At 40.7% G+C, this 72089-nt stretch overlaps 1 protein-coding gene and 1 non-coding gene across 2 annotated transcripts; one reads left to right on the top strand and one right to left on the bottom strand.

Moving 5' to 3' along the window:
* Positions 1-868: 868 nt before the first annotated feature.
* On the bottom strand, positions 869-941 carry Trnaf-gaa. The gene has a single exon. It is a non-coding gene; the product is annotated as a tRNA-Phe (tRNA).
* Positions 942-34607: 33666 nt separating this feature from the next.
* Positions 34608-52168, top strand: LOC108109747. Its single transcript, XM_017218411.2, is given in 5 exon segments — positions 34608-36287; positions 36794-36950; positions 37021-37117; positions 37192-37321; positions 50339-52168. Coding segments are annotated over 5 exon segments (2139 nt in total). The 5' UTR covers positions 34608-36001; the 3' UTR covers positions 51808-52168.
* The last annotated feature ends 19921 nt before the right edge of the window (positions 52169-72089 follow it).

Raw genomic sequence — 72089 nt, 5'->3', positions numbered from 1 at the left:
CACTATCAAGTGGGCTTAAGCATATATATATATGAAATCATAAAGCGTAAGTGTGCTTCTTTAGTTTAGCCTCTGATAGTTTCAGTTCCAATCATTAGCTTATAAAATAGAAGACGTAATAAAATCTAAATAGCACTTGTTCCAGTGTCCCAGGACAACCCACTTGGGTTTTTATAGCCTTTTCTAATTAAGTTAAGCTCACATAACAATTTGGGTAAGCGGGTGCATGGAATAGTTTGCCAGAGCTCAAATGCCAGGCAAACATTTTCATAAGACGCCCGATGATCTCTCTCACTCTCGTTTGAGTTCAACTTTGTGTGTGTGTGTGTGGGTGAGCGCGTGTCTGTATTTGCCTTGGCCCGTTTTAACGTCTTAGAAGGACTTCTTCCATTTGCTTAAGGCACACTCGAAATCAATTAAATGCATAGTTTCGAGTTGCAGTTCTCTCCCTCTCTTGCCTGTCCCTGTCTCTCTACATTTTGGGCAACAAAAAAAAAACAAAAAAAAACTGTGATGCATTTTTATGTGCCACGCTCGAATTCATTAGCGTCTGAAGTCAAAGTATGTCTGACTGTCAGTCGTTGAAATACTTCTGTCTGGCAGCTTGAAGTGTTTAGCTTATTGAAAACTTTTCATTTGGCCCGGCGTTAGCTTCGTTTAGCGGAAAGTTGGCCGCCCTGCCGCCAAAGCTGGCTGACAAACTGAACAAACTGAACTGCCGGCTGTCGCGCTAATCAGCCAGCGAATGCTACTCCACCAAATTCATGCAAAAAATATGTGTAAGCACTGAACAAAAAACCTGGGCTCTTAAGTTACAAAAACAATACGAAAAACGTAAATTTTTGTATAAAAAAAAAGAATAATTAACTGCCGAAACCCGGGATTGAACCGGGGACCTTTAGATCTTCAGTCTAACGCTCTCCCAACTGAGCTATTTCGGCACTTGCAAGCTTTCTTGTTAGTTAAGAATCTGAGATAAGACTTTCTTTTCGGTTTGATTATATATAAATTAGTCTTATCAGGAATATTCTAACTTATCTTCATCTTAGACTAATTAGAATTCAACTTTTCTATAACAAACAGAACTACATTTTTGCCACAAGTTGATGATTTTTCTTAGTTTAATTGCTAAAAATATGTTCTGGCACGTATTTCCTACCCAATCTTGTTAAAATCATCATACTAAAAAGCCATTGCCAATATTAAACCGAAAATACGAGTATATTCCAACACAATTAGCAATGAAAATTGTAATAATGTTAATTCACCTTGATGGAAACAATTGGTTTTTAATTTTTCTGAGTGCTCATCTGGCTGCAGTTTCAGCTTTTGGCTTTGGCATCTGCATCTGCATTCTAGCTTCAGCTTGAGCGGCGGGCAAAGTTTGCCTGAATTATGTAGCGCGACGGTAATTTGAGGCAAACTTTTGACGCTCAAATAGTTTTGGACACAACGCTAAAGCTTCAAGTTCGCAGTGGGGATCGAGGCAAAAAGGCAGGCAGGCAGGCAATGCAAGCAGGCAGGCAGAAGGGTGACGGGGAGTCAGGCTAAGTTAGGGGCGTGTTAGCTGGTAAATGGAAAAACTCTTTGGCGGGGCGGGTGCGTGACTAACAATGTGATTGTCAAAGTATTTGCACTTGATTACTAACTTTGCAGTATGCATATTTATCGAAAGATAAAGCGAGAAAATCCTTCAGCAATTTATCTAGCATAGTGCTGTTGTTTTCAAGCTAACAAAAAGTTGTTTATAAACTATCTTAATTGGATAAATACGTTGAAATACCATTCCCATTGATGTGTAACTCCGCCAATTATTAACTTCTTCTAAGGTCTCACTCCTTTCATATATTTTCCCCTTTGAGTTAATCGATAGCCGTTTCGGGTATCTAAAGCCAACCCTATCAGTCGCTTAGCAAACTTTTTGTCAAGTAATTGCCCTCGTTGTGACCCAAATAATCGTTATCGATAATAACCAAACATTGATTTATCCTCAGTTTTTTTTTTTTTACCCATTGTCTGCCTAGTGCGACTTCTTACCATCGCTCTCAACGTAACATTTGACCCGTCCCACTCCCCCATCAAAAAAAAACCCAGTGACCCCGACCAGAAGGAACCCCGTCGAAGTGCCACAGACAAAGCCATTAAAAACGCCATCAATGCGACCCAACGGCTGAGCGAGTAACGCATGAAAGGACGCTTATAAAAATAAGTAGTAAGAATATTTAATTTATTTTATAAAAAAAAATAATGTTTCTCCTTGTTTAAAGTCAAGTTTGGAATGATTCGTCTAGAAAATTTATTATTTTAGACATCTTTTTCGTTGCAAGGTCTCACTTTCACTTACGCTTGGTCATTATAAGCTTATATCATATAATTTCTCCCAGTGTATTGAACGCCGAAATGCTGAGAATAATCCAAAACGGAATATCCAATATGGAATACCGAAAATACCCGAAAGCAAAACCAATTCCAATTCAAAAACAAATCCATTGTAAATGCGCTTGTCGTCGGTGAAAGGTTTTTTCTTTTCCTTCTTTTGGGTGGTTGGCATTGGTGATGGTTAGGGGGGGAGTTGGGTAAGCGAGGTATGTGTCGTGGGCGTTTGGCATAATAATAACCGCTAACTTGTCACCTTGCCACCTTGCCGCCATCCGCAGTTTTATTACGACCGGACCGAGAACTCGTAAAAAAGGACGTTGGACAAAAAATTACGTGTATCCTTTTTCTAATCGCAAATGCGTGCCCAGGATGGCGAAACCGGTAAAATGGAGTGTGGTTGGTGGGTCTCTCTCTATCCCTCTATCCCTCTACCACTTTTACCCAACCCCCCAACCCCCCAACCGACCGACCGACCAAACACCGAGCATATAGCAAACTATTACTTTTATTTCCTTGGTGGATAGCAATTGGTTTGCCTTAGCTTTACTCCCTGTCACTTTTGTGGCCCAGTCCCATTGTGGCCAAAGTCTGGGGTATTTCGAATAGGGAAACTGTGCGGTTTTTGTGTCGCATACAAAGTGATAACGAAATAAATAAATAATAAATTTCGTTTTTATTTCAACGCAGTGTCTCGCACGATTTTTAGCAAATTTTCCCCGGCACCAACGTCCACATAAATAAATAGCTGTGTAAAAAGGCTAGTGGGTGGTGGGTTAGGAAAAAAAAAGGTTCTGTCATGAAGTTTGTCGCTTGGTTAGTTGCGAATATGGGAGAGCCCCCGCGTGAAGCTCTCTGGACCCCAAACGATATGGTCAAAGTGCGCAGAGCATTTCGGGCTCAAATATAATAACGCTCAGATATATATATATACAATATAGCGATATATATATATATATTATGAGCGGAGGAGTGCATAAATTTTTGTGAATTTTGAGTAGGGACAGGACAGAAAGTCAGAGTCCGGGAGTTCTGAAGTCCCAAAGTCCATAGTCCCCAAGTCCTCTGGAGTCAAGTGCTGATTCAGTTGCCTGAGTTATGGGCCACTATGGCACCCAGAAATTGTCTTTGCCTGTGGAGGGAACGAATGTCTGTTTATTCAGCGAGTGGCTGGCATGCAGAACCCTCAAAACGAATGAAACCCGTATTTATGAGTACTAAACAAATAAAGGAGTTACACTTGATGGCCCCGGCCATTCATAATGCTGGAATAGCTCATTTGGAAGTCGTTGCTTTGAATGATTAGGCCACAGCCCACTTGCTGTTTTTTTTGTATATTTTTTATAAAACTGCAAAGGTTAGAAAATGTTAGAAAAGAAATTGAGTTGGAGTTGAGTAATTATTCAAGGGCTATGGCTTACTTTTTTAGGGAATTGTTTTTATTTCTATTTTTATTTTTTTTATTTTATTCTTAAGTTAACTTTCCGGCAAATGATTCTCCAAAATTAAACTTAAGGCGAGTTTTTGAACAATTTTCCCTTGGCCAATTCAACCTTTTCATTGAATGTGTTTGGCTTTTTGAAGATTTTCTTGCTTCTCCTGCCTCAACATTTTTTCGCTGCTTAATGCACAATAATCCCAGGACAATGGGCAACAGTTTTCAGAATTATGAGGACGAAAGCCCGACATTTGTGTCACTAAATGGTGGAGTGGTGTACTGAATATGCATTCATTCTAGGACCTTTTCAGTTGTATGCGAACCGCAGCTTTCCACGGCGGAGCAACAACAACAAACGAATGCCAGGTAAAACCTCGATGGGATCTGACCAACATGAATGGGGCAAAAACAGGTGGGCGGTTGGGTTGGTGGGTTAATGGCGGGTAAACACTGAGCGAAAACGTGATTGTAAAGTACAGAGGGAACAGCGGTACCAAATCTCCTCCTGGATGCTGCTAAAGAGAACTTTGTCATGTTGTCACATGGCAGCAAATCCCAATCTGCTGTTCCCTTTGCCAGTTGGCTTGCCCACCACGCCCATTCTTCTCCCTCATGGCCCCGCCCTTTGAGCCACCACCATCCTACCGCATCCCTCTGGAAAACAAACTCCCTTGGTCGCCACCCCCTTGAAATGGGGTCTGTGGAATGAACATCAGCGAAATCATTTGGCGAGCCACAAAATCGCATCAAAATATTGCGTATGTGCGTGCCGAGCCAGCAAGTCTTTTCCCCTGTGTGGGTGTGTGCCTACTCTCTTTGTGTGTGCCTGTGTGTGTGTGTGTGTGTGTGGGCTTATATGGGCGGTTGTGGGCGTGGCAGAACTACCGAGCTGGGAGTAATCATGTATCGCTATTCTAAACACACTAAAATGCTCCAAATGAGCCGAGATTTGTCCCCGCCAATAAAATGTGAGGCATATCAACTGGGAGTTCAGTGGAATTTTCACTTTTATAACGTGAAAAAAAACAAATATTATAAACCGAAGAATGATAATTACACTTTTAAATAGTTGAAATAACAAGCTAAATTCTGATTTATTAGAATTAAATTTGCCTAACTATTATGCTGAAAAGTGCCAAAAATAATCAAAAATTAACTGCCATTGGAATCACATTTCACCAGCAAATATCGTAAACATTTTTTGATTTAGTTTTTCGGGACATACGCTGCCGCTTATTCCCTACATTTTAGGGTTTTCCCTGCGCAGATTTTCACGTCGCTTATTGGTGAGAGGCACCTGTTTCGACTTTATTTAGGCCATTATTTCCTATACTGTCAATACTTTTGTACACACTTTTGTGCCACCACCCCCCGCAGCGCCAACTCTGCTCATCAGTTTTGTCTGGTAATTTGCATTTAAATTTGCGAATGTTTTGCCTTTTTCTCGTTTTTCTCTCCTGCCAAACAAAAGGCAGCGAACGGAAAATCCGTGGACTGCCGGAGGTTGGGATTTTATGGGGTGATATAGGAATGTACGATGGATAGGATGGGGAACGGGGGTAACGGGGAAAAGGCGTGTTATCAGAGCGAGTTGACAACTTTGCAATGCTTAGATTTGTTTAATATTTGGCCGCAGGCCGTCGATAGCTGGAGTACCCAACTCAAAAAAAAAAAAAAAAAAAAAAAAAACAAAAAGAAACAAAGACAGAAACAAAATAAACTACAAAACAAAGAGAGAGAGAGAGAGGGAGAGATGAGAACAGCATGAGAGGCGGGGAAGTCTGGCCACGCCCTCGTCCTTGGCGGCGCCTTTCACCGGCTTTGATGTTTTGTATTTTTTTTGGTATTTCGTGGTGTAGCAAAAGCGGAAAAAAGAGCGGAAAGAAAAAGTGCGAACTTGGCTTGAATTTGGCAAAAGAAGAATCTGGGCGGTGGAAAATCGGTGGAAAATAAGAAGTGGAAGTGGGACAAAGGAAAGGATTTTTTTTTTTTTGCTTTCGGGGCCACGCCACTGCCAAATATTAAATAACCTTTTGGTTATTGGCTTAGTCATGGGGTATTCTTCCCTTTTTCGCCAGAAATATCTCTCCGAAAAGCCTGTCATTCCGTGTTCTTCTTCGTTACCATTTCGTTTTATTGCCACAAATTTGGTTTGATAAGCCATGGGTGAACTTTTTACAATGAACAGTTTTTAGACCATTTCGCATTCCGAAAAACCTTTTGTTTTTGTTGTTTTTTTCATTTTGGATAGCCCTCTTATTGGATCGGCCTTTTTGGGGGGTAGGGGGTGGTAAAGTTTGAGCTCAAACCCCGCTAACCCGCAAAAATTTGACATAAAAGCTCATTAACGTGATATAAATTAGATTTTGGGTGTTAGTGCAGAACATTTTCGTATACACTTGGCAACACTTGGCAGCCTGGTTAATGGTCGAAAGTGGGTGGAAACCCTGCTCGTTAAGAACGAGTAGTTTTCCAAAGGACCCATGGAATATAATAAATATTGGTGGTTGGGGAAAAAGGTTCCTATTATGTTTTATTGCTCTTGATTATGGCTGGTTTCTGGGTTTTTCTGTTGTTGTTGTTAGTGTTGTGGATGAGGGAGAGGGGAAGGGAAAGGTAATTGTAGCATCATTTGATGATTATCCACTTCAGCTTAAGCAATCGTCCCACTCCCTCGCTTTCTGTCTGCCACTTTCGCTTAATGCCTTTAAAATCACCTCGAAATAAGCTTCATTCGATGGAGGGGAACTTTTGTCCACGGTTAACACTCCCTCGCATCTTGTTCTCGCCGTGGTTTCTATTGTGAAACACTGAAAGAAATTACTTACTTACAAACTTACTTTTTTTTACATTAAAATCTAATGGTTTGCTTACTTTCTTTTCAGATTGAAGTCACTACGTTTGGAGAACTAGTCAAGGCAAGGAAGGAACTGAAGGTAAATAAAGAATCAAAAAGTTTTTATACTGAAAAATGCTTAAGAGATCAGAAAAGGGAACGGTTTTTGTATGGTAAAATATCATTTTAATCCTGTTTAGAAGTCAAATTCGGTGGTCTTAGACCACCTTCATCCTTTTTTTCTGTGCTTTAATCCTATTTCCTCAGTGCAGTGTGTATCGTCGTCTCATTGTTTTCGGCTTGGCCCTTTCCAGTCGAGTCGTCTCCTTTATTGAGCTGCTGCTCGGGAAAATCGCAAATAGCCATAAACGTGTACATCAGACTTTGCTTTGGTTCGCTTGGCACCAGCTGCCAGTACCAGTGAGCTGTCCTTCTCCCCTCTCACTTCCCTCTCAAAATAGCTCTCTCTATCTCTATTCCCCTTTTCGACGCCCCTGCTTTATACTTGAACGCATTGTTGTTATAGCCATCTAATATTGGATTTGTTATTGTTACTTCTTCCTTTGCTCTTTGTTTTGTCTTTGCCCATTTCTGTGTTTTTATATATATATATATATGTATATATATATATATTTTTATTTTTTTTTATTATATATGCAGAAACAATATTCATACTGAAAGATAGGATGGAATGGGTTCTCGGATAGGATAGGTTTGATGCCCACGGCCCACTTTCCATTTCCCACGATTCGTGTCTGTTGTTTCAGGCGCCCCAACTTTTATTTTATTTATTTATTTTTATTTTATTTTCTACGTATTTTATTTTTCCTGGCTGCCGTTGCCTTTGCTTTGCTTTTGGGTTTGGGCTTCCGACCGCTGCTAAGCCCGAGATTTATGTACTAAAAGCACGTTGAAATGCAAACGCAGAGGGGTTGGAGGGGGGTTGAATGAAAATAAAATAAAATACATTTTATTATTTATATTTGTCGTGACTTCGATTTATTATACGGCCATTGCCATATAGAAGGTCTAGTTGGATGCTCAGATAAACTGGTGGGATCAGACACGGGGCATATGTCTTACCTAAAACCCCAGTGTCTGTGTTTAGTGAACCTATATTTTCTTAGTATATATTCATATATGTGTGTGTGTGTATGTGTGTTCATTGCATTGCATGGGGTAGCGAATGTTGATATTGTTTGTTATTACTACAAAAATAAAAAAGAAGCAGGGAGTCTATTTATGGTTGTATTTTTAAGGAGAGAAGAACTGGCCTTGAATAAGCTGAATGGATTTATATGAGAAGTTTTTATAGTCAATTTGAAATCTTTTTAGGCTTTCTTGTTTTTAAACTATTTTTTTTCTTATATTGAAACATATTTTTAAATATTTATTTTTAAAGTTTTTCAAATGCTAATTGAAAAATTATAAAATCCAACAATTTATTGTCTTATCTGATGGTATTTTTTATAACTTTTTTTTCCATTTTAAAATAATTTTTTTCAGCTATACAAAAATAAGCCCCAAAGAGTAGGCAACACTTTTTGCTGGAATCAGAAATTACGTATACGCTATGTTGACATAAAATATATATTTTTCCCATATATTTGATGCATATTTTGGCTTAATAAAAATCAATTGGAAAAAAATATGCAACAGTTTTGCATTGAAAATTTAAATATAATTTATTCGGTTGGGTTTTTATTCAAATTTGTAATCCAATTTTTAGTTTCTGATTTCTTTGTGTTTGTTTATTATGTAACATAATTCAATAGAACTCTGTTTCTGAGAAAAACAGAGCAAAATAAGTACATAATAGAGAACATTTCTTTGCCATTTTGTTATTGTTAAAAATCCAACACAGCAACAAGAGTTTCACCTTGGATATGGATATAGGTTGTGAATAGAACTTATTGTGTCTGCCTTTACAGAATTCGTAAGAAAATGTGATATTTTCGATGCATTGTATACTTTTCTGGAATTACATACCTGCCAATAAAATAATTAGAAATTTGTTTGATATTTTTAGAATTTCCTCTTAATGGTCTTCAAGTCAGATAAGAGGCGAGGTAGTGGGAGGAAATTGGCAGTAGGGAGTCAAGTGCAGATTATTTTTTCTTGCTCTGGCCAATTGCTAAGTACCCGAAGAGACCCTCTCTCTCTCTCTCTCATTCTCTCGATTCAATTAGAATGCCAAAAATCATGTCCGCAGCCATTATAATTACTTCCGTTCATTTTTGGCCACTCCCACTGCCGAAAGTCTAAGCTCATTAGCAGGACAAAAAACTTTGTCCGATGCTGCTTCAGCTGACCGAAACAGACACGGCATGGAATAGATAGAATCAAGTGGACTGAACTGGACTAGACTGGAGTAGAATGCCATGGAATGGAACAAAACTCGAATGCTAATGACAAAAATAACGAGATTAGATTGGGGGCCAAAAATAATGGAGAGAGTGCGGAAAGCTGAAAACCAAATTGAAGCAAATCAACAAATTAGCCTTGTCAAACTGCGTGGCAAAATCGCGAGGCGGGGACGGTGATGGGTTGGATTTGGTTTTTTGGGTCTGGTTGGCTGAAAATGACCCCAAGTGGATGGAATGCCTTTGCCTGCCAACTTCAGTCAATCTGTCAATATTTACTCATTTCATTTAGTCATTTTCAATTTATAACCATTCAATGGAATTCGTTCTAACAGCCCCCCCCAACTCCGCCCCTGTCACGCATCAATCGCTGTCTTAGCCTTCTTTTTTTTTTTTCGTTTCGTTTGTGCTTTTTCGCACGCACTACAATCGGCCCTTGTCCTCGTCCTTTTTGGCGTTAATTTCCCAGCTACTTATGCACAGAGGAAAATGCCTCCGGCCAGGACATCCATCAGTCAGCTGGCGAGGGGGTGTGGGCAAGGGAAAATCAAATGGGGAGCCGTGCTGATGATACCCCAGGGCGGGATATGTCTTGGGGAAAGTGTATCTGCCGCGCTGAGTGGGGCATTTCCTATTCCTATTCGAACAGATCGGCCCACAAAGATAACCCTGTGAAAATTGCTATATGGCTGAAGCATGTAAGTGGCTATTTTTTACAAAAATTTTCTTCAAGATTGCTGTCGTATATCTTGTTAAATCGAAGGCTCTTTTTAAAAGGATAGAGATTGAAAAATTTAGGGGTATTTTTTTGTTTCTTTAGATTGTAAAATATTTGAAATGAAATATTTATTTAAAATACTTTACAAATTGTAATAATTAAAGTAAGAGAACCCCTTATTCGTTTTGATTTTTTTTTTGGCATTCAATTCTAACGATTTCTTAGGCCCAGAATTAATTTTAGTTTCGGGCCAACAAACGACAGCACCATTTTTAATAGCCGCCACTTTTGTTCGGGGGGCATCCCGAAAAGTTGTAAATTTTTCTAAGTGGCTCCAGAACTCCCCTTCCATCCCCCAGCCAAAGTTGAGGCGTTTCAATTGTTTTGAAGATTCTCATCCAGCCTTCCTTCTTGTATCTATTTAATGTTACTGTTTTGTCTGAGACTTTTGGCTGCGGCGCTCAATTAACGCTTTTGGTTTATGGCCAAAGAATTTGCGTGGAAATGGTTCGGGAGTGGGGGGTGCCTTCTCTAAGAGTTGGCCAACAATTAGAAGCGCTCGACCCAATAATGCTGAGTTAGCTTAGGCATCATAACGGTAGCTCAACTCTCAGGTCCCACTTTTCCACTCCCTCCTACCCACAAAATGGCTTCATTTACAGCCCGGGGCAACAACAATAAGTGAAATTTTCACAAGCTTTGGGTAAAGCTTTAGTTGTTTGTTCCTCGCCTCCTTTGCCTTATAGTATATCTTCGTTTATTTTTTTTTTTTATTTTGTGTTTTAAAGGGGAACTGGTTAGTGGGGATAGCGCTGGAAAAAGTTTTCCACTTTACACAGCGAAGAAGACGCAACTTTGTAAGACCTCCGGTCGTTCCAAACTTCCCCCGAAGCCGAGAGAATTACTGGTCGTTATATACGTATATATATAGTGGAAATCTATTTTCGAATGCCAGCCAGCCTAGTGGGTGGGCTGGGTAGTTCGGTGGGCGGTTGGGGTGCTTTGTGCAAAAAGTATTTTTCATTACATTTTCCAACATTTCAACTGCCGCCTGCCGACTGCCGCTTGCCGCTTGCTGCTTCACCCCCTTTCTTTTTTTTTTCTTTCTTTTTTTTTGCGAAAGCAAACCGACGTCGACTTAATTTATAATTACGATAATTTGCGCATTACGTTTTCTTTTGTTGGCCTGGTTCGTCGTGGTCCTTCTCGTTCCGAGGTCCTGGTTTTCCAGGAGGCAAACTTTTGTCGGTTAGTTGGGACTGCGACTTAGGGGCTGATTGGTCTGTCTCTCTCTCGCTCTCTCTCTCTTTCTCTATCTCTATATTTCACTCAAGCCAACCGCCCCACAGCTCCCGAACCAGCGCCATTCACCACCGACCACCCGTATCTCCTATCTATCTCCAAGCCCACCCCCCCCATCTTTTTGCCCCCATTTTCCGTTGTCCTTGCGGCTTATCAATAATGTTGATTTCACTCTGTGTCGCATAATTGAATTCTGAAGTTGTTAAGTCACAGCACAGCCAAATTTACGCGCTGGGAATAGGCCAGCCCACTTGTCCTCCCAGCCTCCCAACCTTCCAACCCCCCACACTTTCTACTCCCAAGGTCCAAGGCTGTTCGTTTGCTGATTGAAAATTTGCCAATTAGAAATAATGAAGCGTGTGACATTAAATGCAAGACAAGCAGCAAATCGGGCCAAGTCCCCAGGTTCTCCTAGCCACCTCTTAGCCTCAACCCCCGCCCCCACCCCAACCAAAAGAAGCCGGCCCTCCTTCTATTCCCCCTTCTCAATTTCCCCCTGGGATCGGCAGAGGATAGCTCGTTAGAGCTATATATATACTATATATAGAGATGTATATGTAGGTACCTTGTAATATAGTATTTTTCACTGGTTCAGCCTGCCAATGGCGATAACAAATTTTTGCTTAGAAAGGAAGAAGGAAGCTCTTAAAATCTCATTGCCGCACATACACATAGACACCCGCACCTACACACACACACACACACACCTACTCACACGCACACAGTCGTTAGGCACGGATATCGAAAATTTTCATGTCTTCCTTTAGTTTGTCTTAGTTGGTGAGCTCTCCTTGCAGACGAGAGCAGCCATCATTAGACTCTCCGGGCCAGAAATCCCGTCAATCGAGTCCTCTTTCCGACTAGTAGCCCCCTTTCCCGCCCTACTGAAAAAAACACCTACCTCCCTCATTTTTCCGGAAATTTATAGTCTTTTCTGGTCGGGGTGGGGTAGTAGAGTAGGTAGTGGGTAAGTAGGTAGGCAAATGCGCATTAGCCAAGTTCCTTGGGCACAGAGGGCCCAACTTGATGCATTCCACCTACTTTTGCTCCCTACCCTGCACTTTGGTTGCCAACCACCTCAGCTGCATGCATATTTCTTTTAAGTAGCTCATTATTTTAGCTTCTTTTTTCGCCAATAAATATGCCGATGACAGGGGCTAAGACTCGAACCACAGGTGATTGGTGAAGTGCTCCTTTGGCTGGGGAGAAAAAAAAAAAGAAACCATCGAAGAGTGTCAACAGGGGAAAATCAGTCAGTGCTTGCTTGCCACCCAAGGGAAAAAAGGGACCAAAAACTTAAACCTTAAGGTTCACACAGAATTTTACATTTTTGCGCTTGGGCGCCCTAAGTCCTTGAATTGATTAAAATAATTATAATTATATTACCATTAATTAAGCTCGTCTGACCTAAGCTTCTTTTAAAGCAATTTAGATTATTAGACAAGGTCTGTGAATCTCTTGTTAAATTTTCTCGATTTTTTAAAGATTTTTAAATAGGTGTCTAGGATTTCTTTTTATACTTTCAATATTCACAATTTATTAACAAATATGTTTTCGTAGATACAAAAATTATATGGCTTACTTACTCATTTTTGTTTTACAAGTTTTGTTAAAGGTAAAAAGTTAATTTCATTGAGATTTTTAAGGGCTAAGATCTTAAATATTAGCGAGAGTTGCTTTAAGCCATAAAAGTTCGAAATCGTCGAGTTTAAGTGCGGAATAATATTTCTCGGCAGCATTAAGTACAACCTCAACGTCATCAGTGTTCTTATCCCCATTCTCGACATCATCATCATCATCCTCATCATCATGACGGCCAAAAGTCAGCGTTGGAATTAAATTAGAGCCAACTTGTCTTGATGCCATTCAAATGCTCGCCAACTTCCCACCACTTTCATGCATAGCAAAGGATATTCAGCACCTGGTGGGTGATGTCAAGGAGTTCCCTCCGGTTGGGATACCAAGGGGTTGCCATTTGGTTTGGGGCTGTGGGTTGGGTTTTTTGGGTTGGCGGTTCTTGGGTGAAAAGGGCTGGGCTCCTGGCAGCAGCAGCATCGCCATACCCAAACCCATCACCATCACCATCACCATCGCATCGCATCGCTCACGTTAAGCACATAATTACAATTCTGCTTTATATTTACGTGTATTTATATTACCTTTTCTTGCTGGCGTACACGACAGCAGTAAGCTCTATTGTGTCCATGATGCGGAACTATGGATACCCTCGTTGTCGGTTGATGGTTGTCGGTTGTTTGGTTCTTCGTTATTCAGTTGTTCGTTCGGTTGTCGTTGATTTCAGCCAAAAAGGGGCTAATCCCCACCCGTTGCTGCCACCGATTGTGGTATTCAAATGAGATTTTCGCCTTCTTCATCTGACAACTAGCATTAAATCGTATTTTCGTATCTTTGTGTGGTATTTTGAGTAATTCTTTTGTACCCATTGTACTGTGGTTTTTAGGTGTTTGTGGATAATTGCTTGATTTTTAAGTGCTTCCGTGGGACATTGTTGGTCAAAAACAATAAAAGGGTTCTTTTAAACTTCTGAAAACATATTCCAGATCTATAGATACCTTTGATAATCATTGACTTTGCGGAATGTTAAGAATAATTTATTGCTTGGGCATAACTTGGCTAATCCTTAACCTTTTTCACTCAAATTTGGTTTATATTAGTTCTTAAAAACAGTTAAATATATTTATTTTTCGATTTTTGCAAATTTTGATGTAACCAATTAATATTGCCGCGATCACTTTTTAGCAACAAAAAAAAACACCCGACTGCAGTTTGGCAAACGCACTTGTGAATGGAAGCTGAAGAACTGAAATTGGGAATAGAGAAAAGTAGGTGAGCGGGGTCTAAGAAGGGCTTTCAAAGTTCATTTCCCCACCTTTCTCACTTTTCGATCGCTCTCCTCTTCCTCTCTTGCTAGCAAAGGCATTTCATTGATTTGCATTGCATCGCATTCCACACATACACGGATTTTACACGGATCACCCTTTGGCGTAAACAAACTCCGACTGAAATTTGGCAACGCACTTATCAATGAAATCTGGAGAGCTTGGCCTTCCCTCTCTCTTACTCTTTTAGAAGGGCTTCGCTTTGCCTCACCTCTCCCGCTCCGTACTCTCTCTGGTTTGCCAAATTGCACGAAGCCGGCATTGCCTTACTTCTGCTCTCACTTTCCGATCGCTCTCTCCTCTCTTGCTAGCACAAGCATAAACAACACCGACTGAAGTTTGGCAACGCGCTTATGAATGAAAGTTCTTTGCTTTGCCTTCCGCTCACCTCTCTTTTGTTTGTCAAAACAGTTAATTGATTTAAAACACTGAAGTTTGGCAGCGCACTTATGAATGAAATCTGGAGAGCCAAAATTTATGGTGAGAGATAAGAGGAGCCCAGAAGGGCCTCTCAATAAGACCGTAACTTTCTCATATCTAAGCCAATAATGGTCCGAATATGGAATGTTATACCTCGTTCGGCTCGTAATTTGATTTCCAACAAAACTGCATTCGCCGTTTGAAAAGTAAAAATTGTGCACTTTTCGCAAATTTTGGTTACAAAAAATTTACAATTTTTCTAAAAACTTAAATTCACAAAATCATCAAACGAATGATAAGGAAAGTTTGTTTTGGTCGTTAGATTTACAAAACAGTCGTTATTTTAGCTGTGCGTCTTGTTTTGACAAAGTTATGGGCATAAAACTGGTAAAAAAAGATTAAATTTTCTGTCAGAACTCAAAATCCTGATTTTTGCCTCAAAATAATCAGAATTCTTCTTACTACAAAGTCAATAGTAGTCCGAACTTAGAATGTCATACGTCGATAAACTCGTAATCAAAATTCCAACAAAACTGTGTTCACAGTTTGAAATGTGAAATTTTGTCAATTTTTCGCAAAAAATGATGATGTTAGCCCTTATAAAAAAAGTGAAAATCGGCTCAAAAATGATTTTCCCAAAATCAGCCAAACAGTGATATGGTTGGAAAGGTGGGGCCGTTAGCTGCTCAAATCATTTAGTTATTTTGCTCTTGGTCAATTTTTAGTGAAGTTATGAGATAAAAACACACAGAAAATGTTGTATTTTTGACAAAAATTTTTATCTCCATTTTTAGTCATAAAATATATGACAAAGGAAATAATTGTTCAAATATAGAATGCCATTCAGCATTGAACTCGCAATTAAAATTCCTGCCGAATTACATTCCCACCTAAAAATGTAATTTTTTGGACTTTAATTTTCTATAAAATGTTGTTTTAAACCAAGTTATGTGGCCATCAATTTGTTTCCAGTTCAAAGTAATTTTTTAAGAACCTCTTTAATTATGGCAACATTTTTGTCTGTTCTTTAATTTTATGCCAAAGTTTATTGTTGGTATTCGAAGGCTTAAACTGTGTAAGTAGCCAAGAAGTTTCCGTAGACTTGCTACGACTTACCCGATTCAGATTTTCTCATTTGAGGAATGATTTAATAAGCTCGGGATTAATTATAGCAAAGTTTGGTCTTTATTTTACACCGACGTTGTTTATCTGCCTTTCGTGGGATTGAATTAGTGCTTCGTTGCGAGGGTTCTAGGAGTTCCGAAGTTCGGTACATCGGGAGACTTTCCCCCGAAGGTTCTAATGGGCTGTCCTGTGAGGATTGGGAAGAAGAGCTGCCGAGAAGGCGACGATGCCAATCCATCCCCGAGGGTTTTGCCACATATCCATCCCGTATCCTCGTATACATACGGCAAGTTAACAGAGGCCTCGACTCCTAGACGAAGTCGTAGTCGCCGAGTCGACATATTTCACGTTGATGTATGGTTTAATTACATTTACGTGGCTGTTATACGGCCAGAGCTCCGGCTTAATAGAGAGCGGACTGGGAGCACTGAAGTTGCACAGCGGAAAATTTTGTTAAGGTTGTGAAATCTGCAACATGGTTACAAGGTTCTCAATTGATATGTAAAATGAATATATATTTCTTACAGTGTAATAAGACCCCGGATCGGATGGATAAGTTGGTTGCTGAGATGCTGGATTGCCGGGATTCGGGGGCAGGAGACAGCTGTCTTTCAGCGCTTTTGTTTGGCTGTCGACGCCGCCATTAGAAGACATCGCGATAGGCGCTTTCATAATTATCCTGCACGAAAGTTCTTCGCCCTTCCCTGGAGGAGTCCGCCCTGCCCCCCGCCTCGTTCACCGACCCTCCCTGAACTCCTTTTTATGAGCTGCACGTCGTCGCTGGCAAACTTTCGCCTTCACCTGGCGGCGTTCACCTGACGATGAAGTTTTCACGCTTCGCAAGATTTTCGGGCATCCTTTTGCCGGAGTAAGAGAAAAGTGCTAGCTTATGTTGGGCTAAGGACTTGGAGGGGAAAGGGGTAGGGGTTGGTATTCGAGGGGGCGGAACTCGAGGTGTCGCCCACTATCGCCTCGGGTTGTAGGTTAAGTGCTTAGATTAGGTTTTGTGGATCTTTAATTGATGTTAAGCGGCGAGTTGATGTCAAGTTGCAACTTGAGGCGCTCTCAACCTGTCACGCTTTTTGCTTCATATTTTCCACATTCATAAAGGAGTTTATTTATACAGTTATATATATATATATATACTCTTGTATATAGTATTATGATTCTTGTTTAGTATCGCTTTCCACGACTGCGTTCAATTCCCATTTTAATGCGCTCCGTCAGCCAGGAAAATGCCATGGCGACTCATTAGAACTGCTGCTTTCCTCGGGGAAAATGCGAGAGTTTCGAGGAGGAGGAGGATGAAGGGTGGGCCAGGTGGTGGTATTATGGGCCAAAGCTCTTAACTGCTTAATGAGACTGAACAACCTGCAACCTGCATCCTGCTGCAAATAAGAAGTTGCAGCCAAGTGTCAGGTATGTTTTTTACTTTAGTTTCTGCAGGATTTTTCAGCTAAACAGAAAATCTGGGGAGATTTTTAAAATATTTTCAACTTCTTTCGAGATGATTAATTAAAGATTATTATTTTTTGCTAATGATGAAAGCTGGTTATTGAATTTTAGCGTGTCATCTCCTTTTTTGCCAAAAAAAACTCTTTTGGTTAAACTTTTTATCAGTTTTTTTGATTCAATTTTTTCCTGTCTGCTTTTTTCCATTACCCCAATATATTTCCCCCGCTTTGAGCAAACATTGCCCTTTTCTGCTGACTTTTCGCTTTTCTTCATTAAGCTTCTCTTCATCAATTCAGCTGAGCAATTACCTCCGTCTTGGCCATTTCACTAACCGCAACTGTGACCGCACTTCAACTTCATTCAACACGCGGACAAAAAGAAAAAGGGACGGAAAAATAAAAAAGAAAAACAGCAGTGGAAAAATGAAAAACAAAAAGAAAACCCTCGCTCTCTTAAATGTCGCCATTTCTCCATTCTTTCGACGCTTTCATTAATGGTTTTGGCTTTGACTTTTCATCACTTTCTTACCTGTTTTCCTCTCTCTTCCCCTCCCCACTATTCTTTACCGTCATCACCCATACCATAAAATTCGGTCTCTGCTTCTTCTTGTCTGACTGTTTTGTTTACTTTTTAGCAGATTTTATTTATTTATGAGCAACTTGACTTTAATTAATGTATTTATCGCTTCAATAATTCGAATACAACTTTTCTCAAACCCACCAAGCAGCCAACCCATCGACCACCCACTGCCACCCGTTCGCTTTTAACTCAATTACAGCCGTCGCTTTCCCTTTGTGCTTCCCTTTGGCTTAGAGTTTTGAGCTGAGTTTTCTTTACTTCTGATTGTTTCCAACTAAATGCAATAATGAGCTTAATTTTGCCGCTTTTTCAACCGCTCCACACTCACACACCCCTGTACACACTATACACACACACACACACATGCGAATTGGAAAACTTTTCCGTTGGCCAGTTTGGAGTTGCTCATTAGAAAATCTTTCTTTGTGATTCGCATTTTCCTTTGGAACACGTAAAGAAAAAAACAATTTGATAAATCAAGCCTTAAGTTATTTTTAAAAAAGGAAAATCTAAGACTGAGTACTTAATGGAAACTACTTTTAACTCAAAAATAACTTCTTTTATAATTATATTAATAATCGAAATAATTTTCCCCGCATTTTCTCCTTGTGTATATGTGGTGGAAAACTTGTGCTTTTCCGCTGGTCAGCGGCCATCGTCATTGTAAATTATATTCCGCCGGGTGTCAGTTGCCTGTCACTGTCCGTCCGCTTTTCCCCCGTTCTACCCTACTCCTACTACCTACCCTACCCTTCTTGGTTTGCTCTACTTTGGCTCAAAGCTTTTGCCTTTGCGTCGTGTGTTGTGCATAAAAATTCGAGGAGCGGTGGGGGTGAAAATACGATGAAAACAAGTTTTCAAAAGTCTCCGTACTGAGTTACACCCGTCGTCTCCCGGCCAAACTCCACTTGAAATGGCAGTCAATTAGGCACAGAAGAGACCTGTTTCTCCCTTGAAGTCCCCCGCCCCCCTATCCCTATTAGCCAGTGGAAAACTCCTCCCGCCCCAACCCCAAAAGTCTTCTAAAATTATGCGCACTTTGCATTTACATTTTGCGGTTTTCGAAAACGAGAAAAGAAAGTAAGTTCTTTGGCTCTTTGGGACAACAGGACTTGGCTGCTGACTTATTTACTTAGTTCGCTGAGCGCTGAATTTGAACGAGAAATCATTTGTGTCTTAAGCGCAAATGAATCACTTAAGTTGAGGACAACCGAATAACAACAATAATAACGGCACGACGAAGAAAAGCGAAACGGGAAACGGGAAATGGGAAATTTGTCGTTGCTCTGTGGCTCAAATTGTGCTCAAAAAACTTTTGTAACGAACATTTTTGAAACAATGCTGTGGGCTTGATAAGGGAAGGGGGCTGGTTGAGCGGAAGGGGAAGGGTGGAAGGGGATGTGGGCGTGGTCGTGGCGCGTGTCTAATAGAAAAGCGATAAGCAGCCCCCACCAAAAAATACCTAAGACCCTTTCCACAACGCGCCTCCAGTGTTGCCAACTTTTCTATTTTCTAGCCAAATTGGAGGTTTCCAGAGGTGAAAACTGGGAAGCTGTTTAATCATTTCGTTTTATAGACTTTATTTATAGGAATTTGCCTAAATGTAACGTTTATTTTAGCCATTTAAGTAGATTTTTAGATACTTTGAGCCATCTCGAAGTGGCACCACTGACCCCGTCCACAACCAATCGGAGCTCCAGTTTGAAGCTCTGCCGCTGCTCTGATAGTCAGCGAGGCGAACGCGCTTATTCCGTGGAGACTCATTCAAAAAGGTCACCTAGCCCAGCCATTCCCGGGATGGGTGAGGGCAGGCGAGAAGGTCAAGGGTAGCTGAAAATAATGCACAGGGAAAAAATACGAGAGCAAAGGGCCAGGCGACTGAACCAAAAGCGAAAGAAAGAAGCGGGTGGTGGGTACAAAATAAAAATGGAAAAAAAAAAAAATGAAAAATAAGCCAACTGAGACACGCCTGGCCAGTCACAGGTCTACAAAAGAGATTCGGCGGGGTAGCGATGGCTGTAATATGATTAAAAGCACCTCATAATTGTGGTCAATAGAAGGGAAACCGGTGGTGAAGAGAGGGGCCAACAGCACAGTGGGCGTGAAAAGTGGGAAGGGGGAAAAGTTTCGGTTGGAGGTGTGCAGCCAAGCGATAAGTGAGAACAGAATGAAATATATAAGGCGTAGAGAAGGAGGCTGGGCGGTGAAAAAAATATATAATATACCTATCTTTTCGGGCAGCGAATTTCAGTATTTAAATAACCAAAAACCAAAAGTTAAATATTGGATTACAATGATCATCCACCGCAAACAGTGGATGCTTAAATAAATGAATAAAGATAAGAGAAGGTGGAAATGATAAACGGATATCATATAATTCCAGCAGCTTTTCCTTAATCAGCGAACAACAGAAAGAGTCGTAATGTTGTTTTTTTCTTTTTCAAAGTAAAATTGCATATATTCACACTTCCAGGCATTATTAATTCATTGAAATCAACATTTTAATTCGAGAGACCTAAACAATTAACCTTTAATTAAAAGGCCATCAAGGGATGCAGGTATTTTCCCCCATTAATAAAATATTCCACTGACTTTATTACGTAATTAATTACGGATTCGTAATTGTTAACAAGTCGAACCTTTTGTGTTTCTTTTTTTTTTTCATTTAAGTGAATATGAAAAGGGTATTACCCACAAAGTCCTGGGTAATTCTTTATAATTTCCGTTTGCCTGCACATTTTTAAAGCAGTTTTCTTTTGCTGAACTCTCTTTTTTTTTATATATATATCATATCTTTTTCTCTCAGCGATGTTGATCATATATCAGGGGAATAATTTACTCGATGCGCATTAATTGCACTTCCTCGTTTCGGACTGAGGAACTTATAACTTATGGCATACTTTCCACAGCCCAACGTCGACTTCATCGCCTTAAAATTTTCGAACCGCAAAGAGAGAGAGAGAGAGAGGGGGGAAGTTACGGAAATTTGGGAAAACGCGTCGAAGGGAAGTGTACATATATGTACTCGTATATGTGTGAAAGCTGTGCTTATTTCACTTTTCCACTTTGCCGCCATTTCACACATACGGTGTAGGGAGTTTTGGCGAGAAGAGGCCAGTTGAAAATCCACCCCCCTCCCCCCACTATATAAACTTATACAAATGACATCCGTTGCACACATACATATGCATATATGCCATATACATATATACAAAACGACCTTAACGGTACCGCTCATTGTTGAATGATGTATGAAGCTTTTGGCCACGTTTTTGGATCCCCAAAAACGACTATGGTACCCTTACCTACAGCTTCTCATCCCCCCCGCCTTCCTTTTGCCAAATGAATTTTCTCCCATTTTCCCTCTAAGAAGCTGAAGGCACGCAAATACCGCAATGTTGGAAGCGGTCGAGGTGTAAAATCATGTTTGGGCATCAAGCGGAATTAGAGAAAGATGGTCGTGTAGAGGTGGGCCAAAAAGGCCCTGAAAGTGGAGAGAGGGGGAAGGTTTGAGAATTGGGAATTGGGGTCAGTGCCTCGGCTGGCAAAGCACAGTGAAGATTGCCCAACTCGAAAGCAAAAATATTTTACATTCAAAGTAGTAAAATTCACTGATAAAAAATAATACTCAAAAATAACAAGTTAATTAAAAATAATTATTGATAGGATCTTGATAAAATGATGAAGAAATCAAACTAGAATGAAACTTTTTTATATATATGATATTTATATATATAATATGATTTCTTGCAGTGCATCCTGCACTCACACAAACACTGAATTGCGGACATAGAAAGCATTCATCGACAGAGTTGCAATTTATATTTGATTCGAGGCATTTGCCCCGGGTCGATTAGTTGCCGCCGATGTCGCTCGCCGCACCTTTCCCTTTTGCCACCGAAAATTTCTCTGCCTCGCCCCTGTAGTACACAGGCTTAACCCGCCGCATGCCAACTTAACCCACAGATGGGTATAGTGTATAGTAGTCCGCAGTCCGCAGTCCGCAGAATACGTATACGTACCGTATGCCCAACTCACTCAGCGAATGCTGCTCGTTACGGCAAGCGTATCAATTTGATCATGCGTGTCCTTTTGCCCCCCTTCGATTTTCACCGTGTCTGTGTGTGTGTGTGTGTGTGTGTGTGTGTGGGCTAAATGCCGCAAATTGAAATATGGTTTTCGATTTTCAGTTTATATGCAGCCATCTATAACCAAAACCGAACCCACACATCTGTACATTGGACTCTGAATGTGTATGGCTTGTGTGTGTGTGAGTATGTTAGAGTGAGTGCTGGGGGTGTGTGTGTGTGTGTGTGCTGGTGTTTGCCTTCCTGTATTTGTATTTGTATTATTTTATCATCGTTTCGTTTACTTTTCAAATTTCAAGTCGTTTGCTTAAGAGCGAATCGAAATCGGCATCGAAATCGGGAATCGGTGGAAGCCTGTGGGAATCGATTGGGTCGACGGAATCGATGTTCCACTTGAGCGATTGCCATCGAACTTTGCTGTTAAAACATTTTCGAAACTTTGATATATAAGTCGGTGTGTTTTCCAAGTCTTTTGGGTACAGTTTTGGTTTAGTTTTGTCTTTAATCGAATTAATTGGTTTGGTTGGTTGGCAAACGATCGATTGGTGGTTATCAACTTAACTTTAAATCAATTTGAAAAAAATCTATTCAAAACATATACATATATCATATTTTGAAACCTTTGAGAGATTATATTTTTCATTCAGATTTATTCAATCGTTGCCAATCCAATATTTCTGCTCTGCTGAGTGTATTAGCTTAGTCGCTGATTGCTTTTCGGTTTTCGGTTTTCGGTTTTTGAGTTGAGAGCAGCCCGCAGTTGCTTTGTGCTTAGTTTGTTATTAAATAAAGGCTTAGTTGAGTGGTTTTTTATGTGTCCATATGTGGAAATGAAAGCGTACGAACTCACAAACACATCCACATACCCACTAACCAAGCCAGACCCACACACACACACACACGCACGCACCCACAAAAGAGACCGCCAGCCCATTGTCATATTAAATCATACAATTGGTCAGATGCCCCAAAGCTAGTAACATAAAAAAAATGAGAATGTTCCCTTTTTTTTTTGTAGCCACATGCTGACACATTTCGCCATTCACTTTTCACGCTCACCCACACAAGGAGAGCTTTTGATTTCCCTACTTTCGTGTGTGTGTGTGTGTGTGCCGGGGTGTGAGTGTGCCAGATGCGCGTGAAAATAAAGCGAAAAATTTGCATGACTACAGTTGGAGAAATATTTCATGAAATAGTAAAGTTTATTTTTATATCTTCAAAAACTGGTTATTCTTAATTTTATATAAAAAACATAATTATTATCTAATTAATAGTTAATATATTTACTAGCCAGATTGCTCTAGTTCTGTATAGAACATTGGCCAAGTTAAAAGTTTTTTTTTGAAATTTTTATCAGTGCAGCTTTTCCCTCAGGACTTCTCCTTCCCTTTTTTATCCAGCCATCGCATTTTTGGTTCGGTTCCTTTCTATATTTTTTGGTGGCTTTGCCTGCTTTATAGACTTTTCGATTTGCGTTAGCATGTGTGCGTAACCGTCTGCTATGGTGCATGTGTGTGTGTTGGTGTTGGTGTTGGTGTGCGTGCCTGTTTGTCTATTTTGTCGTCCGTGTCGGTTTTAGTTGCCAATAGGCGGCTAAGCTAAATTTGCATTTATTGTTAAAATGTTTCATTTCATTTCATTTATTTGCCTAACACAACAACAACAACAACAACAAAAAGAAGAGAAGAGAAACTGAAAAACTGAAATCCATGCAAAAATGGGACACGTGTGTGTGTGTGTTTGGAGGGGGTGTGGTTCGGTCTATTGGTTTTTTGGCTTTGGATTATGACAACATTTTTCGGGGGAACAAGTGTAAAGGGGAGTGAGGATGTGGATGGTTGAGTGTTTGCACTTTTGACTTTTCCCCTGCAACATTTTCGGTGGGGGGGGAGGGGTGAGTTAGAGGGGTTTGTAGGTGAGTGATTGAAGTGGATTTGCCTTTGTGGTAGACTTTTATAATATGTGGTACAGTCCCGTCTGGTCAGCAGCGAAGTCATCAACTTTTGCCCCATTTCGTATCTATTTTTTTTTCCATTTTTTTTTCATTTGTCATTTGTCAGTGAAAAATAAAGCCACATTGGCTTGGAATATGTTTGGTTGATAATCAGGTTAAACTCGTATATTTATGGTATGCTGGAAAAAGATTATATTATTTTGTGGCATGCAGTGATGGGGCTTAAATTTAATGCAGAAAAGTGTTATAAATTGCCAGGATTTTGAAACAACACTAAGTGATATTGAATTACCAGTGTTGGCACTTCTTTTTTTTATTGACATTCGAAATGTATTTAATTGGTTGGTATTTGCTAAGGGTCCTAGCTGGTACAGTTGTGCTGGATATTTCCCCTAACATGCCGAATTCTTGTTTATTTCCGCTGTTGTGCTTTCTTTGTGGTTCCGCTTTTCCTTTTCTTGTTTTTTTTCTTTTTTCTGAAACTCCCCCAATCAATGTGTCCAATTAAGTGCTCAGTTTTTGGGTTACCTTCCAGCCGACTGGAGCCTTCCCACCAAATATCCTTTAACCTGTTGTAGCATAACTCGATTTCGGCTTAAACAACAAACCGAATCGAAACGAAACGAAAACCAAGTGAACTGGAAACGAAACCAAAGTGCAATTATAGCCAAAAAAAAAAAGAGTAAGAGAGAGCGGGATAAAAAAGAAAATGCGTCAACACGTGACTGACAGGGCAGAAATAAACAAAATGTAGCCTTGCTTTGTGCCAAATCCCGCAGCATACTTTTTGGGGTTTTTCCCCCGGGTAGCCGTTGGCCAGTCGGTTGGGTGCATTTTAAAAAGCATTTTCCATTGCATTTTCATTCATTGCTCGTAATTGTGGTGTAAAAACGAGTGGCCAAAGGAGCAGGCTGGCGAGCGAACTGAAAGGCAAATGGCAATAACTGTCATTTCCTGGCGACCTACTAAATTCGCCTCAACTCTCGAAGCCCTCAAATGAAAATTGCTGACCTCTGCGCCAGACCAGAAAGAAAAAAAAAACGGGAAAGGAAACAAGAAAGAGGAGAAGAGCCCGCTCGGGTAGGGAAACCAACATGAAAAGGAGCCTAAAAGGTTGCCCACAAAGAGCCGCCTCGCATCACGTCGCCTGCCTCTCACACATGTGCAACAATTGTAATGGTCTCGGGTGGGGGCAATGCATAATTTGTTATCTAAATTCAGGTTGTCTATCGGAATGCTCGAAATGCTATACTGATTAAATTTTCTTTCCCTACCCATCTTATCCCCTGTCTACATACGTAAACGCAGAGACACACACACACACAGAGAGAGAGAGAGAGAGGACTTGCATTGAAAATAAAAACCCCCAGCTCCTTAACACGTTTCATGGCATTGAATGAAGAACGTGCTGGGTACATATGCGATACGTTCGCAGCCAGATGTACGCGAGCAGCAACCGAAACTGTCCGTGCCAGTCTCATTCTCATTCTCAGGCTCCCGGGCCTCTGTCTTCCAATCCCGCAGTCCCGTGGTTGTTACAGTGGTTCTGACTCATTGAACCTTGATTCTTTCTGAAAAATTAAAGAAAACAATTTAGAATGTAGAATTTCGCATTTAAAATTAATTAATTAATGTTTTTAAACACATTACGCCCAGAATTGACAAGCCTTATCACTACTTTGATCTTTTAGAGAAATTATATTTTTGGCAACATTTTTCACTTTTTATAAGGGGTAACCATTGTCTAATTTTGAAAAAAAGACAACATATTTATTTTTTAAACTGCGAATGTAGATTTGTTTAGAATTAAAAAACAAGTTCAACGAGGTATTACATTCCATATTCGGATCATTATTGGCTTAGTTATGAGAAAAATACCGTCATTTTATGGGAAAAATCGAGCTAAACGAAATTTTCCATATTCGATAAGGGTTAATAAGGTCTATTTTTGCAAAAAAATTATCAAAATTAACAATTTTAGCTGTGAATACAGTTTTGTTAGAATTTAAATAACGAATCCAACGAGGTATGCCATTCCAGATTCGGGTAACTATTCGCTTAGTTATGGCCCTAATACTGCCCCTTAAAGGAGGAAAATGGGAGAAACCAAATTTCGCATTTTCGAAAAGGGGTAACATCGACAATTTTTCCGAGAAATTGATCAAACTTAATAATTTTAGCTGTTAATGCAGTTTTGTTGAAAATTTAAAAACGAATCCAACGACGTATGGCATTCCATATTTGGACCTTCATTGGCTTAGTTATGATCATAATTCTGTCGTTCTGGTAGGATTTTCGGGATAAACAGAATTTAGAATTTCGATAAGCGGTACCATCATCAAATTTTGTGAAAAATGGCTAAAGTTTTACATTTTAAACTGTGAATGCAGTTTTGTTGGAATTTTGATTACGAGTTTATCGATGTATGACATTCTAAGTTCGGACTAATATTGGCTTTGTAGTAAGAAGAATTCTGATTATTTTGAGGCAACAATCAGGATTTTGAGTTCTGACAGAAAATTGAATCTTTTTTATCAGTTTTATGGCCATAATTTTGTCAAAACAAGACGCACAGCTAAAATAAAAACTGTTTTGTAAATCTAACGACCAAAACTAACTTTCCTCATCATTCGTTTGATGATTTTGTGAATTTAAATTTTTAGAAAAATTTTAAATTTTTTGTAAGGGGTAACATCATCAAAATTTGCGAAAAAGGGCTCAATTTTTACTTTTCAAACGGTGAATGCAGTTTTGTTGGAAATCAAATTACGAGACGAACGAGGTATAACATTCCATATTCGGACAATTATTGGCTTAGATATGAGAAAGTTACGATCATATTGAGAGGCCCTTCTGGGCTCCTCTTATCTCTCACCAAAAATTTTTTATCTCCAGATTTCATTCATAAGTGCGTTGCCAAACTTCAGTATTTTAAATCAATTAACTGTTTTGACAAACAAAAGAGAGGTGAGCGGAAGGCAAAGCCAAGAACTTTCATTCATAAGCGCGTTGCCAAATTTCAGTCGGTGTTGATTATGATTGTGCTAGCAAGAGAGGAGAGAGCGATCGAAAAGTGAGAGTAGAAGTAAGGCAATGCCGGCTTCGTGCAATTTGGCAAAGCTGAGAGAGAGAACGGAGCGGGAGAGGTGAGGCAAAGCGAAGCCCTTCTAAAAGAGTAAGAGAGAGGGAAGGTCAAGTTCACCAGATTTCATTGATAAGTGCGTTGCCAAATTTCAGTCGGAGTTTGTTTACGCCAAAGGGTGATCCGTGTAAAATCCGAGTAGGTGTGGAATGCAAGAGGAGAGGAGAGCGATCGAAAAGTAAGAAAGGTGCGAAAAAGAACTTTGAAAGCCCTTCTTAGACCGCGCTCGCCTACTTTTCTCTATTCCCAATTTCAGTTCTTCAGCTTCCATTCACAAGTGCGTTTGCCAAACTGCAGTCGGGTGTTTTTTTTTTGTTGCTAAAAAGTGTTATAAAATATTAGAATCAGACTAACAAGTGATCGCGGCAGAGTATCTTGGTTTGTGGTCGATATTTATGGGCAACATAATGAATTAACTTAATTTTTATGTGAAATGCAAAGGGAGTGTTGGCATCATTCCTACGTATGTATTTATGTAAGTGTGTAATGACGTGTAGTTAATGATAATTATGGCAATGATGATGATTTAAATTCTGTGGCAAGCTGGAGCAAAGTGAATGCTAGAAGGGTGAGAGAGGGAAGGCACATATAAAAGCTTTGGAAGATCTTTTACCTGTCCACTCTTTCCCCTGTGGAACTTTTGTTTGTCCGTTTTGAAAGTTTTTATAATATAAACCTGGATTTGTTGTTTTGGTTTTTGGAAAGTGTTAGATTAATAGGCAAATAGTAATTGCATGTCTACGTTTTAAGTTCTGTTTTTTTTTTATAATAATATTTAATTGATGAATTTAGCAATATGTTATGTTGTTATATGACTTTCCACATTTGGATAATTTTTCACTAAGTTCTACTCAAAACACAGCTCTTTTTTGGTGCACAAATATTATTTTTTTTTGTAGTTTTTAAGTTATAAATTGAACATACATAGATATTAAACTAAATGTCAGAGCTCGAACTCAACTCAACTTGCATTGTCCGCTGTTACTTAAAAGCATTTGTAATGCATCTAACCATTTTGGTTGTGGCTTCTTCTTGGGTGTTCTAGTGCAGTTTGTCTCACGGTGCGGCTTCCTCTTTGGGTTTTTGGTTTAGGGGCCGCCGCTACCCATCTCCCTCGCGCGCTATTTACTGTCCCTGTCTCGGTCTCGGTTTCTACTCTGGGGCCATGTAATTTCAAGTGGCGTCTGGATGTGGCAGGAAAGCGACTCTCGGCTCTCTGCTTGTTTATGCATTTCCAGCACGCCCAAAAGAAGCAACAGTCGCAGAAGGATCCCTCCCACCATTTCCCCCCTCCCCCCTTGATTTTCTCCCCCGATTTACCCACCAATTTTTCCACCACGTACTTCATTCGCTCTCGATGATGCAAAAGATTACCAAGTTGTTGGCATGTGGCAGAGGCCGAAAAAGTAAAGTAAAAGGAGGAAAGCTCTGCTCTGTGCTTGTGGGTCATTATGCAGGCCCCAACCGCATCCGCATATCCGCATTTCCGCATCCGTGTCTGCTTTTTGGTGGCCGCAAACCGTCAACAAGAGTCCAGCAGGCTGACAGCTTCAGGCCCAGTTCCCTTTTTTTTTTTTATAACCCTTCTCTGCTTGTTATTATATATTTTGGTTTTTTGTTGTTTTTTTTTTTTGGTATCCATGTCTGCGGTTGGGACTTGAGCACCCAAAAGATTTATTTATTGCGGTTTTTAAACTCCGAAAGGAGTGAGTGAGTGAGTGAGTGAGTGAGTATCCCAAATACTGGAGGCGTGACTGGGGACTGGCAATCAAATCGGGCACGATTCCATCGCACTTCGTTTCGCCGGATACGCCGGACTGCGGCATCACGCTCGTCACTCGATAAATGAGTAGGGTGGACCGAACGACCAGGCCACATGGGGAAAACTTGAGCTATAATTTATTGGAAAGTACTTCTCAATTGATTAGGGTTTGATCAGGTATTTTTATCTTGGTTTCAATAACAAAAAACACATTGAAATGCAGATTCTATAATTTACGAGTATGTTTATATTTCTAAACAGAAGCACTCACAAAAATCATTTGGAAATTTAGTTTTTCAAGAAAGTTTAGTTAGTTTTAATGTTGATGCTTCTCAAATGGCCCTCCAGTTAAGAGCTCTAATTATTTTCTTTATATTTTCAAGAACAATAGATATTTTTGCCAAGCTGGCCAGTGAACTTTAGTCAACGAGCCTTAAAGTTCCATCTCGCATTTCGTGGTCAGCTTTAGGCTATTGACTCGAACTAATTGAAGGCCATTATATTCTGAGACTCAGTATCATTGTCTGTGTGTGTGTGTGTAGAAATGCTTGAAATTTGGTGAGTTTGTTGGACAAAAAGGGGGAGTGATTCGGCAGAGGGGGTTGGGGGGATTCTCAAGTGAAATGTTCTTTGGTACTGGCGCTGTATCGCTGGCCTTGTGCCAATCAGTGTTTGCCTTCGTCAGTGCCACTTGTGGCAGCTTCTCCTTCTACATCTCCTTCTCACTCTCCCACACCGGCCGCCCACTTGCAGCACCACCTTCTCCTGCTCGTACATTTTTGTAAGTGCATCAAAATTCTTAGCATAAGACGTGGACTTGTATCTCGGTCTGTGTTTTCCTTTTTGATTTAGTTTTTATTTTCCCAGCTTCTTTTCTCGCTGCACGTTGTCTTCGCTTTTTTTTTTTTTTATCTCTCTCGTTGCTTTCTTTACATTTTTCATGATTCTCTGTGCTCGGTTTCTTTTTTTTTTTTTTAGTCTCACCCACCCACCTCCCCCTCCTTTGTTTAGCTTGTAGTATTTTCTAGTTTTCCTACATTCTCTTTTCTACATATATATATTTATACTTTCTTTTTTTTTCGTTCTGCTTGTTTGTAGTATTTTGCTGGAATTTCACTTGGTGAACTGGCCTGGCGTCTATTTCTTTCTTGCCACATTTTCATGTCGTTCTCTGTTTGGTTTTTATGTTTTGCACAACAAATTTTATGTTGGCTTGGACGTCTTGATCCGAAGCACTGCTCCCCCCTCACCGAACACCGCCCATCAGCCAGCCCCTTAACCCTCGAGTGCCGCTACGTGTGCCCTAGAAAAAATGCACAGAAAATTCTTCATTTGCTAGGGGGTTCCAATTGAATTTCGAGCTTCGAGTCCTTTACTCGTATTTTTTTTTACGCACACTGAAGGAAAAGTTGAGGACTTTCTAAGGGCAATATTTTTGTATCTTCATAAAAATATAATTTTGGTTTTTTAACAGTGTAATGTGTTGATTAAGTTTATAATTAGTTAGAAATTAAAAAGAGTTTATGGTGTTTTCCCGTTGAATCTCAAAAATTTGATTGTCTAAAAGCAATATTTTCATATTATTTCTTCTCAGTGCCTCTTGGTGTGTGTATTTCAAGAGTGCATGTGTGTGCGAGTCCGGGCATTCAATCATTGCGAGACTCAACATGACGAAAGGATGGAGGACAAATGGAGGACGGGGCAGGGCAAGAGAGTGGCAGCTATCTGACTGATTTTCCTCGTAGCAGTGGCAGCCCCTTCTTTTTTTTTTTTTTCCAATTTATTTGCTTGCTCCACAAAATCACCAACTAAGCAATAACAACAAGAAGCGAACCCCTTTTAGACGTGACTCCTCTACGTTTCACTTTGCAATGAAATTGTTTTTTCATTTCCATCTCGCCTTCTCTTGGTTTATATCTTCACTACTCGTCCCCCAAACCCCCGCCCGAACACTAATGGGTTAACTCGAGTTGGTTACAAGCTAACCCAAGGGCCCCTCAAGTGGGTTAAGCCTAAGCATTTGTCCGCCCTGAACCCGCCATTCGCCCCTCGTTTTAACCCGTAGCTTGTGCCAGGCTCAAGTTCAGCAAATTGTGAGGATTTTTGTGAGTTATTGTTTGGATCCATTTGTGCGGATGCGAGGATTTGGTCAGCGGGGGCCGGTAATAGAATTAGGCAACTCCGGCCAGCTTGGGGATAATCAATTTGATAGTTTTGCCGCCCACCTTTGAACCCCTTGATACGGTATTTGGTATTTGGTATTCGGTATTCCCCAGAAATGGAATTGAACCGGCTTTAGATATTAGGTGTGTGGATGCCAAGGCTTTCTAAAATGGTATTTCGAGAACAATAAGTACATTTTCGGTGAGTGTTTTAGCCTTTTTGTGGGCAAAATTTGGTTTGGTTTGGTTTGTTAGTGAGTTGGTTTTTGTTTTGAAAATGTAGCCTACTTTTATGGGCAAAATAACATTTTCTCTGGGAAGTAGTTTGGTATCAAAAAAAAAAAAAAAACATATGGAAGTATGAAATTGAAGATATGCTTGAAAATGTGTTATATATGATATATATTTACATGAAAGTAAGTTCCCTTTCTCGAGTGCTTACTGTACTTGATGTTATTATGTTATTCCCTGCCAGACTTTTCATTCTTATGTAGTTATCTGCTGGTCTCTGTGACATTTATGATCTTTTCGTGTCACTTAGCTTGATATATATTCTGTTTTCACAGAATCGCATTTGTTTTTTTTTTTTTTTTTCCCCTACTTACTCCTTTTTTATCTTTCTTTTTTTTTTTTTTGATTTTTTGTTCGCCGGATTTGCTGGTGTTTTTTTTTTTTTGTGTTAGAGCCCGAGGCTTTATGGCTTCCACGGAATTTTTGGTCCTTGCTTAACTTTTGTTTTCTGGTTCTTTATGACTCTTTGACCGCCCAAACCGCCCCGCTGATCAGTTTTGCCCCGGTCGGTCTGCTTGCCCGTTCAGACTTTTCGCCATCGCTCTGTACATTTCATTTGCAATTTACTTTTTGCCTTCTGGCCAAGTTTCCAACGTCGGTGGTTTTTCCCGTACAGTGTTCGTCATCAATCTCAGGCCCTCGCCTCCGATCTCTCCATGGCATCGCCTTTGGCCATGCTCCAGTTTTTGTGCCATTTCCCCAATTGCTTTCTGTGCGGTTTTTGACCAGCCATTGTTGTTGTTGTTGTTGTTGTTGTTGCATTCAGCAGAAAGAGATAGTAAGAGAGAGAGAGATAGAGAGGATGTTGGAAACTGGATGCTTTTACCAAATCCTAGGCGTGATTTGCCGTTTAATTGTGCAGCAAGTTGCCAAAAACGCAATGAGTGAGAAATGGATATTTGGATATGTGACCCCCTTTTCCGAACCACCATCTCCAGTCCATCTCGTTTTCCATCCCTTTCATCCTGCCATAATGGCTGCTTTCTGTTTTTTTTTTTTTTGGTTTTCCCAACTCCACCACTTCTTTCCCTTTAACTCGCTCTTGTGAATTCATGTCCTGACTGCTGCTTCCTGCCAGTCAGTTTAGACACGAGAATCGTTTTTGGCGGCATGCGTGATGGGATGTCCCTTTCGGTAGCCAGCCCCCTCCCTGCACTTCCTTACTAATGACTCTTTTATCAGCACTTGCAGAAATATCAAAGTAGGTATGATTAGAGGTTTACGATTAATGGAATAAGATGATAACTTTTAGTAGAAAACAAACAGAAAGGCTGTTAGGTAAGGCAAATAACTGCCGAAAATAGATTAATTGCTTAAATATGATAATTTAAGCCAGACTAGATTAGGTTGCTTCCCCTTTCTGCCAGTGGATACTCATCAATAGGAGGGGTAACAAACCTACAAATGGCAAAGGCACAACGACTTGAGCAGGATGGACACTGGTTTGCACTTTGACCAACAAAAAGAGTGAGGTGAGAGAGGGGTGAGGGGAGGAGGGACGCAAATGGAGCGGTAGAAAGGATATAGGATAGAAAAGAAGAGGATATAGGATCTATTGGTCGCTCCATTTGATTCACCTTTTGGCTTCGTTCGGGACGTGCGCAAATCAGTTGCAGGAAAATCTATCAAAATTCCGCAAATAACTGCACGTGTCCTGCGTGTGTCCTGTCGCATGTCCTGGAAAGTTACTTCGTTTCAATCAGGCATATTGGTTGTACATATCTCGTCTTGTCTCATCCCTCTCCTCGCCTCATCCCCATCTTGCCATCTTAAAAGCATCTATCTTCGCCGTGGCACATACCTCCTCATCCCTTATCCCTTCATCATTTCTTCTACTTTTCTTCATTCCCTCAATCTTTAGTTGCCAGGACTTCAGGAGCAGGACACTTCGATGGCTTCTCCAGGGCGCTGCTTGCATTTGATTAAGTGCTGGACGTCGTGTTTAGTGAGTAAGAGAAGCTGGAGAACCATCAGCATCACCAGGAGCAGAACATGTGAACTTTCTCATTTGAGCTAATGATCCGTGTAATCTGCTTGAGTTTTCCCGTTCTGCCCCGACTCTTCGTGAGCTATGTGTACACAGGGAGAAACTGTTAGCAGTTCATATATTTATCAGCCTTACCAAATGTATTACTTTTCTACTTCAGTTTCCAATACCAAAAACATTGATCATTATCATGATAGGCTAATTAATTAGGCCTTTGAGTTTGCTTAACCCTTTTCTCTTCGTGTATGTAAAATTGAATGCTGCCGATGCCTGCTGGGAAAAGCTTCGCATAATTGGCATAAGTTTGCACTTAAGTCAGACTCAAAGGCAACAACGCACATATACACATACTAAAGCACACCTGGAATGTGTGTATGTGTGTGTGTGTGTGTGTGCATACATAAGTATTTCCCCACCTGACCTCCTCATCGATGTTGCGTTCTTCTCACGGTAGATTTAACACACGACGGAGCGTTCAATAAATGTCAGCAATTAAAAAGGCGAAATAAATGTTGTACCGCCGCCGCCTCCAAGAGTTTGTGTGTCTGCCTGTATGTGGGCGGGAAGAGGCGTGTGTTTAAGCTGGAAAATGGCGTGGCAAACAGGTGTAATATTTAAATGTCAGGCATGCCAAGAATTGGGTGGATCCCAATTGGGAATAAACAAAAGGAAAAGCAAACGTAAATCTGAGCCTGCAATCTGCGGTGTCGGGATATAATCTAGATTTCTAAGAAAATCGGAAAACATATCAGAATAATATTTAATTCAAGGCACTTTGATGATTTAATGAATTCCAGGAACAATTTCTTTGAACGGGTTTAAGAAGAAATGTTAGACAAGGCATCAAAATAGTTTCTGAAAAAAAGAAATACAGAAAAAATAATATTAATTAAGGCCATAAAACTTGACTATTTTTATCTTTATCAAAAGTAGAAGATATAAATAGATTAATATGCTAGCCGAGATTGATTCCTTTTTCGTTTTGAAGGACGAGCAGCATTGTTTTGGTCTGTGGTCCTTCCGCCTTTCACACGATAGATGATTGATGAAGGCGTACCAATTCGTTGGCCCTGCGCAAATTGGCTGGATAATCGTGTTGAAGCTTGGTTTCTGGGAAATGCAGATTGGCATTTGGAAAAATGCTGCGAAAAGCTGAAAATACTGTCGCATTAGGCTTGAGGTGAACCAAAAGTATTTCCATTCCGATTGCATGTCCTTGTATGCTCCAGATATCAATTTCAATTGTGCGGCCAAAGAGAATAGATATGCAGATGCAATTACCAATTACCTCGCTTGATTTGCCTCTGATGCGTGTGGTTATTTCAACGGTCAGACACTGAGGGAAAATGGGTTAAAGGGCAGATGGACAATGGTGTTTACGTTTTACAAAAGAAATTTGCATTTGTTTGTTAAAGGGAAAAGTTCTTTTCAGCAATCGTGTTTGCTTTATAGGTTTGTTTAAGTTCTTTAAAGAAGGATTTTCCATAATGGCATAAACTTTCTAGCATTATAATATGAACAATTAGAGCTGCCTTGGAGATCCTTACCTTTTCAGCATTTCCAAATGCTGGAAGTGTTTTGTTTTTCTCTGTGCCCAAGTACGGATATATATATACACAAATTTGTATTTTACTTATCGCAGAACCGTATCAGGTCTAGCAACAAGATTGAATGACAGGTTATATATATATATATATATACCACATACATGTGCGGCGACAACAATTGAACATGTTTCATTAAATGTGAAGTTTGGTGTGGGTGGAGATGAGGGCGTAGGTGGAACGTGCTGCGATGTCTTCACCTAATTAGCATTGAAGGCGGGTCGGCAAAAATGCAAGCAATAAGCAAAAAGCAGAAAGAGGCCTGAAACTGAGTATCCTTAATTGAAGTGCCACAGGATTAGGATCCGTCCAATTCGAGAAAAACCAACCAAAACCCAAAAAAGGGATGATGGCACGTGCTAACCAGAAGCCGACAAGTTTTTGTGCTTCGGTGGGCGCAATCTTTAATTTAAATGCCAGCCATCTTCACGTTTATCAGATTATTTGCGACAAACACTGTAGATATATGTACGTGTACTCCGAACGTATAGGGGGCTGTAAATGTGTGGACTGTGATTAGCAGGATAATGAGGATGTTTCGCCCACTGACCCGGGAATCTGATCTTCCGGCTGGTCTGACACACTTACAGTTTTGTTTTTATGGAATTTTTGGCACTTTTTGGTACCATAAATTGTTTGAAATTGTGATTATGTTAAGAATGTAGGGTTTACTGTTTGAATTTTTATGAAAAATATTGAGTAAATTAGCTAAGAAAGTAATTTCTGGAACGTTTACTAATAATCATAGAACTCCTGTAATTTAGTATTTATGTTTAGCAATAAACAAATTCCCATTAAGACGAGAAGAGTTTTTCCCTCTGATTTGTTGTAAAATATTTAACATTCGCTTATCGGTAATGAAGTGTTTATGAGAGGTATATATGAGTTCGGTTTGCCAGGATATTGCGTTTCCCTGTGCTAACCTGAAGCTGTTGACTCAATTACACGGCGTTTGCCATGCAATTTGCGCCCTCCCCCCCCTACCCAAAACACTCACATCGCAATTTTCATTTTCATTTTGGCCAGGTTTTCATGAAAATATTTTGCATTTGCAGCATCCGGCGCGACAGGCTGTCTCACTTCCACATTCACATTCACCCAAGTGAAGACTAAATAAGGAGAAAGAAAAAGTACGAAAAAAATAAAGGCTCGTAAAAGGGCGCGCTACAACAACAATAACAACATTTTATGACGGTTACATAATAACATTGGAAACAACGCCCATAACACCCAGACAACCGAAGGCGTGCAGAAGGGGATGCAAATTACGTGGCACATGAAGCGTCAAAGCGTTTGATTTGATTGTCAGCGGCAGAAAAGAAGTGTTCGTTTACCGTTGGAGTTTACACCTCCAACGACTGACTCTCTCTCTCGCTCTGTGTGTGTTTGCGTGTGTGTTTGTGCTTGCAACACATTGCGTCTGGGGCTGATTGATTGATTGACAGATTGGCCAGAGGTCGGAGGTCAGCAGCAGCAGCAGCAGCAGCAGCATCATCATAATGAACAAGAAGTCGCCACTGCCGCTGGCGGCTTTTCTCGGCAGTGACGGCAGCGGCGGCAGCGGAAACTGTGCCGCCAGCGGCAGCAGTAATGTTGCAGCAACGGCAGCTTCGGCAGCAAATGGTTCCGGCGGACGTAGCGGTCGACAGACGTCGGCTGGTGGATCGTCCTCCGGTAGTGGAGCCTCCAAGTCAGAAAAGCAAGCGGGACGAGAAGCGGGCGGCGGAGGTGGCAGTCTATGCGGTTGCCAAAAGGCTCCCAAATCGCACTGCATATCAGCAACAGGTAAGGAAGATTTTTAATCAGTGCTTAGAGGCAACATGCGTATGAGTAATATCATATTTAATTACCCATACGACGCGTTGCATAATATATAAATAAATTTATTTTTAGTTTGCTATTAAAAAAAATTATTATTACTATAATCACAATCGATAGAATGTGTAATTTATTAAACTATTTAATCATTGCCATTAAAATTATTCATAAATAAAGCATATATGTCATTAGCTATAAATGTGTACTAAATCATCACCCTTTTTAGAATAGATTTATTAGAAATATTTGTATACTGCATACAAATTGGTTGGCTAATGCCAAATAGCATTAGTATTCCTCATACGCAGTGTTGCCTAGCTGAATGGGCATGGATTTTGAACAAAAGTGAATCATCACAGAAAAGTAACATTTTAGCTTAATTAATAGGCAAAATAAAGTACACATAAAACCATTCGATTGCATAATAATAAATTGTTTATCCATTTAATTAACCCCTTTTGCATTTTCCATAGGCGTGCTTCTGTTGGTATTGCTCTACACAGCCATGGGATCCATAGTCTTTGTGACCCTCGAGGGTGAACTGGAAGATGGTGGAACCCTGGAAACCGCTGTGGCTGCCTCGAAGCCCTATCCCCGCACTGAACTAGCTAATGCCGAAATACGATCAAGGTAAGTACAACTAGTAAGAATGCTTTATTTTTGGAAAATATTAATTGTATTTGTTAACTTGGCCAAACAGAACGGTTGATCGCTTGTGGTCGATAACGGAGGACCTGAATATATTGTACAAGGAGAACTGGACACGCCTTGCCGCCCAGGAGGTGCAGCTTTTCCAGGTGAGCACCTCGAAATCCAGAAGATCTGAACGATTTGGTACGCTAATTGAGCATTTCCTTGACGCCTTTTCCAGGACACTTTGCTGCGGGCGGTGCGTCAGTCGAAGGTTTATCCCCCCGGCGGCATCCAGCTGAATGCACCCACACACAAATGGACCTATGCCTCTGCCTTTCTCTACTCCCTGACATTAATTACGACGATAGGTGAGTGAGAAGTGTCCAACCCGTCTCCGCCCCCACTCCACCAACCGAGCCCATCGCTCATACGCCCCCTTGTGCCAGCTTGCCACCTCACCCCTCCCTTACGATTCCTTTGTTCGGCGGTCCTTCGATTCTCTGGGCAATTTATTAGCCCGGGCATCTGACGTTTGCCATCCGAGCCTGCCAAGTGCATGAACCCAGTCACGTGTGCGTGTGTGCGTGAGACGTTGAGTGACCGCCCCGGACCAGAGATGTCCGCTCCACTGGCCACCCAACCAACGTGCCACCCAATAGCAGCCACCCAACGAACGGCTGCTGCTGTTTTTAATTAACAAACTGTCAACCGACAGCATCGATTTCGTTCGCCCGGCCTGGCCACAAATTTTTTTCTTATTTTTTTTTTTTTTTTTGCTCTTTTCTTTCAATTTACCCATGCGTCTGACTGCCCCGTTTTCCTGTCTGATTTCAATTAGTTATAAGTAACCCGGGGGCTAAGCAGTCGAGTGTTCTCCTGCCCAGCCTGAAAATCACAAAAAACAGGATGTTAAGATGCACGCCCAACGTGTTTAACATGGCCAACACTCTCACACATACACAGCCACAGCCAGCCGCATGTAAATTGAATTGTTTGGTCAGAAAAGTTAAGGGGCCAAATATTAATTGGAAAAATAATTTAAAGCGGCAAGCCAAAGGCTGGCCAACACTTTCATTTCCGGCATCATAATTTGTTGACTTTCAAATGTTCAGCTAAAAAACGAGGATTATATATTTATGGCATAGCAATTTGCGGTTTCCGTTGATGATTTTCTTTTTTTTTTTTTCATAATTGGTCAAAATAATATTTGCTCATGGTCAATGCATAAAGCCTAGAAAAATGGATACTTCAATTAAAGTATTATGTAATTAATTTAAAATATTAATTGATCGCCTGAAAAATAACTTCATATTAGGCTTTTTTCAGTAGTAAACTTATCTTTATATAAATGCAATCTTGTTTAAAGGGAAAGCTTTAAAACGGGCAGGCTCATTTCTGTCAGAACTTAGAAATAATGGTCACGTACGACTTTTCCTTCTAACTTTCCCCTTGGAGGGTATCAACTGTCGGATTTGTCTTGGAATATTCAATTCACTGGTCAGCGAGCAGTTGAAAATTGTTTAAAAAATAAAACCAGACACGCGCTCTGTGACTGACCCATAAAGAAAGAAATGAGTGCGGGAATGGGCGGGGCAGGAAATTCGGCGTGTGGTTGGTTGACTGCCAGCACAATAAACGCGCCGTTAAATCAATCGAATTTGTAGCAATCACCAGCAGCAACACACACACACACACACACTCAGCCATCACCTCCCCCGCATTATGTGAATTGAGTTTGAAATCAAAACTCAATTTCGGACAGCCGCCAGAGGGGCAAGGAGCAGTGCCGTCGGGGAAAGCTATCAAAAATCTGTCTAAATATCGCCAGCCAGGCAGCAGCTAGCCAGCCAGCCAGCCAGCCAGGCAAACGCTACCAGTCACGACTGTATGGCGGGTGTCATTGAAATTATTTTGACATCATGTAGTTAAAGGGGGGGGAGGGGCAGCGGTAAATGTGGAGTAGACAAGCAGGGCAACCTGCGGTTGGCAGTTGGGTAAACCAAACAACAGCGACAGAAATACGACAGGAATACAGTAAAGGTACTGGGACAGGGGCTGGGACAGGATAGTGGGTTAAACCGACAGTTGGGTTTCCATCTATTCTGCAGGATCAGAGGGAAGAGGCGTGGGATAATTGCAAGCCCTTCGTTTCGTCAAAATTTATAGGGCAAGTTGCGTGGTTTTCGCTTGTGTGGGTGTCCTCCTGAAATGTATGTAATTATAGCATTTGATTGAAATGCTATTTTGGCCTTGGCAGTGATTCTAACTGCTAATAGGATTTCTTGGGGCTCATTAATTTACTTATAAATGTTATCAGACTTCAAATATATATTTACATTTCCACGTCAGGAAGAGTATTTTTAGAACATAAAAACCTTCTTTTATCCACTTATAAAACACATTGCTAAACCACTTTCTCTCCCCTAAAGAAATATTGAAATTTCTTTTGTTTTTTCTTGTATTTACCAAACTACAAAGTACTTAAGTCCAATTTGATGCGATTGCAATTACTTACAGAGGAGGTCGTTTATGTATGTATATACTTTGAATATCTGTCAGCTGTGCAAGCATGGCTCGACGAGTCCGCTCTTGAGACAACTTGGCCTGATGGCACATCAATCAATTATGAAACAATTTGTCCCCAAATTGCTAAGTGGAAAGTTTCAATTGTTTTCAGCTAATGTGTGTTCTATAAATAAGCATGAGTGAGGGCAGACTGAAAATCGGAAAATCTGAAAATCTGAAAATCTGAAAATCCCAGCCAGACCATCAAGTCACCGTTGGAGTTGGGCCAAAAAGTTTGCCTTTGGGGCTTGGGGGTTGCGACCTGAAATGGCTGACTGGGGAAGGCGTTTCGAGACGAAACGATCGTCATGAGATTAACTCGGCAAAGACAAGACCATTATGCAAAATTCCCATCGATTATCTGCTAAAGCCCTGCCAGGACACTTGGCTCATTATTCAATAATGAAGATATTTGGCCGGGCTTACACTCGAATGGCTGTCATGGCTGCTAGATGCTGGATATTTGGTTATTTGGTTATTTGGCTATGGCCTGTGAGCTATTTTTGATGTGCCCAATTGCCCACCTGTCTACTCCGGATGTCGTTCAATTAAAATTCCCCGAAAATTGTCATCAATTTGGTTAGTGTGTGTGTGTGTTTTAAGCTCGTAAAACTAATTTCATTGCCTACTTTTGTGGGCTAATGGCGTACTCAAAATCCCATCCGTTGATATATGGCACTTACGCCTCCAAATTTATGTCTCCACATTTGCATTTCCTGCGATTTACAAAACGACCTTTCTGGCCGACGCCTTATCTATTGACACAATCCAGTCGTTCATTGTCTATTACGAGGAATAATTAATATTACGCATACGCCCCGTTACGCGGTAATAAAATTAACACTTGTGCTCATAAATATAAAACATTGAACTAATAAATACCATCCTATATATACACACACTCCATTGAGGTGTGATTTATACGCTGGTTGTCCTTTTATGTATGCATTGTTGTTGTTGTTTTCTTTTTTTTTATCCTGCAAAATTTTCTGACAGCTGCGATTCAATTTGGCCAACTGCAGTGAACCACCGCAGAACCCACTTTTAGTCAACTAACTGCGGAAAAGTTGTTACTTTTTTTTTTGTTTTTGTTCTGGGGCGTGGCATGTCATTAGGGCGGCGCTTTATTGTTAATTGGATTTGTCGCCGGAGCAGAATGAGAACTTTTTGCTGCTCTTAATTGAGTCGGAAGCGCACGGATATGAACAGCGGTAGTTGGTCAAAGCAGGGTAGAGAGAGAGAGCTGTAGAGAGAGTACTATACATCCTGGAAAATTGCAATCACTGAGCTCTACTCTGCTTTTGCTGCTCCATCTCTTTCTCCGCCTTGTTCTGCAATCAATAAGTGAATGCAAACTGGCAGCAGGAACACACTCGATTGGCCCACATAAATCTCTGGCAAGGGAAAAAGAAAGGTGGATCGGTAGCAGAAACCATCCAACAAAATATCCGCACCACCCACTTTGACCTTCTTTGCGCTTTTGACCTTCAACGCTGCCAGACCATAAACTATTACCATCCATGTAATGGCTTCGTCTGCCACTTCCGGTTGCCATTTTGAATTACAAATGGCTGTGTGCAATGCAGAGAAAGAATCGTTCGACTGAAACGCCATTTATATTTCTTTCCTTTTTGTGTTTACCATTTACCCATCGTTACCTATTTGCATGACCAGCATTGTGTTCTATTTTGGTCGCAGTTAACTTTATTAAACACTCTAGGCCGCGGCCAGTCGGCTGCATTATATTCACACGATTGTCCGCCTACGAAAAATGGCAAATTGCCCCTTCCCTTCGCCTACCACAAACACTTTCGTTTCCTCGCCATGATAGATGACACGTCCTCTGTTGTATTATTATTATTACATAATTTGTATGCCCGGAATTGTGTTTTGCCGGCCGGGGTCGGCAACTATAATCATTTGCCACACGTGCCGCCAAAAAATCTATGGGTCCGATGGTATTCACAGTGTTGCCCGAATTGGGGGGGAACTAATTTGGCAGGCAATTTCCTGATTTTTATAACAGAGCTTAATTAATTATGCAGGTTTATAGGGAAAGTGATTGGTGAGCAGAGTTTACCAAGAATGGAGTTATATATGTAGGAAAACTATCAAATTTGGAAGGTTTTGATTAAAAACTTCTTCTAAAAATATTTCAGAAGATATCTTAAAAATGAATTAATTTTTTAATAATTTATTTAATAATTTTTTAAGCAATGAACATTGGAAAGAAATAAAATGAATTCTTTGTGAACTAGTTCAGCCTAGAAGTAGGCAACACTGATTGGCTTGTGGTGGGAAGGGAGCAAAAAAAATATATTGCGCGGCAGTTTATTTTATTTTATTGCAATTCGCAGTCTCATTTTTATGGCCTAGACATAGTGAGTGTGTTAGGGTGTGGGCGTGGGCGTGGGCCTGGGCATGAGTGTAGGTGTGGTTGTGCCAGTGTCAAATATAAAACAAATAATGCCAAACGCCGCGACAACAGTAAGAACAACAATATCGAATAGGCAATCACAGACAAGTCAACATTCCGCTGACGAAGAAAACTGAAGAAAGCTGCGGGGAAATTGCCAAGAATGTAGGGAAAGAGTGAAGAGGGCCAAATAGCGAATAAATGAATGAGCGAATGAATGAATGAACGAATGAATGGGCCAATGAATAAGTGCCAAGCGTCTGTGTGTGAGCCATACACATACAAAGATCTGGCATAAAGCGCTGAGTGGCCTTTATGTGTGATGCTATGGTATATGTGAGGGGGGCCTACTGTCACATCAACCCCTTACTGGGCGCCACTTTTCAGCCCTTGACATGCTGCATACATTTTTTAATGTCTTCCTGTTCAACAGCAGTTGCAACAACTACAACCATGACATGTGTCAAACGCTAAAACGCATACTACTCAATTTTTCAGCTCCCCACACACACACCCTGAGACCTATTTTAGCACCCTTTTTGGCTGATTTTTTGGCTAGTTTTTCATCTCTTGCACACGCTTACTGCAGGCAATCAATCTCGCAAGTGAGGAAAAGCCAGCGAAAGGGATTAAAAGAGAGAGAAAACGAAAATGGAAGGAGAAAGAGTTGAAAGAGAAAGTGAAAAACTGGGAGGGGTGGTAGGTGGTGTGGGGTTCTGTGGAAGTATAGGAGAGATGGAGGCACTCTTAAAGCCTGCAGACTGAGATCAAGACACGCGCTCGTTTCTCACATGGCCCCCATCAATGGCTCTTTGTCTCTGTGGCTCTCTTGGGGATTTTGTCTTTTAATGCCGGATCCGGAAATACACACACGTGCACACCACCCACGCACCAGGGAACATGGTCCAATCAAGCGTAGCTCTCATTTCTGTGTGTAAATGTCGCCTATCAATGCTTAATAATGTCATAAAATCAAAAAGTCAGGCCAAGCAAGGGCAGCACAACAATCATTTGGATGTCTCACGAGAAGTCTTACACAAAGAGAAAATATTTCTTTGGTTTTATTTACTTTTTTTTGATTTAAGAATTAAAGTAAAGTGTGTAAAAAAATGAATTACATGATGGGCCATAGTTTCTAGTGTAATGACGCAAGTATCTAGCTATACCCATACCTATGCAAACTGCCCCAATTTATTCTCTCTGTGTACGTACATATGCTCCTTGGCTACAGCATATGAGAGTATGCTGGTGAGTGGTTATGGAACATTTTTCAGGGCATGTGTTCGAGGCACCGTCGCCGTTCGAGTGGCCACTCTTTCTGCTCCTTGACCTTGCCACCACCCATACTACGGCTGGTCCCCCTTCTTCTGGGGGTCAATGGGGTTGAGAGAGGGTACAGCTTGCTGGGCAACGACAATCATGACGCTAGAGGCGGGGATGTAAAAATCGCAGAAAAAAGAGGGAAAAATGTTGCTGCGTTAGCTGGAAAATATGCAGGCCCCTGTACTTGCTCAGTGGGTTCTGTATTGGCTTGAGTTCGCATTTTTTATTTTATGCATATTTTCGTCGAGTGTTTGGCATACAGAAAAAAAAAAAATGGTTATATATATAGTACAGTGGTGTGTGTGATGGGATGCATCCGTTATGTCAAGTGCTTGACAAATTGTTATACACTGGCAAACAGTCAGCCAAGTTAGATTTGATTGTTTTAAGTTTGCTGCTTGCATAATTGCCAATTGCAGATTCTGAACATGCGTTATGCGTTTTTGTCTAAAGGTGAAGGGTTTCGTTATTCTTTTTTTTTTGTAATATATAATCTAAAGCAGAAGTTGTTACTATGCTGAAGAGGCTTCGTTGTTGTTTCCAATAAATAATTTGTGTTGCTTTTGAAATTTACGAAAAGGAAATTAGCCAGCAATTTAGTTAATTAATTAAAACTGTCATTTCCAGTTAAGAGAAGTTGCTCTATTGAGTTGTCTGGTTTTATTATTAGTTGATTATTTTACAAAAAAAAAAAGTGTAAGCTAAAACCATTTGTTGCTATTTAATTGATATACTTAATCAAAGTTCGATTGAAGGCCACTTTAGAGGCAAATTACCAATTAAAAAAGGGTTTAAAACAAGGTTGTGCTGGTCATTATGATCATCTAACTAATTAGATATACTTATTACTTAAATAGGTCTCTTCATTCCGTAAAAGTTAATCAATGAAATGTTAATTAAAAAACATTCCAAGCCGCAACCCATAAACTGATTGATATTATAGTAAATTTAAAATACAATTCCATACTTTTCCAAATTGATTAGCATAGTAAAAGTACTTGTTTTTAAGACTCCATTGGATTTTATAACCAAAGTTAGGGTTTCCATAAAAGCTTATGTCCTAACATTGCATCTTTCAAACTATCAATAAACTTGGCGTATATGTGTTTGCTGTTTGCTATATTCGTAGTTTTTATACCCGTTACTCGTAGAGTAAAAGGGTATACTAGATTCGTTGAAAAGTATGTAACAGATAGAAGGAAGCTTTTGCGACCCTATAAAGTATATATATTCTTGATCAGGATCAATAGCGAAGTCGATTGAGCCATGTCCGTCTGTCCGTCCGTCCGTCCGTCCGTCCGTCCGTCCGTCCGTCCGTCCGTATGAACGCTGGGATCTCAGGAACTATAGCAGATACAAAGTTGAGATTAAGCATGAAGATTCTTGAGGTCCCGGGACAGCGCAAGTTTATTACAGCATCCTGCCACGCCCACTCTAACTCCCACAAATCACCAAAAACTAAAATTGCTGAAATCTCAGGAACTATTGCAGTTAGAAAGTTGAAATTCAAAAAGTATAATCTTTAAATGGCAGCGCATCTTATAGTGGTACTACTATCCGGCCACACCCACCCATACGCCCACAAGGCTCAAAAGGTTTTCGGATTCTCTAGAAAAGCTGATATCTCGGTAACTATAAGAGATAAAAAGTTCGGATTAAGCATGTAGGTTTATATGATGCTCCCAATGCGAATTGTTTTTTTTTCGATCAAGCCACGCCCACTCTAACGCCCACAAAACCTGAACAACCAAAAATGCAAAAATCCCAAAAACTATAAAAGCTACACAATTTTGCTTAGAAAAACGTATTTAGGAGATGCCTCTGCATCTTGCCACGAAGTTGCATCCAGCCACGCCCACTCTAACGCCCACAAACCGCGGAAAGCTGTGGCGTCTATAATATTATTATGAATGCCTTCGTTTGACCTTGTGTAACTTATTTCTGTTAATATCTATCGATTTACAAAAGATTTTTCAAATCGGAACATTATTTCGCTATTTATGAAGAAATTAAGGTTATAAGGCTCCACATGGGCAGTGACGTCACTATAAGCATACTCAACATACTTCCTCTGACAATAGGTGGCGCCTTGTGAATTTCCACTAGCAAAATAATATTTTAAAATTTTGTAAAACAGTAACGGGTATCTTATGGTCGCGGCACTCGACTATAGCGTTTCTTCTTGTTTTTTTTTGTGATTTTCCATGCTGGCAAAAAAGGAAAAGCTGTTGTACCCTCCATGAGGTTATTTTCATGGCCGAGCAACAATGGCGAACTGTACAGTTTTGCCATATGAATTGTGACAAAATGCGAATGGCAGTGACTTCCTCTGCTCTTTCTATCTCTCTTCTACTTTCCCATTCTCTGTCTCTTTTGCTCTATCTATATATCTCATTGTGTCTCTTTCCACAAGTTATAACCTCACTTCACTTCACTTCCCTTTCCCCTCCTCCTCCCCTCATCCAGCCAATTTTCGCATTTTTATGCATGTTTTGACATGTTCAAGCATCGTTGGCGTCACTTCGCGATGTCAGCCATGCAACGTTTTATGGTCCATATATATATAGATATATACTATACGTAAATATATACTATGTACATACACATACATACATACATATGTATATATATATGTATCTTTGTATATATAGATATATGGAGAGATCTGATAGGACTGCAGGCCGTTGGTGGGATATTTTGTCTGCGGCTGGCTTTTGTTTCCATTTCGCTTTCACATTTCGCATTTGTTTAACAGTTAAATGGGCAGCATTGACGTCGCTGCCGGCGTCGCAGCGTCTCGATAACAATTTTAATAGGCCATTTAATTTTTAATTAATTCTTCAAGCGCCAGTTGCCATGTCATAAAAATGTTTGCTGTCATGTTTGTCCAATGTTGTCCTCTGTCCTATGTCCTCCACTGTACTCTGTACTCTGTACTTCTGTCCTTTGTCCCTTGTCCCTTGAACCCCCTCCTCTCTATGTTCTTTTGGTTTTCATTTGCCATCCGCCATCCGCCATCCGCCAGCCATTGATGATGATGTTTTTCGGGGCGTTTAATGACATGTTTTTGTTTCATTTCGCCCTTGCCGGATGGCCCTGCATATCATTATTATTATTTCGATATTTCTTCCTTCTGTCCCCCAAACCAAAAAAATAATCCGCAATTTGCTTTGTTTATTGAACATTTGTCTATTTACGATGATAAGGGACGAGCGCGTGTTTTCCTCTCGCAATTTCATTACTCAAAACTTGCTGACACACACACACAAAGTGCTGCATGGAGAGAAAGATTTATCAGCTACTTTTCTTGTCTTCAGAATACACCATTTAATGATATCCCATACTTAAGGTGGTAACTTTTGCTCTAAATCTATAAAATCTATCATTTTTAATCATTAAATTAGATTTTGTAAGTCTTCATCTTTGAAGAAATAAGTAAAAAAAAATATTTTCAAAATTTATTTTCTGTGTGTAATCTGTAATTAAATCGAGACAGGAAAAGTGAGGGGAAGAAGGGAATCTACATTGCCCTCTCAGCCAACGCTGCTTGACCTCGAGTCCAGTGGTGGAGGCCACCTAACCTTCGACATTGTGCCTCTCTCTCCCTCTTGGCCATGTTCAACCAACCACCTACCCCTAACCCATCAACCCCACCCCCCAATGAGCATTGTTTGGTTTTATATTTGGAAATTTTTGTGACTCTCTTAATAGCTTTTTGTGAAAATTAATTTCTTAGCTATTAGAGGCTCTTGTCGTCCCCACATTCACCCCCCCTAACTCTCTCTCGTCGGGTAAGTGTATGTGTATGTGTGTGTATGCGTGTGTATGTATGATGGAGAGTATTTTGTAATTACTTTATGCCCGAAAATTGCCGTAGTAAAATATTTCTCGCTGGCTTTTGGCTTGGATTTTACAGTCGCTTCAGGGCAGGACAAAAGCCTGAGACCAGAAATCAAAAAGGAGAAGGGGAATGGGTTTTTGGTTTTTTTTAGAGGGCAAACTCTAGGAGGGGCACACGTTGTGGACTTGGCCTTTGTCGGCGTCTGGCTCTCAACTTTCATTAATGAAATCAAATGCCATGCCTAGCTACCCAAAAGAGCAAACCAATTTAAGCAGTAAGTTTTTGGTTATTGCTTTAAAACTAAAAATGCCATTTGGTTTTCTTAAGCTTATAAATCAATGAATTTTTATAGAGCAAAAAGCTGGCAAAGTTCAGCAACAGATAGTTAATAAAAACTATTTATAAAATGCACTTTCGCATATGCAAACAATGATTTATTTGATCGTTTCATTACAATTATATTTGCCCAGCCAGCAAAAGCATATTGATAGAATGCCAAAGCATATAAGCGACTAAATTAAAATTGATGATAGAACAGCCGTTGGCTGTGGTAATAAAATGAATGCATATAAAAGTTGTAAACTTGTTTACAATTATATTGAATTTTTCACAGTATGATATATAAATAAAGTTGACCGACAAAAGCTTAAGTTTCTTAACCAATAACTCAATAAACTTATATAATAGCCTTATGTAATCCAACAGATCACGTTTTATGTGCTTTACAGACTTATTGAAATAATTTTACCCTTTTTTATGGAGAGGGGGGGATGGAGCAGTTAAAAATGTGTGGCTTTCGACAGTTTCGTTAACATGCCACGTGGCAAATGACTAGTCCAAATAGAATGCCATAATAGCTAAATCTGCCAAAGAACAAGGCCCTAAAAACTGACCATGTCGTCGGACGTGGACGTGCACTTAACCCATTCTTGGCCAACTTGGCCATTACACCACCCACATACAGTCTCAATCTCCGGGACCAAAAATTTTCAATCCCCCCAACATGGAAATCGTTTTACAGCTCTCTACCCCGCTCTTGTTAAATGTGTATATGGCATGCAGTTTGGGGTAAACTTTCCCCGAAAATTGCTACGCATAATTGCCAGTTTTTGCTGTCTGGAAAGGGAGGCGGAGTGAGCGGGTGTTGAATATATGGTTGGGTTGGGTATATTGTGCCCCTTTAACCCGTTAGAAATCTTCCAGCTAGTTGTAAGGCGGGGAGTAGTGGGTTGGTGGGTTGGTGGGTTGGTGGGTTGGTGGGTGGTGGTCTGGTCGACATGTGTGCGTCGTTAGTTAGTTAGTTATAACTACATACAATTTTATGGACGCCATATTGTAAATGTTATAATTTTCACTAACAATTTTTAGCAACCGTTGCCGTTCGTTGCTAAAATGGAGGCGTGGTTACCGTCTGTGGGCGGGGCTACCATTTATGAACGATGGCCATGCGACGATGATAATTTTCAACAACTTTTCCGTAGCGTGTGAAACACGGAACTCAAGAGGGTCTGAGTGGGTCTAAGAGGGGTCGATGAGAGGGAGAGAGAAAGGGATGGGAGGGGGGGGTGTGTGTGTGTTTCCGGAAAGGCCTACACATGCAACACAGACACGCCCTCCTCTTCCCTACGGCCATGCACTTAAACGTGCTTGGGATTTTAAAGTATTTTTTACATTACGGCTGAAAAGCATTTTCTGTGTTTTTCAACTCCGATTTTTGTCGTGCTTTTTTGCTATTGTCGTTTGGTTTTTTTATTTCTTATTTTTTCAGTAATAAAATTTAATACATACAGAGACACAAACACACACACATATATATAAGAGGACACACACACACGCACAATTTTACTCAATTATAAAAGTTTCCACATTAAAAGTTCATTGCAGAGCCGAAAGTCTGGGGCGAAACGAAAGTCCGAGGCAGAGATGTAGAGCTGTGAGTGGAGCAGAGTTGTTGGGTTAGGTCGTGCCCACAGGCAGGAAGGCGGCCTAGGAAGGTCCTGCCACAGGTCCTTATTTTGGTACTGGCACCCAGTCTCGATTCCATTCCCCAGTCCCCCCTTTTCCATCGCTTTGCTCCAAATCACCGGGTCTGGGCAAACAACATCAAAGCCAAAGTGTCTCCGACAGAAAAAGTTACGTTTTTTTTTTTCTATTATTTTCCTCTTTTTGAGGCCAGTCAGGAGTTTCGGGGGTTTGAGGCTGCAAAATGGTAAATATAAAATGTGGAATGGCAAAAAAGGGGTCCGTCCAAAAAGGTTGTTGTGGTGCCCCATGCACATGCCATCAACTGTTCCAACAGCATCAGCTCCTCCAGCTCCCCAGTTGCCCAGTACCATAGTTGCCAGTAGGCAAATGACTCAATCTGCTGCTGCTAATCTGTATCTCCCAGTATCCGCCTAGTCTGACCTGCTAATTAGATAAAGGATCAGAAGCTGAGCTTGTTAAACTGTGAATGGGATCACGTAGCAATGGCTGCCTATATAAGCAGTCCATGTCACAGTTCAGTTCACTGATCCAGCTAACAAGATTCCGAAAGGGAAACTTATTAATTCAATTATCTTCTAGGCTGGGCTTTAAAAGGGAAATGTTTATGGAAATAAACAAAAAACTGATTCTCTGGTGATGTCTTTATAGTGTCCCAGTGTTTTCATACTCCCCCAAAGTACTCTTCTTTTTAAATCCGATTTTTCCTCAATTGTGAAAGTATTTTGCCCATTACTACGCAAATAATTGCCCGAATGTGGAATGTAATATCTCGTAGGGCTCGTAACTTGATTGCCATGATTCCCAATTGGTTTGGATTAAAATCTGGAAAACTTCATTTCTGGCCCATTTTTGAAAATTTTGATGATGGTACCCCTTATCAAAAATGCGAAATTTGGGCCAAAATTTATTTTCCCAAAATCGAAAAACGAGTGATAGGGGTGGTAAGTGCTAGTCGTTAGCTGCACAGAACAGTCCTTCTTTTGGCTGTGCGTCATGTTTTGACCGAGCTAGAGCTAAAAACCGCAAGAAAAATAGCATTTTGATTTGAAAAGTCGTAATCTTGATTATAGCCCAAAAGGGCTTTGTTTCGAAGCCATTATCGTGTACCAAAACGTAACTCTTGTACTACCAAAAAAAGTATTCATTCTCATATATATACAAGTTTTTTTTGACTTTCACAAACTACTTTTGAAACCATAACAAACATTAATTAAAGTATAATTAAAATATGAATTTATCTTCCGGTTTTTCCAGGCTATGGAGGCATTTCTCCCCGGACGCAGTGGGGTCGTGTGGCGGCTCTTGTGTACGCACTGTTCGGGATTCCCATCGTCTTGCTCTACCTGTCCGCCATGGGCGAGGCTCTGTCGGCGGGAATGCGCTGTCTGTTCCGGCGCCAGAGGGTTAAGGGTGGTCCGGGTGGAGGACCAAATGGTGGCGCTTCCGGTGGCGTGGGTTCAGGAGCCGGAGTCAGCGGTAGTGGAAGGAAGACGGACAAGACCAAAGGCCAGGGGCACTATGCCCATCAGAAACTGCATCAATACGGATTGCCGCCATCTGTATACCAACAGCAGCAGGCGCAACAGCAGGCACAACAGCAGCAGGCGCAGCAACAGCAGGCACAGCAGCAACAGACGCAGCAGGGCAAGAAATCCTCGGGCAATCGCCGCGGTTCACCTAGTGTTCCCATCTCTATCTGCGTGTGCGTTTTACTCTGCTATGTGAGTAGCGGTGCCATTCTCTTTCATAAGCTTCAGAACTGGAGTGTCCTGGAGTCCCTATACTTTTGCTTCACGTCGTTGGGAACCATTGGATTTGGTGAAATGGCTCCTAACGGTGCTGTTGCTCTTTATACGGCCTCTGCTTATATCCTGGTTGGAATGGCCGTGGTGGCCATGTGCTTCAGTCTGATCCAGACGGAAATTGTCCTGTGGCTGCGCAGGTTCAGTGTGCAAGATCATGTTATGCCCAAGGCCGAGGAGTTAGCTCTCGTCACCGTGGCAGTCACACCGAAACCCTCCTGACAGCGACCCAGTGCGGATCCCAATCTGGGAGTGGGTGTGGGCTTGGCTGGCGGCCTAGGGCAGCCGCAAAATAATCTGGGCCAGCATCAGACCATGTTCTTTGGTCCAGCTCACACTCTGACGCAGTACAGTTCGCTGCCGCGAAGAAGTCACCTGCAGGCGGCAAACAATTCTGGCGGAGGATCCGCATTTCAGCGAAACACGCCCATCCGGCGATCGACGGGCATACCGGAACACCATCTGGAATACTTTGTGCCACGCAGCATCAGTGAGTTTAATCTGTCGGGCGTGGGTGATCTGGCCCTGCCACCACCCCGCCGATATTCACCCAATATGGTTGGTGGTGGTGGTGGTATGACTATGGGTGGCATGGGCATGAATGTAGGCATGGGCATGAATATGGGCATGGGCATGGGTTTGCCACATGGCCTGCAGTTGGGTCCACCCCAAACGCTGCTCTGCTCAGCCACGCCCACCGTGCAACAACAACAACAACAACAACAGCCGCCACCACCGCCAGCTCAGTTGCAAATTGTGACCCTAAAACCGCGCAGCGAGAAGATGGTGACCTTTGAAGATGAGTCGAAGCAAGCAGTTGGAGGTGGCGGCGCTTCTGGTTCTGGAACGCCACCGCATTGTCCACACGGTGTGCCCACAACTCCACGAAAATCGCCTGCAGTTGGTGATATATTCATGTGACCAGGACCCCAGGACGAGGCTGCCCAACTGGATGCGGCAATGCGACTGCGCGACAGCATCGACGATGCACTGTGTCCGAAAGCTGGACCGGCACCAGGCGAAGTGATACGTGTCTAAAGGCCCAGAAGTAAATTCCTACACTAAAACCACACACACACACTGTAAGTAAATGCACCACACACAAACACACACACACGTACATACATAAATGAAAACGTAACTCTTCCCAAAAAAAAAGAAGAAAAAGAAGAAAACGAAAAACCAAATGAAAAGTATAGCCTACTCTTGAGGGCCACAATGCTCGACTTGAAGTTCATCGTGTTTTTCAGCATACAAGTATAAATAAAACATTGAGCAAATATTTATTATTATGTGTGTAAATATAGCAAACAAAAAGCCACAAAGACAACTAAAGTTGAGTCGCATGCTGCGACAGAATGAGGGAGTGAATTAAAATTAAAATTCTAAATGATAAATGCATAAATAATTGAATGCTGCATGAGGGCGTTTTATGGTTAATGCCGTAAAACACGAATCCAGAAATTAATAAATACACACCAGCACACCACCACACACACACACATACAGCTATGAATAATAAATAGTGTGTGGGCGTGGCATATTAGAGGAGCAAAGATGGCTAGAGGGGGGTGGGGGTGAGTAAGTAGAGCAAACAAAATGCAAATGAAAATGACAAATTGTATAAATACCAAAGGACAAAGTTTATTTAAGCGATTTGTTAGTTAGTTGCTCCTGCTGCCCCCTCAGCTATGCTCGATTTTTGCTCTGCATATTTTATCCTTTGGTCTGTCGTTTCTGGTTGCTGCAATTTCAATTAGTTTTATTTGTTGTTTTGCAGGGCAAATATAAATTTCCGGAAGGCAGATTCTTTTTTTTTTTTTTTTTTAATATATTAGAGAAGTGCTGATGATGGTATTTTCTGTTTCTAACACTGTTATGCCAAATTGTTATTCAAAACTGTGTGCCAAGTTAAATTAAACAAATGCCAATATTTGTAGACCTTTTTTTCGTTCTCTCTCTTTCTCTTTCTAGAGAATTTCAAATTAAAAATGTCTTTATAAAAGAGAGAGAGAGGAAATAACTTGATTCTGATCCAACTGTCTTACTGTACCAATGTTAAATGTTAAAGAAGAAGTAAAAATCAGCCCATAGTTAATTCTAAATGTGGTTTTAATTTGTTAAACAATCGAACTCTTAAATGTATACTCAGAACTTTATGCTCAAAGTGTTAAGTGTGTATATGAATGTAAGATAAATGTGCCAAAAACAAAAAAATAGAAAAACCCAAAAGCTTAATCACAATTGTAGTAATAATTTTTGTGAGGTAAGAAGAGCAGTCATGGATTCAAATTGACCTAAAAATCTGAGAGAAAAATTGGCCACGTACAAGCGATCAACGAATTACCAACGATTTGTCCAAAAAACTTGGATGGCATTTTGGCTTGAGTATGCTTTTGGTTTTTAGTAAGCCAGCGAGCAGCGTTACACTCCAATCGTTTAGCATCATCATTTCGAACCCGCCCACTGGCAATTAGGTTTAAATACTTTTTAAATGCATTTTGATTGTAGGTAATTGAGCGCGTGAATGGCCATTTGTTGTTGTTTGTTTCTGTTGGTTTTGGCCTTGTATTCTGTTACCAGTATTTGGTATTCAGTTTTTCCGTTTTTAGTTCTCCTTTTTCTGTTTTCTGTTTTCTGTTTTGCCGTGACAGGGCGGCATCCAATTGGAGGGCTGTCAAGCGAGAGCAGAGCTCATTTGAACGCGATTTTGTTGTATGTTTTTTTTTTTTTTTTTTTTTTTGTTGCTGCTTTGCGGCATTTCATTTAAAATAAATTCAATTTGAATGACCGCCAACGACCACCGAGTGGGCGTGGCCGTCGTCGTTTGAATTTGTTAATTTTTGCCATATTCAATTTGTGACATTCAATTAAAATAGTGAAATTAAACCAGATAGGCTAGTCATTGCTCGTAAAATACGAAAAAAAAAACAAAAAAACGAAAAAACCAAAACAGATAAAACATGAAAAATGAAAAATACAAAAAAAATTGTATTTAAAAACAAAGGGGAGGTGCGTCCCCGCAGAAACTAATTGCCAAGCTCCAACTTGTGTCATAAGCCTAAGCCAATTCAGATATATGTCTATGTAGTTAATAACAAACTAGCTAACAGCCAAACAGTACAGTGCAGTACAGTGCAGTACAGTGCAGTGTTACCGTTACAGTAATGACAAAACAAAAAAAGCGATAAAACAAATATTGAAATTAAGCCAATGTAATTAAATTAAGTCCACTTCAACACGCAACAAATACACACACACACACATACATAGTGAGATTCACAACCACAGACAAATTAATACCATCAAGTAAACATGGAAAAACTAAATGTAACGATATACTGTATGATGTTTTTTTTTTTTATGTCAAATTCCTAGCACGGTAAGTTGAACTTTTAGGCTAACCGCATAGGCTCATTGCGAGTGGCAGTTAAGGATAAATTACTCTAATTCATATGTAATCCTAGTCCACTAGATACACATATACATATGCATATACATACATATAGATATGTAGCCGTACACAAAACGAAAAACGAAAAACGAAAATGAAACTAATCTAGCAATGAGAAAGGCAAATAACAAATAAGAAATACCGCAGTTCGCATCATATATATGTATGTATGTATACAAACATCTCTCTTTCTCTCGATATATATATATATATATATATATCTATATATATACAAGCAAAAAGAAAAGAGAAGAATAAATACATCATGAACAATTTAGTCAAAAATCAACAAATGCATGTTTGTTTTTTCACTTGCGGCTCGTATTTACAAAAGCTGGAGGTTACAGAAACTCAAAAAGGGTAAGCCAAGTGATGGGGGAAAAGCGAAATGGGATATGGGATATATCCAGAGGAATATGTTGGCATTATATTAGGTTGCCTATTTTCGGAGGGAAGTTTATTTGTCTATTTTTTTAAATTAAAATACTTTTTATTTAAGATTATTCTAATCTATAAAATTGGCTTTTTATTTTCGATTTGTGTTAATTTTATTTTTTAATTTTCTTAAGTTGATTATAGCATTTTTGGTTTTATTTTATTACAGGTTTGGCTTTCTCTCTTAAACTTCTTGGATTAAGTAATATAACAAGGCAACCCACTTATCTGGTAAGTTCATTTATAAATATTTATTATTTTTAGAAGAGATCTTAAAGGCTTTCAGACCTAAATCCATAAGAAAAAACCCCCCTTTCGGTTCAATAGATCAACTCTGCCTTTTTCGGACAGGCCAGATTCGTTGAAAAACAGCAATCATCAAAAAGAAAAGGCCATCCAGAAATGGGCAAACTCAGTGGAGCGGCAGAAAAACAGAGAGAGAGAGAGAGGGAGGAATGGAAATATCTTAAATTTAAATGAAATTTGTGCAGAATCAATTTGCGCGTTAATTGATAAAGATAAAAAACAGCAACCAACGAAAACAAAAAAAAACAGAGGACGAGTGCCCCAAGCCAATCGCGATAGGCTGATCAATATAAAGCCCTCCCTTCCGTTGTGCTCTCTCGTTTTTTTTTTTGTTGAATTATTTAATCATTTAATTAGTGTTAATAATTTATAGCAAACAGCTTCGCAATCAATTTGCGTTTCTGTGTGTATCTTTTGGGTTTCATACGTATCTCTGTGCGTGCGCATTTTATGACAACTCTGGAATGAAATTTCACTTAATCAAGAATCGAATCCAGGTGTCCAACCGAATATGCCTTTCTGTTTGTGGATGGATGAGGATGAGGATGAGGAGGTTAATAGTGGGCGTGGGCGTAGAGAGGAAAGTCCAGCTTTTTGCCACATCAATTTAATTTACTTCCAACAAATATCACCATATCCGGTCATCGCATTTCCCCGCCCTCCCCCCAGCATTTCCCTTTTGCTTACTCTCCGTTGGAGTGTTTGTCGTAGCTATAGACGAAATGTCGAGTGGAAAAGCATTAGCCCATCAAATGATGTGTAATGTACTCGAATGTCTCTCGAAATTATCAAGCCAAATGCATACACATTTGGACAGTGCGTTGCATGGCTGTAAGGTCATATGATTTAGATATCAAAAGTTTAAAATTTCACAAATTTTAATTTCGTTTTTGTTCTTGTTAACTTTGCTTAAAATTAAATCAGTATCATTGCATATTGATATGGTTGTTGAGTTGAGAAAACTATTTAGTTACGAACCCCACTTTATTCGTATATTTGCATTGTTTGTACTTATTGCCCATCGTTGCTGGTTACATCTGAATGTTTGTTGGGACATCACCAAAATTACCTCAATTTACACAGAGATGGAAGGGCATTAAATTAATTTCGTCAAATGGCATCGAATGGAAGCTAGCAGCTTGGAAGCTAGCAGCTGACAGTGCAGAGAATGATTTAGCCAGGTGAAGTGGGATCAGCTGGTAAAATAGATGCAGTCCTTGGATCGAAGAAGTCTTAGATCCTTGGAAGCAAATGCAGCAGGCGGGGGGAGAGGGAGATAGCCTAGAAGGAGCAAAAACACACACACACACATCTTGAAGTAATAAATTTCGCTTAAATGTTCTCCTTTGTTCGAGTCATTAAAATCGCATTTGGCAAAGGAAGCCAGTGGGTCTTGTATGTGACGAGTCTCTCTGACGAGGATGAGACGATATGCTGGATGTTAGTGGGTGCTGGTTGCTGGTTGCTGGATGATGATGCTGATGATGGTCTCCTTCTTCTCCATCTTGGCAATGCGTTGCCATTAACGTTCACTGCTACGTTGTCAACACACTTGACATATAATTTGATTACGCATACGCATTTTATTAACTCATTTTCAGCGCAACCATCCGCCCCGTTGGCCTGTCCCGATGGCGATATGATATACTTACAAGCCAGAGAAGAGAGATATGCCTGGCCCATTAACGGTTACGTTGTGTCGGCTCTGCGGTTTTCAAGTGCTCCCCCCCTGAAAACCCGCTCGACCTCTATTTCCCCCATTATTCCGGCAGCATATTGTCTGAGTCAATTACAACAACTCGGGTCGGGTCTAGCTGCGATGCCAAGCGATCGCAAACGAGTGTGTGTGTGTGTGCGAGTCGAGCGGTTTGGATTGGCGGAGCATCACTAGAATGCCCGCAGGCGGCGGCAACTAATTTCTTTTTACAACTGTAGCAGTTCTTCAGCTTTATGGAAAGGCAAGAAATCCACACACATGCATACGCACACACACACATATACATGCTACCTACACTAAGGCAAAAACTCAAGTGGCTCGTCCTTAAATCTCTTCTCTACAGTTCGGAAGCCGCCTTAAAGCCAATGGAGATTAAAACTCAACTCGAGTCGAGATAGCAGAACTCATCTCAAGCACCCAGTCTTCGTCAGATTGTACTTTAAGTCTGTTGAGATTCCAAAAAGTCAAGGCAAGGTGTCTGCAAGTATGCAATTAAGTTGCCAATTCAAGGATAACAGGATAAATAGAATGTGTCCTGCGATTGTTTCGAAATGAACTTCACCAAGTTTATGAAGACTTTTGAAATGCCTGAATTAATTTAACAAATGATTTCCATTCAGTTATTGGAATAACTCAAGAGGAAAGTGAAGAGAGTTTTATGGTTTATACTGTGACCTAGTTTTTTCTAGCCAACTAGCCAACATTTTTTCTTGCCGTGCAGATGTTTGCAGAGCCTCAAACAGCTGCTGCCAGGCCAAGCCAAGCCAATAACCCAAAGGAGAGCAGCCACAAGGAGTCGGAGCGAACTGTTTACTTGGAACAGACTGTCCTCACACACACACACACACACACACCAGCACACTGAAACAGACACACATAGGCCACACACTCACACTAGAAAGGAACAAGGACGAAGAGGACGAAGGAACCGCAAAACTTATGCCTTGGCCCAGCAGCAGCCATTGAAAAGTCGTTAGCAAAACGTCAGACAACACACGGCATTTGGCCAAAAGGATGCGGCTGCTGCTGCTGCTGCTGCTCGCTCTGCTTCTGCTCTGCCTTGGGATCCTTGGAATCCTTGGAATATGGATACGGGTAACGGGGTCCTCTGGCTTTGCAACTTTGCGGTGGGAACCGAGGGCCTGGTATAATATAGAGCTAAGTAACCAGCTAAACGGGAGTCGGCAAAACTCTTGATGGTCGGATGGTCGGACTGAACTGCAAAACGGGATGGGGGTGGTGGTTGGGGGGTACCAAGACAAACATCAACAAAATTTCATCGTCGTCTGCAAGTTAACCCTGACTCGGTACGGGATTATGACGATTAAAGTTAGTGCATAAATGTCCCCAAGTTGTTTGATAAAAAAGATACCTGAGCTGGCATAAGTTTTTTGATCGGTGGCAAGAGATTAAGGCACAAATTTGTTCCTAGCTTTGGTTCTTCTTAAAGAAAACGTGAAAAAGGAAACCGCTCTGGTCAGTTGATTTGGGTCTCTCGTGGGAATTGTGTCCCCGAAATTGGGATTCCCAATTGGAGTCCCATTAACCCGCAGCTAATATCGCTTTCAGTCCCGTCTAATGGATGCAAAAAGTGGGTGGCAGCTCGGCCAAGTCTTGCGCAACCAAATTAAAAGTCCTTGCCGTTGCTTCTCCACCCCCTTTTTGCTTTATTTTCTTTTTTTTTTGCCACTTCCGGTTCGGGCCAAGTGCAGCCATTTTGCGTACGCCCATAAATCTATTAAGACAATTTGGCAAAGGCGAAGGCAAAGGCAAGGCAGCCCAGGAAAGTCGAAACTTTGTCGGTTTTTTTTTTTGTTTAGCCTTTTCTTTTATTTTATTTCTTTTATATATTTTATTTTATTTATTTATTTTCTGTGCGGAGCGCATCTAGCGCCAAAAGCAACCGCACAAAATCTGAAACGCAGCAAAGAAAATAGGGATTGGAGGAGAAGAGATTGGTAGGATGGAGTATCCATGGGGGTAAAGTGGCTGAAAGGAGGAAGGCAAAGCAAACAAAAGTAAACATGCCTTCTTTCCTTATTTTTTATTCGCATTTTTTAAGTACTGTCAAGGGTATCGCTATCTTATGTCCTATACACACACACACACAGGCTGCTGGGTGATTATATGACAAGCTGCTAGGGCTTTACTGTACACTTAACGGAAAGAGGGATTACTATTTTGGTATTTTCTTTTAATAAGAGGTAGTTAGAAAGTAACTAAAGATATAAATTTGAAATTTTTCATATTTGTAAAGTCAAGAATTAAAGAAACTTAAGTTAAAAACAATCTTCAGTGTACAGCGTATAGCGTCCTGAACCTGAAGCCGAAGCTGATCCCTTCGCCAAGTTGGAGCAAACCAGCCAGCCATTCCAGCCATGCAAACAAGCTGCGTGGCGCACGGAGCGTATGGGTAATGGGTAATGGGTACTGGGTAGTTGGTATCTACAGATGCCTCTTCAATACACGTAATATTTATTTTTTTTTTTTTCTTCGACTTGATTTACTCCCCCAGCCAGTCGTTGGTCCTCCTTCATTTTCTACCCCGTAACGCCATAACCCTTGAACCCAGTTTGGTCCCGTTAGTGTCAACTTGGCGCGAAGTTGCTGGCTGTGACTGCAAGATACTGTCAGTAGATATATGTATGTACGGTTATGTATGGTATATATAATATATATATACATTTAGCTCAGCCCCCAACTCTGGCGCATTCTGTAATAATCTATCAAAAATTGTATGCAAACAAAATGTGATTTGGCTCCACGTGCTTCGCATATCGCTCCATTTCTGTCGCACACTTTTCCTCAGGAGAAGGATTTTTTCTGGTCTGCATAAATTTTGTTCTGGCATTTGGCAATTGCTAGTACTGTAAACAAAAATTTACTCAAAATTTAAATATATTTAAAATAAATAATTAATATTTATTAAATAACAGAAATGACACTACTCAAGTCACTAAAGACAATCCAAAAGTTATTATTAAAACTCCATTGGGTAATGAAATTTGCAATCGAAATGTTTGAAATGATTTCTTGCCGTGTGAGATATGTGCAAGCAATGGTTGTTTGCCCATCGCAAGATTGTGATTGTGATTGAGTTGAGTTGAGTTGGCAGAGGAGTAGCATGCAACTGGTTGAGATTGCATTGGGGATCCTGCAACTGAGGTCCTGGGAGTTGTCCTTTAACCGCAGCCTGCCAAATAGCGCCCAATGAAAAGGGGCCGGCCTGCCATTGTAAATAGAGGGAAGTATTGTGGTTTAATTATCTATTAATTTGCATTTAAATTAACATTTCATGTTATAGGCAGTTCAGTTCAGTCATATATATGATTCTTCATTGGTTTTGAACAATGCCTGGAACACATATATTAAGTAGCAAGGACTTGCTACTCACTTAACCATTGGTAAATGTAAATTCGATGTCGTTTTTGGCAATACCATAAACGGAACGAGGGTTTGAGATATGACAGGCACTGAGGGATCTAACTTTTCGTTACCCTAAAGTTGCCGACCATTTAAGACACCCACGCCGCTCTCCAAATGACTTGCTAAAAGGCCAAAAATAGAATAGGTTTCTTACTCTCCACAACAAAAATGATGGGAAATATAATGGAAAGTTTTATTTTTAGATATTTTAGTGCCGGATTAAAAAGCAAGTTGATGCTGAGTTCACTTCGTAGGGTATTCGATGAGGCAGCTCTCAACGGTTTCACCAGCCTTTTCGTGTTTTATTTGCGGGTTCTGTTCAATCTGTTGAACTTTGTGCCATAAACAACTTTGCTTTAATCGATTCTGATTCGATTTGAGAATCTGACTTTGAATCGCTTTTTAAATCGTTTTTGTTTGAAAGTTTTTTGGCATATCTCTCATCCCCTTTTGAATCGACTCCACGCCACTCCACTCTACTCCGCTCATCCGCACATCCCTCTGAAATCCCCTTTGCTCCTGTGCAACCCGCTCAATCTGTCACTCAATCTCCCTGGAGGCGACTCTGCAACATTACTTTCGTGGCACTTTTTTACCAAAGCGACAAAAGTTGAATCGCAACCAGAACTTTTGCAGCATCACATAAGCATGCGTCTCTTTCTGTTGCCATCTTTGTATCTATCTCTTTCGCTTTGTTCGTCAGCAGATTTTGGATGCTATTGCAACATCTTTCGTTACACTCAAAATTAATCGAAGCAATGCAATTCTAATTTTTTACTCTGGAAACCAAACTGTTAATAGTATCTTTCTAATTTTCTCATTTTCAAATATTGTATCTTAACCCTTGATTTTAGTAGATATTTCATGTTGAATCATAAAATTTATTGAAGTGCAGTGAGCAAAGGCTTTGAAACTTGAAAGGAAAGAATCGAATGAAGGGGATAACGGCAAAGCAACTGCAAAACAAAAGTCGAGCGAGGAGTAAACAAATCTTTGCGATACAAAAGATGCCGCAAAGATACAGATACATATGCGGATGGGGAGTTGCTGCTGCTGCTGGTGCTGCTCCTGTGAAGGATATAGATGTGGCTAAAAAGCAAGAGAGATGGGGCAAAAGGAGAAGGCGATGGCGGAGCAGTAAGAAACTGCAATTTGTGGGCACAGATGGGAGCGAGAGTCAACCAAAGTGAAATCCTATAGAAATTGCATTTGCGGCAGCAAAAATTTGAATTGCAATTGCGCTCGCACACACACACACACGGATGACCCCCGACCTCATCCGCTTTTCCGCCTTTCCGCTTTTGCCAGCGCTCCCGAGATTGTATTCCAGTCCAGTCCGGTATCTCTTCTTAGTTTTCCTTGGCTTTTTGCTCAGGGTCCAAGCCAAGTCCAGCTCAGCTCGTTTATCAAAGCCAACGCTTTTGAATTTCTGAAATGTCTTTTCCGCTTTCCTCGCTCCTGCGGCCATTTCTTCGGTTTGTATAGCTGGGGCAAAGCGGGTAAAAGCGGGAAAAGCGGGAAACAGCGGGGAAAAGCTCGGGGACAAGCAGGAAGTATCGTTGCAAATTACGTTGGCTATGTCGCTTAGTTTTTCCGATTCGAATGCGCGAACATGACAAATAGATTAGCCAAAAACTTGGCCACAAGGCCGAATGAATGGACGGGGGGTTGGGAAATGGTAAAAGTGTTAGGGTGAAAGGGAAAAAAAGGGGGAACAGGAAGTCGCCCGTAATGATGACGGGTGCAGCTGCAATTAGGGCAAGGCTTTTCCACCCTCCTCGGTTGTCAAACGCATGAAAAATGTGCAACATTTTCCAACAGCGGTCCCAGCAGACGCTTTAAGTAATAACAATTTCGCGGCCATCGGAGATACAAAATACAAAATGCGGAGAGAGAGAGAAAAAAAGCATTTGCAAAAAACAAAGCATTCCGAGCCGCGACAAAGTCAAAAATAACAACTGCCTGGGGGTTGCGGATGTCTGATCTATGGGCTCCTGGTCGATGTCCATCCGCTTCATCCGCCCCATGACTTCCATATTCCCATATTCCATCTGTCACCGCTGCAGCATTTTATGGCTATTCATTTTTATGCAACATGGCCAATTGATGGCCGTAATTGCTTTTATTTCCCCACCAAACTTTCGGGGTTGGTGGGGCCATGGAATGGTCTTGCAGCACAAGTGGCGACAAATGTGGAATCAATTACATACAACGAACTCTGAGGCCCTGGGAAACGGAAATAGATGCAAAGGATTGCCAGTTGAAAGGCATACAAAAAAAAAAGAGGCACTGAATTGACACATTCAGTTGGCTGGCCCAGAGGGAGTTTTTCCCCTCCATCAGGGAAATTGATGGAATTGCCTTAACAGTGGATATTAAAAACTATATAACCGTGAACTGTGATTCAATTAGGCGATGTTCTAACTAGTAAGATTAATAATTTTCCACTAAAGTTCTTACTCAATCACTTAAAAGAATGAAAATAACTTAGTACAAAGCCGCTCAATTTCCATTTGCGAAAGACAAAATCAGATTTGAATTCGGAATATAGCTAGCCATTTTGGCATCCTTTGGGGGACTTTGAAAAATATTGCCTTTCGCCGGCAACGAAATCGTTTCGATGGGAGCCTAAGCCAACCGCCTATCAGCACTTTCCTTTAAGCAAAAACAAGACAAATACAACTTATAAATAGTTTTACTTGAGTAGCGAAAATTGAAAAACCAAAGCAGGCCCAAAAAAATAAGAGGAAAAAAAGTGGGCTAAAAGTGGTAGGAGGGGGTGTGGGGGGGATTGGTGTGGGGGTAAAGCCAAACAGAAATAGAGGTCGGAGAAGAAAACGCAGCAAAGACAGCCAGAAATAATAAAATAGGAAAACTTTTAGCGGCGCATTAAGTAAACCGAGAAACTGCGACTCTGCGGTTGTCCTTGAGGCTCCGTTCAAGTGGGCGTTGGGCGTCGACAGTGGGCGTTTTGTGGGAGTGGCTGGCAGTGCGAAAATGTGCTGCTAACTTAAATTTATGCGACACGCAGACCAGGAAGTAAAGAAGACCTACCAAAAAAAAGAAAAAAAAATATATATATTAAAAATAAAATCAAGAAAAAACCAAAGTCGAACAGAAAGAAACCGAAAAAAAAAAACGAACCAAAACTCGCATAAAATTCAAAGGCAAGCGAAAACTTTTTGCAAAGCTCAACCGAAAAAGCAGGTCCTTTGCCCTATTTTCCTTTCCCTATAAAAGGGAGGGCGCAATCCGTTACTGCCCCTCGAAAACTGAGCCTCTGCTGGACAAGGGAATGCCGAACCTTGTTACCATCAATAGGCCAAGAACAATACCCGAACTACAACGACAGAGGGGCGAGATTGGGTGGGGCTTACGGGAGGGTTGGGAAGGGAAAATTGGCAGGGGTGAAGGCTGTTGAAGCCGGGCATTGGCGACATTTTGATTTATTTATGCCGACACCAAACGGCGGCCAACTGAACCGTCCTGTATGAATACATATAAAGTATAGCCGCATGTGAGGAGGATTTTGGGCGCGGCGGGATCCCGACACAATCAGTTAATGGTGGGCCCCCCGCCCAACGAATAGAAAACACTCTTCATAAGGAGGGAGGAAACCAGGCAAGGAAAATTAATAACATTAAAAGACCGACTTTAGTTTGGAAAAGCCCGCCGCCCCTCCATTTTGGGGTTTAAACAAATCAATTAATGAGATTTATCGTTAGGAAAGTATTCGATTTCGAGTTTAATGCACTTTAAGCTATTTCTAATCTCCTTTAAAATCATTAAGAAAACCATAATCAAACTAAACATAATCGGACTTGTGGGGAGTTCACTGGCAATTAACTTTGAAGCTCAGATGTCACCTCAACAAAGTCAGGAAATTATGATTTCTGCTCATCGAAATGGCTCCTCGACTAAGTCCTGTGAACTGTGTGGATTCGCTAGGATCTCCTGCGGGTTGGAATTCAGATTTTGGGGGGGGGCAACAACAGTCCTGCTTCGATTCCTGTGCGCTTGGCTCGCTCATTTGGTTTTCCGTTTGAATTTCCTTTGCACTCAATGAAATTTCAACTTGATTTCCGTCGGGGCATTTGTTACTTATATTTCCAGACCTCTCCTCCGTCTGTGTGTGTGTGTATATGTGCTTGTGTGTGGGGATGTGGCTCTTTTGCAGCCCTTCACACACTCACACATTTGTTGACACCTACCGCCGACGACAGCTGCTTCACACCCACATCCCTACACACATCCATACACCCACATGTGCCGCCCCCCTATGTCCATCCGTGTGTGTGTGTTTGTTTGTTGATTTGGCTTAGTAGTTACCAGGAGTCTGGCCTTGATGGTCGACAGTGGCGAAAGAGCCATGGCAAAGAAAAAAAATATATACAGGAAAAAGATTAGAACTTAACGACTATTGGTTACCTGGCAATTTGTTAGGTTCTTTGGGAAATTTGTTGAAAAATGAAATGGCAGGACAGTACTCTTTTACCTTCTACTAGAGACTTTCAGGATCTTAAGAAGTTTGTGACAACCTGTTATATGACTTCTTAATAACGCTGTATACCCCTTTGCCTTTCTTATAAGGGGTATACAAAATACGAAATACAAAAATAAAGAAGCATATAGCCAATTTGAAGAATCCGCTTAAGTGCGACATTGATTTCCGTCACTGATACCCAACACATGTCGACCAGGCAAAAAGCTTATGAAGAGAGGATATGGGAAAAGTAAAAAGTGGGTTTTCCAGGGGCTACACCTAGAGTTGGAACATTTCGTTTTTGGCCTAATTACACTTTCAATTGCCACTCAAATATTTTAGCTAAAATATCCACAAAAAAAAAAAACTAGTTCTCTCCGATTTGTTGCAGATTTTAAAGGGGATTTATCTTTCGATACGAAGTCAATTTTTGTGTTTTCTTTGAGTGTAGTAGAGCGGGTCACAGGATTCACGCAGTTGGTCACACACGAGCTGACAGTCCCCTCGATTGCAAAATCCCCTCTGAAAAGCCTTTGACCCCTTCCTGCTATCCAGAAACCGAATGGCGCCTACGGCAATTGCAAAATCTATGGATACGGGGATGACCGGGAAGTGTATCCATAAAATATTGTTGCCAACCGATTTTCAAATGCAAAGTTTCTATTTCTCTTTAGGCACTCTGCCAGCAGGGTATTGTGGTTTTTCAAAAAGGGTTGGGAATTCAAAGATGAAAGTATTTAAAAAATTAGTTTATAAATATTTAACCAAAAACAGCAGAAAGGCAATCTTTTTATTCCTAATAAATCTTTAACGTGAATTGTAAATGGCTGATTCTTTTAATTTATAAAAAATATTAAATAGTTAAACTTTTTTTGGTTAATCTTAAAAATGTATAAAAAATCTACATAGCTAGCAGGCAGTGTATTAGAAAATTCATTTAATTAGTCCGAAAACTTGTTGGGTTTTTGTTTCTGCGAATTTCAAGTAGCGTGTGTGTGTGTGTATGTGTGTGTGATAGATTCGATTTAAGCGGGTTAGCCAGAAAGAGAGAGTGTGGCATTAAAGTGCGAGTGAGTGAGAGCGAAGTCAGCGACAAGTTGGCCAGGGGAAAATACGAGATGACATTAATAACTTAGCAATTGTATTGGGCCAGTTGCAGACGCAGCATGGCAGCATGGCAGCTAGGCAGCAAGGCCAACTGCAGCAGCTGTTCTCTGAAGGGGCCAAAAGAGGGGGAGGGAGCGGTTGTAGGTGTTGCTCCGGTTGCAATGGTCAAGAAGTGGGCGTACTGGAAGACTTATGTCTGGGGCGAAAGCCCAGGCGAGATTGAGCCAGGCTGAGCCCGGCAGGTTGATTGATGATCTGGAACGGAATGAAATTGAATGGAATGGAACCCGGGGGAATTATTCAGACGTTAGACGTTGAAACAACGGACGAAGGAGGAGGAGGACAATCTATTGGAATGACTAGAACCAATGACCTGGTATAGAATCAAAAAATTAATCAAGGAAAAATAGGTGACCTCAAATCGAGCAGGCCCGGCCATATGCTAGAAAGAATCGTATTAAAATGAAAAAAAAAAACAGGGAAGAATAAATATTTAAATTATTCATTGAGTAAAATGAATTAGTTTTGGGCTTAAATTACATGACAGCATTAATTAGGGATTAGGACTTTAATGATATTTTTACCAAAGCCATAGCCATAGCCATAGCAATATTTAGATTCCAGTAAGCCATTGACCTGAAATCAAGGCAAATTATGTATTAACACATTAAAACGGAAATGAAAAGGTCGGAGATTAATTAGGGATCAAGTTGGTGTGGCTATTTTTAGTGTACCACAGTTAGTTAGGGTTCATTTTCGTGTGCGTGCGCCCTTCAACTTCAACTTCATGATATATGGAATCCAATTGAGACAGGTCAAAGGTCAAACGGTGTGTATGCCAGACACTCAGTCATCCGCAAGTCAGTTCGTCATAGACAAGCGACCAGCCTTCAATCAAGGCATTACACCAGCTTCAACTCCACCCCAGAAAAGTACCCAAAGTACCCAGCTTCCCTTTTAGCCATGATGATTAATTGCGGCCTCGGGATGCTAACAATGTTAATTTGTCATATATGCGACGGCACTTCCGCCGGCAAATGGGAAACCAAACCGTAGCAAACCAACGAGACGACGAATATTAAAAAAAAAAAAAAAAAAAAAAAAAAGCTGAAGGAATCAAATTAAAAATGTATAATCGCTGGGGGAGCACAAAAACAGAGACAGAAAAAACAAAATACAAGAGGGTAACAGATTGAAGAGCAATCAAATCAATAATTCATGTTATGAAAACGTTAAGAGTAACGATAATGCCCGAAACGAGATGAGTTGAGGCTAAAGAGATGACGACAGGCCAAGAGGCAGTCGCTCCAAGAGCCCGTCTTGAGGTCGAATTTTTATCCGTTGGTGGCGGGGAGCAGGAGCAGGAGCAGGACCAAGAGGTCGTCGTTTCGGGTGGGTTAAGCAAATGTACATTTTCAATGACAACGGTAAGTGCATGTAAATGCAAGCGATGACAATGTTAAGGGGGTGGCCTCAATGGGGGATTGAGAAGGGGGGCCAGAAGAGCTCGGCACAGATACAAACACACCCACCACACACACACACATACAGACATACCCATGGCACACATAGATACCCACAGCTCACAACTGAAATTCAAATAAATTTTCATCTATTTCGGTTTTTGGGTTATGGTTACTCTCCGCATTTCCACATTTTCTCCGGGCTTCCTGGGAATCCGCAGCACTTACCACTGTGGCTGTATTTAAATACTTGCACGATTTCCGGTTGTTAGCGCTGCTAAGTTTTAAAATGGCTGCCACACTGACACACACTCTGGCACAAACATTTTGTAGCACACTTTTGAGCGCACTCATCGACATCGGACATTCATTTTTTTTTGGTTTTTTTTTGGTTTTTTGCCACAATTTGCACTTGCAAATGTGGCAAAGCAATCCGAAACCAGAATGAAAGATGCACCGGAGAAAATCGAAGCATTTTAACAGGCAACCTAATTGAATATCCGATTAACTCAAGATATTTGATTTCAACAAAGGCTTTCCCCTCAGTTTACAGTAACTTATGACTTTTTGGCTTTAATATTTAATTCTTAAACAACACAAACTTCCAATGGTAAACAAATATTAACTGAGATGTAGAAGCAGAAGTGTCAGCACAATAAGTTTTCGCATGTAAAAACGGCCTTAATGTTTGTTGATTTACCAAAAATCTGAGCTTATGACCTCTAGGTTTTGCCCAGAAACATAATACGTTTATTTTCATTGCATTCAAAGCACAAAGTGAAATTGTCAAACCCTTTAGCCAGTTCTGTATAGAAAAAGGCTAAAAATCACAGCTTAAAACACACACTGTATAGGAATTTTGTGAAATATTTATATTGTGTGTAATTAAATCACTGACCGAGATTTTCAACAGAATTTTATAAAGGCAAATAAACAGTGATTTGGTTAAATTTGTATTTTATTAGGGTGCCAAGTACTGAAATGGTTCAAGTTTAAATCCAAGCCTTTAATTATGATTTAAAAATCAAATTAAACTGCTTTATCTATCGACTATCTAGCCCGGCTGTGAATTCAATGTTAATCCGGATGATAGGTGCTTAAGCGGGCGTTGAAAACTGTGCTAGATCGACGCTTTTCATCGACCCCCGCCAGTTTTTCCCATTCAAAGAAAATATGCAAAACAATCATTGCCAGAGCCAATCCACAAAGCCAAACCGTTGGCCAAAACAAAACAGAGCTGGGCATGAAAAAGAAAAAGAAGAAAAATCTCGCCTGGGGCACAACTTGGAGGGATATATATATGTATATATGTATATATATCACGACCTCCCCTATAAGTCCACCGATCTGATGTCTCCCTCCCTCGCATTGGTATGCCAAGCTTTTCATTTGCTTTTACTCGTTTTTGGAGCGGCTGGTTTATTTTATTATTTTCAGCTCCTCTGCCACACACACACACACACACACACAGACATACAGACAAACAAACAAACAAACATACCTTCAGCATATACCTACCGGTTTTTTTTTATCCTGCTGCATTCTGTGGCGGAAGTTCATTTGAGGAATTTTGCTTTGGCATTTCAGATGTGCCGTTCATTATTTTGTTTTGCTTTCGCCTTGGCTTTCACCTGAGTCGCTTAGGCTCGCCCCTATCCCCTTTCCTCCTAAGCTACTCGCCTTTTCTTTAGTCTGCTTTGTCTGCCAGCCAGTTTCCATGGCCAATCGGCGAATGAATAGTCTGATTTATAATGATTAATGCCTTCGAGTTATGTGTCCGACATTTGCAATTGAGATGGTTCCGAGCCGAGACGGCTCAGAGATACGGGCTAACCAAGTTGGCCAAAACAATTTGCGGCCACACCTCGTCGGCCAAAAGTGACAGTGTTTTGGCTGCTTTTGTCTGTTTTCGTATTTGTGTTGGTGTGAGTGTGACTGTGAGTGTGCAGGATCCATCAAAAGTTTCATCAAACTGTGTTTCGCTGATTTCGTGGTTTCGTTGAGCTTTTCAACAGATTTTCCGCCCAGATTTTACCACAACAGCAGCCTGCATTCGCACTGATAGTGCGATAAGCAGCTTACCTCTATGGACCGCTTTCACCTGACCGATTGCATCTGGCAAATTTTGAGCAGATGGGCTGGCCCACCACCGCTAACACTAATGAAATGGCCAAAAATTCCAACCAAATTCTAGCCAAATTCCTTTCACATTTCAACCATACCCATACCCATACACCACCCTCCAAAGTCCAAGTCACCTTGCGGCGATTTCCATTTCGCCGGTAAACGCTGCTCCCATTTCAATTTTCGTTTTGGCCATCATAAAATATAATTGTTTTTCCACTCGCCCCGAAAGTGAAAAATAAACTGCCAATTCCACATTGGCGACTGGCTAACAATAAGCTACACCAACAATAACAGCAGCAACAATGGACAGAAGTAAGCTATTTGTTTAACAGCTGCAAGTCAGCAGGAAAATAAAAAGAGAGCTGGGAATAAAGCAGCCCAGTAGCAGGTGAACTTGCCCCAGGACTCGACTTGCTGATATCCACCATAATAAGTATTATAATAAGGATGCCCCTTGAAGGAATTTACAGAAAAAAAGCAAAAGGTCTTCACTGTGTTCTATTTAAAGAAAAAGAAAGCGGAAAATGGTTTAACATTGACTTTAAACTTAGATAAAGGAAGTCATTAAAATGTTTTTTAAGATATTTTAACTTTAATATTAACTTCTTTCTTGGGTTATCAATTACTCGAATGAAACTTCCAGTTGTTAGTGATATTCCTTTATCAGATCAGACTATTGCTGGACATTATAAACTATACTGGACTACAGGGTACAAGGACAAAGGGCAGCGAAAGAAAAATGAGTGGACCGCCTTGTCGTTGGCGGGCGTGCTTGCTTCTTGTTCTGGTTCAGCTGCTGATTCTTGGAGGGATGCTGAGACCGCATTTATGGCCCACCGGGTTCTACTTATATAGCAATACATATATTTATATATATATATATGTAGAGAGAGAGAGAGAGGGAGAGAGCTATATACGATGGCCGCATATAGCCGCCGCTGCCTACGATTTTTACCTATGTGCCGACGGGTCCAACACGGAATTCATTTAAAATTTAATGACCTAACCATCGTTGTTGTTGCCGTTGCTGTTGCTGTTGCTGCTGCTGCTGCTGTTTCTGTTCGTTGTATGCATGTCGTAGCAACAACAACAACAACAACAACAACAACATCGAAGCAATATTAAAATTCATTAAAAATGATTTGCGTAAAACGCAATTTTATTTTTTCATCGCCACAAAAAAAAGCGAAAAAAAAGCACGCAAAATAAGCTACCGAAAAAAGAACAAAATGGAAAATAAAGTAGAAGAGAAAAATGAGAGAGGGAAAATATAGCACGGGCATAAAAACAAGCGGCAGGGAAAATAAAGTACAACACTTCAAAATGAAACAAATAAACAAAAAGCAAACGGATCGGAATTCAGGACGTGGAGAGTTCCATGGAAATATGGTGTCCAGTGTCCGCGAATGGTGGCAAATATCCATGGCCATGGTGGGGTGGGGTGGTAAAAGGTAAGGGCCCACTCATGCAAACACACATTCATGAGTGGTGAAGAAGCCCCATTAATTGAATTGCCTAAAACACACGAACATAGGTTTGTCTATTGAACAACTTTCGATACCCAACGATTTCAAGGCAATCTGCAACACTTTGTTGCCATAAAATGAGAGTTTAACAAGTTGTTAAATCTAAAAATGGTTATTGAATTGCAAGATGACCATCAAATGACCAACTAAGCAGCTTCAAAAGAGTATATATTTTTGAAAGAAATCCCCTGCTTACCCTGCTCAATGTTTTTATGAGCTTTGTCATGTCATAAGTTGCATAAATTTATGATAGTTTTCCTGTCTGCCGCCTTGTTTACTTGCTTTTTCTGGTCCATATCCCATTGGCCGGTAGCCTTGATTAACATTATACTTTGACTTGTGCACACTTTGTGCTTAAACAACATGATGGTTACACCCCGAAAATGCCCGTTCATAGAGTCCTCATCCGTTGGCCACTAAAAAATTAATTGAAAAAATGCCCTCAAAAGCGTATACGCCCACCACACATACGCACACTCACGCATGCGGCGACGTGCATATAAAATTAAAAAATTTATTGCTTTCGCTGATAGGCATACACAGGCCATTGGCTGTACCGCTACGCCCCTTCTGCTACTGCTGCTGCTGCTGCTGCTGCTGCGTCACGCAAATTAAAAACACAAAATACAAAAATATAAAAATACAAAAATAAGAAAAAAACACGGGCGTGGGAGTTGCTTTATGCAAAAATAAGCAAATAAAAAATAAAAATGGAAACTTTTTAAAATATTGCGCTAGGCATTTATTTTTAACAATCCATGCATTTTATATGTCCTGCAAAAGAGGCGTTTGTGGGCGCGTGCTCAACGGTTTGGGGCGTGGCGAATCGGGTTATGTGGAGCGCGTTGTAATTTCCATGTAGACACAACAACAACAACAACAATAACAATAACAAGAGCAACAGCTTTCACCTTGTCGCTTTTTCAATTTTACCTCCGCTTCTTATAGACTTTCCCGCTTTTCTTTTGCTTTTATTTTACGCACACTTTTTTATGCGCCTCGCCCAGATATTTATCGCATATATACAGATATATACATACATATATATATATTATATTACTTGATTTGATTTTATTTTTATTCCGCCGTTGCCACTTGCAAACATTTCACAGTCTGTTGCCTGTTTTGAGCTCTGATTGTCACTGAGTGCCAGGAAAGT

This window comes from Drosophila eugracilis, unplaced genomic scaffold (assembly GCF_018153835.1).
Source record: "Drosophila eugracilis isolate 14026-0451.02 unplaced genomic scaffold, ASM1815383v1 contig_2167, whole genome shotgun sequence".
Lineage (NCBI taxonomy): Eukaryota > Metazoa > Arthropoda > Insecta > Diptera > Drosophilidae > Drosophila > Drosophila eugracilis.
This window is presented reverse-complemented; position numbering and strand designations above follow the sequence as displayed.